This window comes from Oncorhynchus gorbuscha, linkage group LG12 (assembly GCF_021184085.1).
Source record: "Oncorhynchus gorbuscha isolate QuinsamMale2020 ecotype Even-year linkage group LG12, OgorEven_v1.0, whole genome shotgun sequence".
In the NCBI taxonomy this organism is placed as follows: domain Eukaryota; kingdom Metazoa; phylum Chordata; class Actinopteri; order Salmoniformes; family Salmonidae; genus Oncorhynchus; species Oncorhynchus gorbuscha.
Window position 1 is genome coordinate 69,335,224 of NC_060184.1, and position 60,948 is coordinate 69,396,171.

Below are 60,948 nucleotides of genomic sequence, written 5' to 3' on the forward strand. Positions count from 1 at the left end.
TCTCTCGTTTTCTTTTTATATTTTCTTTAGTTCGTTCATTCTTTCTTCCTCTCTCTTTCTTTCTCCCCTACATTTCCATATCTCTCCCATCATTGCTCTCTCTCTCTCTCTCTCTCTCTCTCTCTCTCTCTCTCTCTCTCTCTCTCTCTCTCTCTCTCTCTCTCTCTCTCTCTCTCTCTCTCTCTCTCTCTCTCTCCCTCTATTTCTTGACTTTCACAGTCTCTCCTTCTCTCCGCTCCAGTCTGTCTCTCTGCCCCTTGGTACATCCCCTTCCCCAGTTTGATCCCAGACAAGCAGAGGCAGTGATCAGATTTCATGCGTAGCCGAACCTCCATCTTTCTCTTCAATCACTCTAGCCGGCACACTCAGAGGATCTCCCCTGATTCTGATTCCTCCACCAGGATCCTCTCCTCCACCATGTATCTCTGTAATGTCCTTAGTCTTTAAGTAGATCATGTGGTTATTACTGCATTATTTCACTTAATTTTCTCTCACCTGCTTATCCCCACTCACACTCCCTCTCTCCCCTTATTTTTTTCTGAAACTGTTGAGCTGGCAAGTTCAATGCAGAGGTGCGTTTGCCCAGCGGAAAGGTAATCTAGCAGCCAGTTGAGCCATGACAAATAGGGACAGCTGCCCTAATTGAATCATTTGAGCTAAGACAGCTCAACTTGGTTATCCCCACCGCAGCCCACACTGATATTAGTGCAGCGGGAATCATTAGCCATGAAATCTTCTCTGCTCCCTCTGACTGCATCCTTTATGACATGACAGCCAGCCTGAGCTCTCTCTCTCTCTCTCTCTCTCTCTCTCTCTCTCTCTCTCTCTCTCTCTCTCTCTCTCTCTCTCTCTCTCTCTCTCTCTCTCTCTCTCTCTCTCTCTCTCTCTCTCTCTGTCTCTCTCTCTCTCTCCCTCTCTCTCTCTCTCCCTCTCTCTCTCACCAAAAAAGCCTCATAGGGATAAGCTTTTATACAACACTAAATACACAGTAAAGGAATGATCAGGGAAGATGTATTTTTTTGTTAACATAGAACGTAACTAACATTTTAAAGATATCAATAAATGTAATAATAATACATCATCATTTTGTCAGAGACTGATGTTGAAGACACGTCAATTGTCTATCCGAGGTTGATTTGGTGGGATAGTCAGTGTGCTGTTTTCACAAAAGCCAATCTCTGTTTTAGGGTCCTCCTGTCACACTTCACAGGCTGTAATGACACACAATTACACTCATTCCTGAAGACCATTTGCCAGTAATGTAATCAGGTGTGCATGATAGGTTCCTCTATAGTGTGAGGGCCCCCTCAGTTGGGTGGAGAGGGGTGCCACATGTTCTGAGACCCCTCCTGACTCACAGCCTGTTTTCTCTAGTTCCTCTCGGCAGGGTACCCTGCCATGCCAGACTGGCTGTGCCATGGGCAGCTATAGAACAAGAGACAGAACAGCAGACAGACAGACAGACAGACAGACAGACAGACAGACAGACAGACAGACAGACAGACAGACAGACAGACAGACAGACAGACAGACAGACAGACAGACAGACAGACAGACAGACAGACAGACAGACAGACAGACAGACAGACAGACAGACAGACAGACAGACAGACAGACAGACAGACAGACAGACAGACAGACAGACAGACAGACAGACAGACAGACAGACAGACAGACAGACAGACAGCAGGAGGACAGAACAGCAGAACAGCCATGTTTTGTACCTGAAAAACAACTGATTAGGCTAGGGATAGTGGCCATCTTGTTTGTAGTTATTTTTCAGGATGTTCAATTTCAGAATATGAATCCACCTCATTGTTTGGATTACTACACTGAACAAAAAATATAAACGCAACATATGAAGTGTTGGTACCATGTTTCATGAGCTGAAATAAAAGATCCCAGAATTTTTACATACGCACAAATTTGTTAACATCGTTCTTATTGAACATTTCTCCTTTGCCAAGATAATCCATCCACCTGATAGGTGTGGCATATCAAGAAGCGGATTATTAAACAGCAAGATCATAGACAGGTGCACCTTGTGCTGGGTACAATACAAGGCCACTAAAATGCTCAGTTTTGTCACACAATACAATGCCACAGATGTCTGAAGTTTTGAGGGAGCGTGCAATTGGCATGCTGATTGCAGGAATGTCCACCAGAGCTGTTGCCAGATAATTTAATGTTAATTTCTCTACCATAAGCTGCCTCCAACGTCGTATTAGAGAATTTGACAGTACGCCCAACCGGCCTCACAACCGCAGACCACATGTAACCACGCCAGCCCAGGACCTCTTCATCTGGCTTATTCACCTATGGGGTTGTCTGATACCAGCCACCCTGACAGCTGATGAAACTGAGGAGTATTTCTGTCTGTAGTAAAGCCCTTTTGTAGGGAAAAATTCATTCTGACTGTCTGAGCCTGCCTCCCCAGTGGGATTGCTGTGCCCCTGCACAGTCATGTGAAATCCATAGATTAGGGCCTAATGAATTTATTTCAATTGACTGATTTCTTTATTTCAATTCTAACTAGTAAAATTGTTGAATTTTGCGTCCATATTTTTGTTCAGTGTAAATCCACATATGACAATTCTATCTTGTTTATTTCAATGTGGGCAACCCTTCCTTGTGCCTTACTTTAATCATGGCTGTGTTATGGTGTTATGTTATGACAGGATGAATGGTGCTGGTCCTCACTTTAATAATCTACATTCATCCCAGGTCTGGCTTGGCTGGTTTAATGGAACCCATGCAGCCAGGGATACTGTGGCAATGTTCAGGCCCATTTACCTTCCACTCACATCCCACAGGAGCGTCGTGACCCCAATGAGACGGCTGCTTTACCCGGGTGGCAGTGACCCTAATGAGACGGCTGCTTTACCCGGGTGGCAGTGAGCGATGCTCCCCCCCAAACCCCTCTACTCCCTCCCTGCTATCCCTCTTGGTCCCAGAGCAGGGAAGCAAGGTGGCCCCCTTCCACCAAATGGGAGAGACTGGAAAAACACTGCAAACACTGAAGCAGACACACACACACATCTTACACACACACACACACACACTCAGTCACTAGTGCCCCTTGCTCACACCCTCAGGGCTCCAGCCCGCTTTCAAGGAAAATTTGACACAAGCAATTATTGGGTGCTTGGGAATGACAGGTCTATTTCCAGGTTTCAACAGGAGCGGAGAGGAGAAATGACAATCATCTGGAAAGATGGAATTACTGCCCAGCCTCAGTGGCTGGCTCTCTCTCTTCCTCTCTCTCTCTCCCTCTGTCTTTCTCTCTCTTCCTCTCTCTTTCTCTCTCTCTTCCTCTCTCTCTTCCTCTCTCTCCCTCTGGCTTTCTCTCTCTTCCTCTCTCTCTTTCTCCCTCTCTTCCTCTCTTTTCCTCTCTCTTTCTCTCTCTCTTTCTCCCTCTCTTCCTCTCTTTTCCTCTCTCTTCCTCTCTTTTCCTCTCTCTTCTTCTGTCTTTCTCTCTCTTTCTCTCTCTTCTTCTCTCTTTCTCTCTCTTTCTCTCTCTTCCTCTTTATTTTTCTCTCTTTCTCTCTCTTTCTCTCTCTTCCTCTCTCTTTTTCTCTCTTTCTCTCTTTTCCTCTCTCTTCCTCTGTCTTTCTCTCTTTCTCTCTCTTCCTATCTCTCCCTCAGGCTTTCTCTCTCTTCCTCTCTCTCTTTCTCCCTCTCTTCCTCTCTTTTCCTCTCTCTTTCTCCCTCTCTTCCTCTCTTTTCCTCTCTCTTTCTCCCTCTCTTCCTCTCTTTTCCTCTCTCTTTCTCCCTCTCTTCCTCTCTTTTCCTCTCTCTCTTTCTCCCTCTCTTCCTATCTTTTCCTCTCTCTTCCTCTCTTTTTCTCTCTTTCTGTCTCTTCCTCTCTTTTCCTCTCTCTTCCTCTGTCTTTCTCTCTCTTTCTCTCTCTTTTTCTCTCTTTCTCTCTCTTTCTCTCTCTTCCTCTCTCTTTTCTCTCTTTTCTCTCTTTCTCTCTCTTTCTCTCTCTTTTTCTCTCTTTCTCTCTCTTCCTCTGTCTTTCTATGTCTTTCTCTCTCTTCCTCTCTCTTTTTCTGTCTTTCTCTCTCTTCCTCTCTCTTTTTCTCTCTTCCTCTCTTTCTCCCTCCCTCCAGGCTTTTCAAACAAGTGCACCCAATCAGGCCTTTCCCTGGATGTTTATCATCTCTCCACTCCTCCATCTCTCCTCTCTTTACTGCTTTAAGAAGAAGGGATGTGAATCTAAGGCATACCAATAGACAGTTCCTGGTCAAGCGTGAAAGAGAGGTGCCAGTGCAGTGATTCTTTTACAGAGGAATGAGACAAAAGGATAGTTTATGTCAGAGGGGTGGGAGAGGAATGAGACAAAAGGATAGTTTATGTCAGAGGGGTGGGAGAGGAATGAGACAAAAGGATAGTTTATGTCAGAGGGGTGGGAGAGGAATGAGACAAAAGGATAGTTTATGTCAGAGGGGTGGGAGAGGAATGAGACAAAAGGATAGTTTATGTCAGAGGGGTGGGAGAGGAATGAGACAAAAGGATAGTTTATGTCAGAGGGGTGGGAGAGGAATGAGACAAAAGGATAGTTTATGTCAGAGGGGTGGGAGAGGAATGAGACAAAAGGATAGTTTATCTCAGAGGGGTGGGAGAGGAATGAGACAAAAGGATAGTTTATGTCAGAGGGGTGGGAGAGGAATGAGACAAAAGGATAGTTTATCTCAGAGGGGTGGGAGATGTCCCTGGGACATTTTAGACTTGACGTTTTAGGATGCATGTATGATCTTTAAATTCGACTACGTTGGGTCGTGGAAAATGTCATTTGTGTGTTCCTTTTAAAAAAACTCCATTTTAACTATTTGGGAGAAAATTCTGTGTATATCAACAGATGTATACTTTTATTAAGTACTTTTCTTTATATAAAAATATCATTTGATATTTATTGTGGATGTTAAATGGTTAATTTATTCAATTTATTCATAAATACAATTTCCAAAATAAAGACTATCTCAAAAATAAAGTCCAAATATCATTCAGAAGGCTGTTGGTGGAATTCTTCGCCCCGTTAAATCTTTCACTTTAGTGAAGAAGAAATAAATAAAGAACAGGGAGAGAAAGTCTGGTGTGTGGCAGACACGTTACACAACACTGGTAATGAAGCATTGGCAGAAAGTGATAATTATTTTAATTAATGATAATGGTTTTAATGATTCAACATTTTGGCTAATTGATTATGATTGATTGCACATTACTAAACAAGGAGAGTGAATCAGGGAGGTAATCAGGGAGATGACAGCTACAGGTCAACACTACAGCGTGATGGAACATACAGTATACATACTAATCAGTTCTAGAGGGAGGGAGGGAGGGAGGGAAGGAGGGGAGGGAGGGAGGGAGGGAGATGTAGAGACAGAGGGATGGAGGGAGGGAGGGAGGTGTAGAGACAGAGGGATGGAGGGATGGAGGAGGAGTGATGTAGAGACGGAGGGAGGGAGGGAGGGAGGGAGGGAGGGAGGGAGGGAGGGAGGGAGGGAGGGAGGGAGGGAGGGAGGGAGGGAGGGAGGGAGGGAGGGAGGGAGGGAGGGAGGTGTAGAGACAGAGGGATGGAGGGATGGAGGAGGAGTGATGTAGAGACGGAGGGATGGAGGGGATGGAGGGAGGGAGGGAGGGAGGGAGGGAGGGGGAGGGAGGGAGGGAGGGAGGGAGGGAGGGAGGGAGGGAGGGAGGGAGGGAGGGAGGGAGGGAGGGAGGGAGGGAGGGAGGGAGGGAGGGAGGGAGGGAGGGAGGGAGGGAGGGAAATGTAGAGACAGAGGGAAAGAGGGATGGAGGAGAGATGGCATGATGGAGAGAGAAAGTGAGTAACAGAGGGAGAAAGATGGAGAGAAATTAGAGTGAGTGTAACAGAGACAAAAGAAAAGTGCAAGACTAAGACAATACAATTAAAATTAAATCATGTATCAGAGATAGCCTGCAGAGTTCTGTCATGCTAAACTAGATAACCTCAATCTCACACAAATTATCAAGGAAGCTACCAGGTACAACCCTAAATCCGTACACACGGACACCCCCATATATATCATCCTGACCAACCTACCCTCTAAATACACCTCTGCTGTCTTCAACCATCTCAGATCTCAGCGATCACTGCCTCATTGCCTGTAATGGGTCCGTGGTCAAACGACCACTCCTCATCAATGTCAAAAGCTCCCTAAAACACTTCAGCAAGCAGGCCTTTCTAATTGACCTGGCCCGGGTATCGTGGAAGGATATTGACCTCATCCCATCAGCAGAGGATGCCTGGTTATTCTTTAAAAGTGCTTTCCTCACCATCTTAAACAAGTATGCTACAATAAATAAAATAGAAATTAACTAAGAACAGATATAGCCCTTGTAGCTGATATAGCATTCTTATCGGCAGACTCAACAGCCTTGGTTTCTCAAATGACTGCCTTGCCTGGTTCACCAACTACTTCTCAGATTGAGTTCAGTGTGTCAAATCGGAGGGCCTGTTGTCCGGACCTCTGGCAGTCTCTATGGGGGTGCCACGGGGGTTCAATTCTCGGGCCGACACTCTTGTTTGTATACATCAATGATGTCGCTCTTGCTGCTGGTGATTCTTTGATCCACATCTAAGCAGACGACACCATTCAGTATACTTCTGGCCCTTCTTTTGACACTGTGTTAACAAAACTCCAGACGAGCTTCAACCGATCGCTGCCCGCACCTGCCGCCCATCGAGCATCACTACTCTGGACGGTTCTGACTTAGAATATGTGGACAACTACAATTACCTAGGTGTCTGGCTTAGACTCCTTCCAGACTCACATTAAGCATCTCCAATCCAAAATTAAATCTAGAATCAGCATCCTATTTCTCAACAAAGCATCCTTCACTCCCTTCACTAAAACTGACTATCCTACCGATCCTTGACTTGGGCGATGTCATTTACAAAATAGCCTCCAACACTCTACTCAGCAAATTGGACGCAGTCTATCACAGTGCCATCTGTTTTGTCACCAAAGCCCCATATACTACCCACCACTGCGACCTGAATGTTCTCGTTGGCTGTCCCTCGCTTCATATTCGTCGCCAAACCCACTGGCTCCAGGTCATCTATAAGTCTTTGCTAGGTAAAGACCCGCCTTATCTCAGCTCACTGGTCACCATAGCAGCACCCACTCCTAGCACGCGCTCCAGCAGGTATATTTCACTGGTCATCCCTAAAGCCAACTCCTCCTTTGGCCGCCTTTCCTTCCAATTCTCTGCTGCCAATGACTGGAACGAATTGCAAAAAATCACTGAAGCTGGAGTCTTATATCTCCCTTACTAGCTTTAAGCATCAGCTGTCAGAGCAGCTTAGCAATCATTTCACCTGTACACAGCCCATCTGTAAACAGCCCACCCAACTACCTCGTCCCCATATGTTGTTTTTTTTGCTCCTTTGCATCCCAGTTTCTCTACTTGCACATTCATCTTTTGCATATCTACCACTCCAGTGTTAAATTGCTAAATTGTAATTATTTCACCACTATGGCCTTTTTATTGCCTTACCTCCCTAATCTTTTGCACACACTGTACATACAGTATATCACAAAAGTGAGTACACCCCTCAAATTTTTGTAAATATTTGAGTATATCTTTTTATGTGACAACACTGAAGAAATGACACTTTGCTACAATGTAAAGTAGTGAGTGTACAGCTTGTATAACAGTGTAAATTTGCTGTCCCCTCAAAATAACTCAACACGCAGACATTAATGTCTAAACCACTGGCAACAAAGTGAGTACACCCCTAAGTGAAAATGTCCAAATTGGGCCCAATTAGACATTTTCCCTCCCCGGTGTCATGTGACTCATCAGTGCTACAAGGTCTCATGTGTGAATGGGGAGCAGGTGTGTTAAATTTGGTGTCATCGCTCTCACACTCCCTCATACTGACTGGTCACTGGAAGTTCAACATGGCACCTCATGGCAAAGAACTCTCTGAGGATCTGAAAAAAATAACTGTTGCTCTACATAAAGATAGCCTGGACTATAAGAAGATTGCCAAGACTCTGAAACTGAACTGCAGCACGGTGGCCAAGACCATACAGCGGTTTAACTGGACAGGTTCCACTCAGAACAGGCCTCGCCATGGTCGACCAAAGAAGTTGAGTGCACGTGCTCAGCGTCATATCCAGAGGTTGTCTTTGGGAAATAGACGTATGACTGCTGCCAGCATTGCTGCAGAGGTTGAATGGGTGGGGGGTCAGCCTGTCAGTGCTCAGACCATACGCCGTACACTGCATCAAATTGGACTGCATGGCTGTTGTCCCAGAAGGAAGCCTCTTCTAAAGATGATGCACAAGAAAGCCCGCTGAAGACAAGCAGACTAAGGACACGGATTACTGGAACCATGTCCTGTGGTCTGATGAGACCAAGATAAACTTATTTGGTTCAGATGGTGTCAAGCGTGTGTGGCAGCAACCAGGTGAGAAATACAAAGACAAGTGTGTCTTGCCTACAGTCAAGCATGGTGGTGGGAATGTCATGGTCTGGGGCTGCATGAGTGCTGCCGGCACTGGGGAGCTACAGTTCATTGAGGGAACCATGAATGCCAACATGTACTGTGACATACTGAAGCAGAGCATGACTGGGCCGCAGGGCAGTACTCCAACATGATAACGACCCCAAACACACCTCCAAGACGACCACTGCCTCGCTAAAGAAGCTGAGGGTAAAGGTGATGGACTGGCCAAGCATGTCTCCAGACCTAAACCCTATTGAGCATCTGTGGGGCATCCTCAAATGGAAGGTGGAGGAGTGCAAGGTCTCTAACATCCACCAGCTCCGTGATGTCGTCATGGAGGAGTGGAAGAGGACTCCAGTGGCAACCTGTGAAGCTCTGGTGAACTCCATGCCCAAGAGGATTAACGTAGTGCTGGAAAATGATGGTGGCTACACAAAATATTGACACTTTGGCCATTTTCACTTAGGGGTGTACTCACTTTTGTTGCCAGCGGTTTAGACATTAATGGCAGTGTGTTGCGTTATTTTGAGGGGAAAGCAAATGTACACTGTTCTACAAGCTGTACACTCACTACTTTACATTGTAGCAAAGTGTCATTTCTTCAGTGTTGTCACATGAAAAGATATACTCAAATATTTATAAAAATGTGAGGGGTGTACTCACTTTTGTGATATACTGTATATTTTTCCATTGTGTTATTGACTCTACATTTGTTTATTCCATGTGTAACTCTGTATTGTCTGTGTCACACTACATTGCTTTATCTTGGCCAGGTCGCAATTGTAAATGAGAACTTGTTCTCAACTGGTCTACCTGGTTAAATAAAGCTGAAATACATTTGATTATTTTTTAAGTATCAATGTTTTGCATTTAATAGCCTTTACATTTGTGTGTGTGTGTGTGTGTGTGTGTGTGTGTGTGTGTGTGTGTGTGTGTGTGTGTGTGTGTGTGTGTGTGTGTGTGTGTGTGTGTGTGTGTGTGTGTGTGTGTGTGTGTGTGTGTGTGTGTGTGTGTGTGTGTGTGTGTGTGTGTGTGTGTGTGATTGTGTTGGTATTATTAGTGGCCATCTGAAGTGTAATCTGCCTATTAAAATTACAGAAGTGCTCTCCATTCACCACAGAGACATTATAAAGTGCTCTCCATTCACCACAGAGACATTATAAAGTGCTCTCCATTCACCACAGAGACATTATAAAGTGTTCTCCATTCACCACAGAGACATTATAAAGTGCTCTCCATTCACCACAGAGACATTATAAAGTGCTCTCCATTCACCACAGAGACATTATAACGTGCTCTCCCTTCACCACAGAGACATTATAAAGTGCTCTCCATTCACCACAGAGATATTATAAAGTGTTCTCCATTCACCACAGAGACATTATAAAGTGCTCTCCCTTCACCACAGAGACATTATAAAGTGCTCTCCATTCACCACAGAGACATTATAAAGTGCTCTCCATTCACCACAGAGACATTATAAAGTGCTCTCCATTCACCACAGAGACATTATAAAGTGCTCTCCATTCACCACAGAGACATTATAAAGTGCTCTCCATTCACCACAGAGACATTATAACGTGCTCTCCACTCACCACAGAGACATTATAACGTGCTCTCCATTCACAACATAGACATTATAACGTGCTCTCCACTCACCACAGAGACATTATAAAGTGCTCTTCATTCACCACAGAGACATTATAATGTGTTCTCCATTCACCACAGAGACATTATAAAGTGCTCTCCATTCACCACAGAGACATTATAAAGTGCTCTCCATTCACCACAGAGACATTATAAAGTGCTCTCCATTCACAACAGATACATTATAAAGTGCTCTCCATTCACCACAGAGACATTATAAAGTGCTCTCCATTCACCACATAGATATTATAAAGTGCTCTCCATTCACCACAGAGACATTATAAAGTGTTCTCCATTCACCACAGATACATTATAACAGAAGTGTCCATGACACCCACGTCTCGCCCCCACCTCTCCATGTTTGTTTGTGTGGTGCTGGGGGTATCCTCGCCCCACATCAACCCATCCCTGCCCTGACCCAGGAGGTAATTGTGCTCTCGATATGTTTTGGACATCAAGCCTCTCCTCTTTTCCTCCAACCCTTTCCCCTCTCTTGTAGCTGTTTGCTCCCCAGAGATAGGACACTTGTCAGGAGAATTTTGCCTCTTAGACCACCACCCGATGCGGGCCCATGCACACACACACACACACACACACACACACACACACACACACACACACACACACACACACACACACACACACACACACACACACACACACACACACACACACACACACACACACACACACACACACACACACACACACCCTCCGCAGCCCACTCATCAGTAACTATTGTCTAACCCAGCCCCCGCCCAAAACCCCTGACATGCAAATCTGTCCCCTTTATTTCACTTTGGAGAGACATTGAGTGGAGTGGTGGAGTGAAGTACCACTGCCCTCTGCCATCTAACCCCCCCTCACCCCCCTGCCTCTTACCATCTTGATGGGGCAGTCTCCTCGCAGTAGATTGACTGGGTTGAGATTTAATTAATGAAATGTATGATACAGTATGTGATTCCTTTAATAGAATGCCTTAGTTTAATGGTGTTTTGTGATGATGATTAATATAGTACTTTAGAACGTGGCTACAGCAGCCAAGGGCTAAACGAGGTCCTCCTCTCGCTCAGTTCCAACCCTGGACACCTTTCAGACCCGTCTCGGAGCCTGATACAGCGCTAATGGTGACCGGGGCCAAATTCAGGTATATGGACCACGTCATTCATAGCTGTGCGTGGTGTTTAATCCTTCGTCAACTCCTGAACCAGCACCTGACCAACTTCTTGTCATTTTCCACACCATGTTACAGCTTCGTGTGAACTTCAGATGTGAATTGGTGTGTAATATATCCAATTCTGTACAATCATTTATGGTAGAATATAGATTCACATAGAATACATCTGTACCCTAAGGTCAAAGGCTGTTATTGGTCTCTTTGGGAACTCAAGCATAAACCACATTATCATCTAAGTGATGGATGTGTCTGCTGCCTGGATGCTGAAGGTAATGTTGTGGACCCAGTTGTTTACTACAGTGCCACATTAAACAACAAAAACAGGTATTTGTACACCTCATATAGGGGTTTCACAGTCTAGCTCTGGAATGGAGTTGAAGTTTTTGACTGTGTTCAGAATTGATGTGTGTCTCTGTGTTTCCGGCTCTTTCACTGCCTCCAGCTCTCCTCCAGGTCCAACTGTTTGAAGGTGGTGTGAAGGACGGGAGTGAGCCTGTCCTATGGAGAAACAGGAGGTTTGAGGGAAGAGCTTCTCCAAAACCGTTCGTCACTCTGATACCTGGTAAATGTGATAATTAATACTGTAATTTTACTAAACCCACTCGGCGAGGTCTGTAATTAAAACTGATGTACCTACTTAGCGTACCCAGCATCACAGGTGGGCCCAAATTAATCTGCAAATAGAGCTAAATTGCCTGCACTTAGCATTTTCATCAACGTCATTCAGTTTGGGGGGAAATATCAGTAATTAATTCTGATATAACAAAGTCATAAATTTGAGGTTAAATACGTCGTCCTCAACAGACGCGCTGACAGTCAGAGACCTCATCTGATGTTCCCAGATGGGACCCAATACTGAGACGCCGAGATCTTGGCTGGGAGTTTAAAGGAAGAACTCTGGTTTACTGGAATTATAAAGGAATATAGGAGTATCTCTGATAAAGCCCCTTTACACTGGAGGATTTCTCAGAACTTTATAGTCAGTTTGTGTCTCATTCTGGAGCAGAGAGAAAATGTACATTGAGCGGGATGGAGTTACATTCTAGAACTCATTTGCATCTAAGAACAGAAAGAGAATATACTGTATCAAAAGGACATCAGGACTGCCTGTTATTCATAGTTATCTATTCTATTGTTCCCTAAATACAATACTTTTTATTCTTTTAAAGTCCCAACAGTCTTTTTAGTTAAGCAGATACTTTTATTTCAGAGAATGGGTGGGTGTATTTGTTTGATTCCGATGTTTTTTTTCCTTCTAATTTCCTCTTTTGTTTTGGTGGCATAGACAGCACACTCCAGTACACTGCTATTGTTTAATGATAATAGTAGATTAAACCAATCCGCAGTCAAATCAAAGAAATAATCATACATTTATGAATATTTAATATCATAGTCATGGCAAATAAGCGAGTAATTAGTAGTTTCCATAAATTTGCAAATTGTTATTTTATGTTAATGAGAGATCTTCAATTTTATTCATGAATAATTTATGAATCAACAAAAAGTTTATCAGGAAGAAATTAAAAAGTCCAAATTGGTCTGTTTACTAACACAGATGTACTAACAAATACTCACACACACACGTGCACAGTGCACACGTTCCTCTATCAATGCCTATACTATTTAAAGGACTTTCATAGGGAGATGAGAACTTGAGTGACACTGGGTGGTTGATGAGTTCGTGAGTTCCAGAACCCCTCTGTGTCCAGTACTGGTTATAGAGGCAGAGAGAGAGCTGAGTTCCAGGACCCCTCTGTGTCCAGTACTGGTTATAGAGGCAGAGAGAGAGCTGAGTTCCAGAACCCCTCTGTGTCCAGTACTGGTTATAGAGGCAGAGAGAGAGCTGAGTTCCAGGACCCCTCTGTGTCCAGTACTGGTTATAGAGGCAGAGAGAGAGCTGAGTTCCAGAACCCCTCTGTGTCCAGTACTGGTTATAGAGGCAGAGAGAGAGCTGAGTTCCAGAACCCCTCTGTGTCCAGTACTGGTTATAGAGGCAGAGAGAGAGAGCTGAGATCCAGGGCCCCTCTGTGTCCAGTACTGGTTATAGAGGCAGAGAGAGAGCTGAGTTCCAGGACCCCTCTGTGTCCAGTACTGGTTATAGAGGCAGAGAGAGAGCCGAGTTCCATGACCCCTCTGTGTCCAGTACTGGTTATAGAGGCAGAGAGAGATCCGAGTTCCAGGACCCCTCTGTGTCCAGTACTGGTTATAGAGGCAGAGAGAGAGCTGAGTTCCAGGCTCCCTATGTCCAGTACTGGTTATAGAGGCAGAGAGAGAGCTGAGTTCCAGGACCCCTCTGTGTCCAGTACTGGTTATAGAGGCAGAGAGAGCTGAGTTCCAGGACCCCTCTGTGTCCAGTACTGGTTATAGAGGCAGAGAGAGAGCTGAGTTCCAGGACCCCTCTGTGTCCAGTACTGGTTATAGAGGCAGAGAGAGAGCTGAGTTCCAGGACCCCTCTGTGTCCAGTACTGGTTATAGAGGCAGGTCAGTCACAATAAAGAGAGACACCACTCTAGTCTGATACAGTCTCACCTCCACAGTGGCCAGATTGGAGCTCACCTACAGTAGGGGACTGTATTACAGTAGGAGCCAATGTTGTAGTGTCGGGGCACGGAAGGAGTGGTAGGAGGTCTGGGAGAAGGGGTACATGTGAGGGCGGAGGAGGGGGGGGGACCAGGGGAGGCAGTGATTCAGAAAACAAGAGCAAAACAAAGCTGTGATGTGGAACTTTCCGGAGCCAGCCACTCAGGGCGATTAATGAGGAGTAGGAAGCTGTGAAATTACGTGGCCTTTGAGTGGGGAGAATGGCCCTAGCAGAGCATGGCCCTGAAATGAGGTGAGACAAACTTCACCTGATCCACAATTAACGGCGTCACGCAGAGACTGGGGGTGTCGGGGAGGGAGAAATCACAATTCTCTGTGTGTCAAATTATCACCCCCCAAAAAGGGCAACCATGAGAAACTGGGACCCAGTGAAGGGAGGAGAACGAGTATTTATACACATCCATTTATTAGAGAGAGAGGCGGGGGAGAGACAGACAGTGAGTGAGAGAAACAGACAAAAACAGAGAAAACAGAGGTAGAGAGAGACAGAGATAGAGAGCGAGGCCGACAGAAAGATATACAGAGAGAAAGACAGACAGACAGATAAGAGTTGGTTCATTCTGTTATGTTATGAGGGTGACGAGGTGTAACAGGAGCCACACATGATTAAAGGGTTAGGGGGAGCAGGAACACTTGTTTGCCAGGCCCATCTTTGTGTGCCTCTGTTGTCTGGTCTAGCAGCAGGCTTTATCTGTGTGTAATTCTCCCTCTGATGAAATGTGTTTGAAGAGATGAATTGGGATCGGAAGACCCGTCCTGACATGATTATGAGAGACTCATCTGGAGCCATCTGCCACCGTTATGAAAGGGGGTGAGTGATCTGGGAGGAAAGACCATCTGCCACCGTTATGAAAGGGGGAAGGAATGGAGAAAGGCTAGCAGAGCGGGAGGGAGGGAGGGATGTGGGAGGAAAGACCAGGAGAGAGAGGGAGAGAGGAAGGAATGGAGAGAAAGACAGCGGGAGGGAGGGAGGGATGTGGGAGGAAAGACCAGGAGAGAGAGGAAGGAATGGAGAAAGACAGCGGGAGGGAGGGAGGGATGTGGGAGGAAAGACCAGCGGGAGGGAGGGAGGGATGTGGGAAAGACCAGGAGAGAGAGGAAGGAATGGAGAAAGACAGCGGGAGGGAGGGAGGGATGTGGGAGGAAAGACCAGGAGAGAGGAAGGAATGGAGAAAGACAGCGGGAGGGAGGGAGGGATGTGGGAGGAAAGACCAGGAGAGAGAGGGGAGGAAAGACCAGGGAGAGAGAGGAAGGAATGGAGAAAGACAGCGGGAGGGAGGGAGGGATGTGGGAGGAAAGACCAGGAGAGAGAGGAAGGAATGGAGAAAGACAGCGGGAGGGAGGGAGGGATGTGGGAGGAAAGACCAGGAGAGAGAGGAAGGAATGGAGAAAGACAGCGGGAGGGAGGGAGGGGTGGGGGAGACCAGGGAGGGATGAATGGAGGAAAGACCGGGAGGGAGGGAGGATGTGGGAGGAAAGAGAGGAAGGAATGGAGAAAGACAGCGGGAGGGAGGGAGGGATGTGGGAGGAAAGACCAGGAGAGAGAGGAAGGAATGGAGAAAGACAGCGGGAGGGAGGGAGGGATGTGGGAGGAAAGACCAGGAGAGAGAGGAAGGAATGGAGAAAGACAGCGGGAGGGAGGGAGGGATGTGGGAGGAAAGACCAGGAGAGAGAGGAAGGAATGGAGAAAGAGAGGAAGGAATGGAGAAAGACAGCGGGAGGGAGGGAGGGATGTGGGAGGAAAGACCAGGAGAGAGAGGAAGGAATGGAGTGAAAGACAGAGGGAGGGACCTTCCGTTCAACAGCCCCGCCACAAACCCACAATTACACAGAGGCCCTAAGCGTACTGTGTTACCATACATGCTACTTTATATCTAGGTGAGAGAGAGTACATTCAATCAACACTGATAACCAGGTGGCTGGCTAAGAATTCTAGAACTGTGAAAATACATCTAGAAAACCACATTCACTGTGTAAATAAAGTATTGATTGTCATTTAAACACTATGCTCTCCTGCACATAGAAAAAGCATTTTCTTGACTTCATAAACCTAGTTACTACTTTTACCTGATTAGGGCCTTGAGTGTACACATTCAAATGAGGTCAAAGGTCAGATTTCCACATCCAATGCTATGCCTTCATATTCAGTGCCTAGTGAAAGTCTACACACGTTGCAGTCTTCATATTTTTCTGGATTAAAATTCTATCTAAAAAGGGATGAAATTCGATTGCTTCCCATATTCTTATCGGCAGACTCAGTAGCCTCGGTTTTTCGGATGACTGCCTTGCCTGGTTCACCAATTACTTTGCAGACAGAGTTCAGTGTGTCAAATTGGAGGGCATGCTATCCGGTCCTCTAGCAGTCTCTATGGGGGTGCCACAGGGTTCAATTCTCGGGCCGACTCTTTTCTCTATATATATCAATGATGTTGCTCTTGCTGCGGGCGATTCCCTGATCCACCTCTACGCAGACGACACCATTCTATATACTTTCGGCCCGTCATTGGACACTGTGCTATCTAACCTCCAAACGAGCTTCAATGCCATACAACACTCCTTCCGTGGTCTCCAACTGCTCTTAAACACTAGTAAAACCAAATGCATGCTTTTCAACCGATCGCTGCCTGCACCCGCATGCCCGACTAGTATCACCACCATGGATGGTTCCGACCTTGAATATGTGGACGTCTATAAGTACCTAGGTGTCTGGCTAGACTGCAAACTCTCCTTCCAGACTCATATCAAACATCCTCAATCGAAAATCAAATCAAGAGTCGGCTTTCTATTCCGCAACAAAGCCTCCTTCACTCACGCAGCCAAGCTTACCCTAGTAAAACTGACTATCCTACCGATCCTGGACTTCGGCGATGTCATCTACAAAATTGCTTCCAACACTCTACTCAGCAAACTGGATGCAGTTTATCACAGTGCCATCCGTTTTGTCACTAAAGCATGACCTTATACCACCCACCACTGCGACTTGTATGCTGTAGTCGGCTGGCCCTCGCTACATATTCGTCGCCAGACCCACTGGCTCCAGGTCATCTACAAGTCCATGCTAGGTAAAGCTCCGCCTTATCTCAGTTCACTGGTCACGATGGCAACACCCATCCGTAGCACACGCTCCAGCAGGTGTATCTCACTGATCATCCCTAAAGCCAACACCTCATTTGGCCGCCTTTCGTTCCAGTACTCTGCTGCCTGTGACTGGAACGAATTGCAAAAATCGCTGAAGTTGGAGACTTTTATCTCCCTCACCAACTTCAAACATCAGCTATCTGAGCAGCTAACCGATCGCTGCAGCTGTACATAGTCTATTGGTAATAGTCTATTGGTAAATAGCCCACCCATTTTCACCTACCTCATCCCCACACTGTTTTTATTTATTTACTTTTCTGCTCTTTTGCACACCAATATCTCTACCTGTACATGACCATCTGATCATTTATCACTCCAGTGTTAATCTGCAAAATCGTAATTATTCACCTACCTCCTCATGCCTTTCGCACACATTGTATATAGACTCCCCTTTTTTTCTACTCTGTTATTGACTTGTTAATTGTTTACTCCATGTGTAACTCTGTGTTGTCTGTTCACACTGCTATGCTTTACCTTGACCAGGTCGCAGTTGCAAATGAGAACTTGTTCTCAACTAGCCGACCTGGTTAAATAAAGGTGAAATAAAAAGAAATAAAAAGAAAAATATTGATGTACAGAACCAACTCCACATTTTCAAAGTGAAAGAAACATTTAGATAAAAATCTAAATGAAGATGTATTGATTGAGTTAATACTAGAGTTAATAATTGGTGGCAGCCATTACAGCTGGGAATCATGTTGAATAAGATTCTACCAACCTGGCCTCCCGAGTGGCGGTGGTCGAAGGCACTGCACTGCAGTGCTAGCTGTGCCACTAGAGATCCTGGTTTGAGTCCAGGCTCTGTCGCAGCCGGCCGTGACCGGGAGACCCATGGGGTGGCGCACAATTGGCCCAGCGTCGTCTGGGTTAAGGGAAAGTTTGGCCTACAGGGATGTTCCTGTACTATTCAGCGCTAATGACTCCAGTGGTGGCCCAGGCACAATGCACGCTGACATGGTCACCAGCTGTACGGTGTTTCCTAATGACTCCAGTGGTGGCCCAGGCACAATGCACGCTGACATGGTCACCAGCTGTACGGTGTTTCCTAATGACTCCAGTGGTGGCCCAGGCACAATGCACGCTGACATGGTCACCAGCTGTACGGTGTTTCCTAATGACTCCAGTGGTGGCCCAGGCACAATGCAAGGTGTACGGTGTTTCCTAATGACTCCAGTGGTGGCCCAGGCACAATGCACGCTGACATGGTCACCAGCTGTACGGTGTTTCCTAATGACTCCAGTGGTGGCCCAGGCACAATGCAAGGTGTTTCCTAATGACTCCAGTGGTGGCCCAGGCACAATGCACGCTGACATGGTCACCAGCTGTACGGTGTTTCCTAATGACTCCAGTGGTGGCCCAGGCACAATGCAAGGTGTACGGTGTTTCCTAATGACTCCAGTGGTGGCCCAGGCACAATGCACGCTGACATGGTCACCAGCTGTACGGTGTTTCCTAATGACTCCAGTGGTGGCCCAGGCACAATGCAAGGTGTACGGTGTTTCCTAATGACTCCAGTGGTGGCCCAGGCACAATGCAAGGTGTACGGTGTTTCCTAATGACTCCAGTGGTGGCCCAGGCACAATGCAAGGTGTACGTTGTTTCCTAATGACTCCAGTGGTGGCCCAGGCACAATGCACGCTGTTGCAAGGTGTACGTTGTTTCCTAATGACTCCAGTGGTGGCCCAGGCACAATGCACGCTGTTGCAAGGTGTACAGTGTTTCCTAATGACTCCAGTGGTGGCCCAGGCACAATGCACGCTGTTGCAAGGTGTACGTTGTTTCCTAATGACTCCAGTGGTGGCCCAGGCACAATGCACGCTGACATGGTCACCAGCTGTACGGTGTTTCCTAATGACTCCAGTGGTGGCCCAGGCACAATGCACGCTGTTGCAAGGTGTACGGTGTTTCCTAATGACTCCAGTGGTGGCCCAGGCACAATGCACGCTGTTGCAAGGTGTACGGTGTTTCCTAATGACTCCAGTGGTGGCCCAGGCACAATGCACGCTGTTGCAAGGTGTACGTTGTTTCCTAATGACTCCAGTGGTGGCCCAGGCACAATGCACGCTGTTGCAAGGTGTACGGTGTTTCCTAATGACTCCAGTGGTGGCCCAGGCACAATGCACGCTGACATGGTCGCCAGGTGTACGGTGTTTCCTGCCACACATCGGTGTGGCTTTCTCCTGGGTTAAGTGGGCATTGTGACAAGAAACAGCTTGGCTGGGTTGTGTTTTTGGAGGACGCACTGCCTTCGACCTTCGCCACTCCCGAGTCCGTACGGGAGTTGCAGCGATGAGACAAGACTGTAACTACCGATTGGATACCAAAAAAGGGGGGGGGGGGTTAAAGATTCTACCAACCTTGCTCAACTATTAGAGCAACATACACGGAGTTAACAAAACATCAAGAACACCTGCTCTTTCCATGAGAATAGGAATTTCACTGTATCCTGAAATTACATCTGTGTCCAGGTAATAAACTCTCTCAATAGACTGACCAGGTGAAAGCTATGATCCCTTATTGATGTCACTTGTTAAATCCACTTTAAATCAGTGAAGATTAATGGGAGGATACAGGTTAAAAAAAATCTAACCTCGAGACATTGATTGTGCATGTGTGACATTCAGAAAGCAAGACAAAATATTTTAAGTTTGAATGGGGTATGGTAGTAGGTGCTAGGCGCACCAGTTTGTGTCAAGAACTGCAATGCTGCTGGGGTTTTCACACTCAACAATGTCCCTTGTGTATCAAGAATGGTACCACCCAAAGGACATCCAGCCAACTTGACAACTGTGAGAAAACATTGGAGTCAACATGGACCAGCATCCCTGTGGAACGCTTTCAACACCTTGTAGAGTCCAATCCTTGAAAAATTGAGGCTGTTCTGAGGAAAAAAGGGGGGTTGGGATGCAACTCAATATTAGGAAGTTATTCCTAATGTTTGGTATACTCGGTGTATATCCATTGTTTTTGTCAAAATTGCTCAAGCTCAGTAAATTTGGTGGGAAATCATTGATGGACAGCAATATTCAAACTTTGTTTGTGATTTTCAAGCAGAGTTAAGTCAGGACTGGGACTGGACCATTCAGAAACACTCAACACGACGGGTTTTCCTTTCACTATTTACCTAGGCTTTGCTCCTTCATATTTCTTTTGATCATGAGAGGCGAAGGCCGAGAGCAGTGCGTCCTCCAAAAACTCCCTGTCAGTGACAAGCACACAGATAACATGTGAAAGTGCAAACTGTTTGCAACAAGGCTGTTAAGTAATACTGCAAGACAACAAGGCAAATAAATGTACTTTGTGGCATGAATAAAAAAACTAAAGATGTGGGTCAAATCTAACACAACACAGAGTGAAACCTTCTGTGTTGTTGTTGTTGTTTGTTGGTGGCAGCATCATGTTATGGGTATGCTTGTCACAAACAGTGACTGGGAAGTTTGTCAGGATCAAAATAAATATGTAAGGAGCAAAGCCCAAGTAAAACGTTTAAAGAAGACCTGCCTCGCACTTCTGAAAACCCAACCCTGGGATAACATTTTAAAAATTCAGCAGGACAATTACACACATTTTAATGCCAATGACACACCAGAATACATTTCCAAGATTGAGTGTTCCTGAATGGTCCAGTCTCAGTCCGACTTTAATGTGCTTGAAAATCCAAGAAGGTTTGACTATTGCTGTCCATCAATGATTTCCAGCCAAATGTATTGAGTTGGAGCAATTTTGACAAAAATAATGGATAAATGTTTCCCTAATAGTTGTGCAAAGTTGGTAGAATCAAATTCAAAATGATTCACAGCTGTAATGGCTGCCAAAAGGTGCTTCCACCAGGTATTAACTCTGGTGTGTGAAGACATAAAAACAGATGTATGATTGCCTATGTGTAAAATGTGATTTCACTTGTGGAGTAGGTTGTGTAGATCTGTAGGAAAAATATAAAATTGAATCATTTTTTAAGGAAGCAAAATGTAAAGACTGTGCAAGGGTTGTGTAGACTTTCACTGGGGACTGTATGTGAAAATATATACTGTATATTTGCCAAATCTTCCAGGTAGCAGTGGCTCTGGGCTGGTAAAAATGCCATCTATACGTCATGTTCACACACCAGTTGGAGGAGAGGACACACCAGATGGATCCATTGCTCATCACGACGTCCACTAGCTGTTGGAGAGGAGAAGGCGGACGGAGGCCGCAGCCAACATGCCTGGAGTTGTGTAACAGGCTTTAGTGTCACATGGGAAATGTGCACCTTTTCTTTGCTGTTCCATATCAGCTATACACTGGGTGAACAAAATATTAGGAACACCTGCTCTTTCCATGGCATAGACTGACTAGGTGAATCCAGGTTAAAGCTATGATCCATTATTGATGTCACCTGTTAAATCCACTTCAATTAGGTTAAAGGATTTTTAAGCCATGAATGGACAAGACAAAATATTTAAGTGCCTTTAAAACGGTGTATGCTACCAGGTGCATCGATTTGAGTGTCAAGAACTGCAACGCTGACAGCTTTTTCCAGGCTCAACAGTTTCTTGTGTGTATCAAGAATGGTCCACCACCCAAAGGACATCCAGCCAACTTGACACAACTGTGGGGAGCATTGGAGTCAACATGGGCCAGTATCCCTTTCGACACCTTGTAAAGCCAATGTCCCGACGAATTGAGGCTGTTTTGAGGGCAAAAGGGGGTGCAACTCAATATTAGGAATGTTTTGTACACTGCAGATACAAATATATTACGTCATTGATATGCTCAATGATATGGATCAATTCACTGGATCAATTCACTGGATCAATTCACAATCTGAAGTTCAACGGTAAGAAAAAAAAGTTACAAATAAAGAGTTTATGGAAGATTAGCATTGTTCATGTCACACATGTAGAGCACTGTAAGTAAAGTGCTTGAAACTACAGTTTGTATTGCAATCAACTTCATCTTAGGATAAAGAGAGGCCTCAGTACAACTGGTCAGCAATGAGGACTCTTATCACAAACTCAGGTGTCAACCAATCTCCCCTATAAAACATAGCAAACCCTTATCTCCTCAATCCTCTCCATATTCCCACCCTTTTACAAAGATCAATACATGAGAGAGAAAGAGGAAAGTGGATGTAAAAATGTTCCTACTGGGATCCAACAAGGGTAGTCCCACTACCTGCCCTCACTTCTCCTGTGTTAAAACAGTGCCTATTTCATTCCCCACCATTCGGGCTCTGCCATCACTTCACATTACAGGTCAACGTTATGGTGCTTAATTATGTGCCGGCTGCTCGGGGCTCCTAATAACCTGTCATTGGGGGGAATTTGAATGTCACACCATATTGTTGAGCCCTAATGGCGGACGGCAGATCCACTGATGAGCCTTTTTAGGACAATTACAGCAAATATTCAAATCACAGGTGGGGTGTGAAGTGACCCACTACAAACACACACACACACAGTAGAACACATCCACACAGGAATATACACTACATGGCCAAATATATATGTGTACACCTGTTTGTTGAACATCCCATTCCAAAATCATGGGCATTAATATGGAGTTGCCCCTTTGTTACTAAAACAGCCTCCACTCTTCTGGGAAGGCTTTCCACTAGATGTTGGAACATTGCTGTGAGAAGTTGCTTCCATTCAGCCACAAGAGCATTAGTGAGATCGGACACTGATGTTGGGCGATTAGGCCTGGCTCACAGTCGGCATTCTAATTCATCCCAAAGGTGTTCGATGGGATTGAGGTCAGGGTTCTGTGCAGGCCAGTTTTTCCACACCGATATAGACAAACCATTTCTGTATGGACAAGGAAAGGGCCTTCCCCAAACTGTTGCCACAAAGTTGGAATCACAGAATCGTCTAGAAGGTCATTGTATGCTGTATTGTTAAGATTTTCTTCACTGGAACAAAGGGGCCAAGCCCAAACCACAAAAAACAGCTCCAGACTATTATTCCTCCTACACCAAACTTTACAGTTGACACTAAGCATTCGGGCAGGTAGCGTTCTCCTGGCATGTGCCAAACCCAGATTTGTCCGTCAGACTGCCAGATGGTGAAGAGTGATTAATTACTCCAGAGAATGAGTTTCCACTGCTCCAGAGTCCAATGGCGGCGAGCTTTACCCCATTCCATGGAAACCCATTTCATGAAGCTCCCTACGAACAGTTACTGTGCTCACGTTGCTTCGAGAGGCAGTTTAGAACATGTTAGTGTGTGTTGCAATCGTGAACAGACAATTTGTACGTGCTACACGCTTCAGCGGTCCCATTCTATGAGCATGTGTGGCCTACCACTTTGCAGATGAGCCATTGTTGCTCCTAGTTGTTTCCACTTCACAATAACAGCACTTACAGTTGACTGGGGCAGCTCTAGAAGGGCAGAAATTTGATGAACTGACTTGTTGGAAAGATGGCTTCCTATGACGGTGCCGTGTTGAAAGTCACTGAGCTCTTCAGTACGGGGCAATGTTTGTCTATGGAGATTGCATGGCAGTGTGCTCAATTGTATACACCTGTCAGCAACAAGTGTGGCTGAAATAGCCAAATCCACTAATTTGAAAGGGGTGTGCACATACTTTTGGCCATGTAATGTACATACACAATGCATCTTGACCACATATTCCAGCACTCTTGACACTGATAAAATGGACACCCTCTCTACCCCTCCTGCTGAAAGAGTTTTAACTACAGCCTGATCGCTTTTAATATCCTCCCAATCCAGATATCCACCATTTCATCAAGCTAGGAAGATATGCATATCATGAATTATTTTGACACTGGGACCTTTCAATTTTCGCTGGCAATATTTCACCCCACCAATCAGTGCCTGGAGTGGTTGTCGCCGGGCGGACGTGGCGGTGTCAGAGGACGAGCCTCCCCTACTGGCTCCAAATCATCTGAAGGCCATAATGAACTACAGCCACAATTATGAGCTGCAGCCTCTCTCTCTGTGTGTGTGTGTGTGTGTGTGTGTGTGTGTGTGTGTGTGTGTGTGTGTGTGTGTGTGTGTGTGTGTGTGTGTGTGTGTGTGTGTGTGTGTGTGTGTGTGTGTGTGTGTGTGTCTCATAAAGACCATGCCACAGGGAGGGGAGGAGGACTACTTACATACAGACAGTAGATACATACACAATCAAAATAATAATACACACACAGGTGGAGAATATTCTAAATCACAGCATTCTAAATCACATAAAGTCATATAGTGATTCTCTTTATCTTTTTAGTCAGCTAGAAAAAGGGACATCTCTTTAGTCTTTATGTACTTCAGTGTTGTGCAGCCTGGCTGAACTTAAAGTGGGATGGCTCCATTTATCCTGGAGTAACTGTAAAGATCAGCGTTGAGTGTTTGGCATGGTAATGACATAAACGGCCTCTTAGTGATCTGCTCCTCCTGTCTTTCCACTATTTAGGGTTACTCTATGTCTCCATAGAGTCTCAACGCTACATGAGCAAATTGGATCTCCAACCCAGTCAGTCAGTGACCTTCCCTCATCATCAAGACTGTTGACCCCCCCCCTCTCTCTCTAAAGAGAGACATTACATCTCATTACACAACAACACGCCACTCGCTCAGCGCTCAAGATAAAGAAAAATGTCTCAATTAAATCTCCACCGGAGCCCTCCGCCCAAGAGTTATGGCGCCCGGTAACGCTGATTGCTACACTCACACGTCCTCAAAAGTTATTTGACATAAATTACAGGAGTCACATCATTTCCCGCCGCACGGCCCTGGGGGATTTATGGCTGATCCCATTGACTGGAGGCTGAACCTGGAATCAAATCGTCAAAGCAGCCTGGCGGCTCTGCAGATACACCTTTCTCCCCTATCTCCTCACCATCAGGCCCTCATCCCCGAGCGCATAGATTAACAATGCAAATAGCGCTGCTGCTAGTGATATGGATGACACATTCATACACAAATATGCAAGTGGGCTGATATCACAGACGAACAAGGAGTGTTTAGGAGAAGGGCACTGGTGCTGCTTGATCAGACAAGATGTGGGTGGAAGTGGGGAGAAGATAGCTTATCTGAAATATCCAAGAAATGAAAACCTCTTTGTGGAATTAACATTCTTAAAATAAGATAAGCAGGAAGGCTCTCTGCTGTTCCAGAATCCAGACACACACACACACACACACACACAGTTCTAGATCTGGAGAGAGGTGTTGTTGACTCTGTTAATTCTCAATGGCAAGTAGTTGCTTCCATGGAGTAGCTGGCATCCTTGAGAATGTGTGGGTGTATCAGTAGGAGTTCATGAGGAAATGTTGAAGAATTAATAAAAAGACTAAGAGACACGAGAGAGAAACCCTTAGTCCGGAAGAAAATCTCATATTTGGTGTTCCTCGAATACTGCAGAGCCTACAACCAGAGGACAGGTATTTATAGACAATCATTATGAAACCATTACAGTGCCTTCAGAAAGTACTCACACCTTTTGACTTTTTCCACATTTTGTTGTGTTACAGACTGAATTCAAAATGTATTCAATTCAGATTGTGTCAATGGCCTACAGACAATACCCCATAATGTCAAAAAATATAATGTACTGGTTAATTACAAATGAAAAGATGAAATGTCTTGAGTCAAGTATTCAACCCCCTTTCTATGGCAAGCTTAAATAAGTTCAGGAGTAAAAATGTGCTTAGCAAGCCACATAAGTTGCATGGACTCACTGTGTTCAATAATAGTGTTTAACATGTTTTTTTGAATGACTACCTCACCTCTGGACCCCACACATACAGATAATTGTAAGGTCCCTCAGACGAGCAGTGAATTGCCTCACAAAGGGCACTAATTGGTCAATGGGTACATGAAAAAAAGCAGACATTTAATATCCCTTTGAATTTGATCATGGTGAAGTTCTTAAATTACACTTTAAATTAATTACACGTTACACTTTGATGTATCAATACACCTAGTCACTAAAGATACAGGCGTCCTTCCTAACTCAGTTGCCGGAGAGGATGGAAACAACTCAGGGATTTCACCAGGAGGAAAAGGTACATTTAAAACATTTGCAGTGTTTCAAGGCTGTGATAGAAAACTGGAGGATGAATTAACAACATAGTTAATCCACAATACTAATCTAAATGACAGAGTGAAAATAAGGAAGCCTGTGCAGAATAAAAATATTCCACAATTGTGTTTGCAATAAGGCACTAAAGTAGAGCTAAAAAAATGTGGTATTGAAATTAACTTTCCGCCCTGAATAGAAAGTGTTATGTTTGGGGCAAATCCAACACAACACATCAGTGACTATCACTCTTCATATTTCCAAGCATGGTGGTGGCTGCATTATGTTATGGATATGCTTGTCATCGGCAAGGAATAAGGAGTTTTTTTAGGATAAAAATCAACTGAATAGAGCTAAGCACAGACACAATCGTAGGGGAAAACCTGACAATGAGACAAATGCACCTTTCAGCAGGACAATAACCTGCAATCCAGGGCTAAATCTGCACTGGTTGCTTACCAAGACAGGACATTGAATGTTCCTGACTAACATTCATGGCAGGACCTGAAAATGGCTGTCTAGTATTGATCAACAACCAACTTGAAAGAGCTTGTATAATTTGTTTAAAGAATAATGTGCAAATACTTTATAATACAGGGTTGCAGAGCTTTTAGACTTACAGCTATAAATCACTGACAAATGTGATTCTAACATGTATTGACTCAATTATATATCCCTGTATTTAATTTGAAATACATTTCCTAAAATTTCAACAAAGAAATAAAATCACTTTGTCATTATGGGGTAATTTGTAGATGAGGAATGTATTTTATTTTATACATTTTAAATTCAGGCAGCAAAATGTGGAATAAGTCAAGGGGTACGAATACTTTCTGAAGGCACTAAGTCAAGGTTCAATGCTTCAGCTACCCTGTTCAATTACTGCTTAACTCAAGTTAGCTTTTACTTTTGGGGGGAAACAAAACGTCTCAATTGGGCCGGACTTCAGTGAGCTGTTTTAGAACTCTATATTGCTTAAACGGTTGCTAAGCAGGGTTGGGGTCAATTGGGCCGGACTTCAGTGAGCTGCTTTAGAACTCTATATTGCTTAAACGGTTGCTAAGCAGGGTTGGGGTCAATTGCAATTATCTTCCAATGCGGAAAATTCCATTGAGGAACATTTGACATTGCAATTTGGTTTACTTTAAGAATTGACTGGAATTTAAATGGAATTGACCCAAACCCTTTGGCTAACTTTTAAAGCCAACTGAAACTGAACATTTTTAGAGATCTATTGCATTATTGTAGAAAACCAGTTAAAGCCAACTGAAACTGAACATTTTTAGAGATCTATTGCATTATTGTAGAAAACCAGTTGCCAGTATGTTTCTCCTTGTCCTCAGAGTTGACATGTGATTGAACAATGAATGGCAAGTTTTGAGCTGGTTTTCATTCTCGTTGGTCACAATTTGTCATTTCCACACATTTCCCAGCTAACTGACTCCCTCTAGCGGAGAGCACATCATATTTCCCCAGAGGGCCTGAAAGTCTTCTGTGGTCTAATATAATAATAATAATATATGCTATTTAGCAGACGCTTTTATGCAGACTTGCATTCTTCCACATGCCATGCTCTACCAACTGAGCTACAGAAGGACCACGTCTGGTCTGATGCACTTGCCTTCCACATGCGTTTGGTCTCGATTAAAGTGAGGCTCGTTGTAGCTTTTTAAGAATAGGTCAGTCCCACTGTGCCTCAAAACATTCATAGGTGGGGCGATGATAGATGGGTTCATAATAACAGGAAAGTCATGGTTAAAAGGACACTAAGAGACGGTATGAATAATAACTAACAGAAAAAAAGCCTATATTGTAGTAATATGTTTTACTGACAACAATGCATGCCCTCCATGAACTCTTGGTCCTTCCTTTACTGATCCTGCAATGTTCAGCACTCTGCTTCAGTTCATATAGTATGGGTGAAATTAAGGCGAGACCAGTCAATGTTGATCTGTATGAAAACCAACAGGGGGGGGCCAGGCCAGGCAGGACCAGGCCAGGCAGGGGATTGACCTGGCAGGGGATTGACCTGGGGCAGTTCACTTCTGCACCCGCAAGGAAAACAGATTTAATCATATCTTGTTCTTTCCCGCTCTACGAGTACAGCTGCTGCCCTCAGCATTTTGATCTGGCAACACAAGCAGGTTTATAGCTGCTGTACTATGACCATGGTAGATGACTGCGTGCCTAGGACAAAGTCTTGCTCTTCCTATGGGGATTGTCAGGTTTCAGAAATCCTATGACAATGGGATTCAACTCAATGCACACACGCAACATGCCACAACATGTGGCCCTTTTCTGGATAACTCAAGTCGTCCCCCACACACAGCGAACACAGACGCAAACCATTTACATTTTAAAGTTATTTAATATTATTTGCCTTAATCGTAAATTGGGAATCAACCGTTTTCAGATCTGAAATGCATTAGACAGCAGATACACACTGTACATGAGAAGTGTCTGCTATTCTGAGGACTTGCTACATGATTCTGTCAGCCATCCTGATAGAGTGACTATTAAACGATAGGGTGTATTTAATGTGTTTATTTCCTTATTTAACTCTGCATTGTTGGTTAAGGGGTAAGCATTTCACGGTAAAGTCTACACCTGTTGTATTCGGCACAAATTAACATTGGATTTGACATAAGAGATTTAAACCGAGACAAAAAAAAACTTTTCCAAGTATTTGATATACAGTACTAGTACAACTTAAAATAAAATGTACTTTACATGTTGCAACTTAAGTAATGACTGATGCTGTTCATGTTGAACAAATAAAGGAAGACAAAGGATTACATAGAAGTGATGACTTCATCCTACGACTTGTTATTCGTAAGCACTGCTTCTGAGGGATGCAGATAGAGAATAAACTCACTGTAGTGGATATACGTCATTAGATCAATTCTGAGGTTATTGTAGGCCTTTCTTGCAGTAAAACAACCAAATCGCCACCCAGTGGCCTTATGGGTGGAATGTTATTAATATTTTTCATAATTAATAAACATCATTTCATTACATTTCAGTCTTCTGTGACGTATATAAAAGTGTAATATTAGGATGCAAACTCAAAATGTAATACCTGAACCATGTCAGATATAGTTGAAATGTGTCTCCTTTTTTTAAGCTCATAACCATGTGTGTGAGGTGTAGACTTTTCAAAGTAGATCTGTTTCCACTGCAGTAAATCAATCCATCCTACTAGCTGTGTGAGCTGTGAGTTTGGCCTCCAGAAGCATAACTATTGTCTGGTCAGCACTTCCTTTACACAACGAGACCATAATTCACCTGGAAAAGGATTACAGGTGTGAAAGGGTTCCTCAAAAGGAAGAAAAAGCCAATTCAAAGAGGAATCTATGCACAAACCTAATATCGAACTTCAATGTTTCAGTCAAAACCTCTTCAAAAAGGCCTATATTTACATTTTAAATGTGTTGCATCTTTCAACAACAAAGTAAAATGGAGACAAAGAACAACTGTTGAAAAAAAAACATGATTTCTTCCTGAAATAAAGGACCGAGATTAACATTATGATTAATATTGCTAGGAAACCAGGCACCATTTACCAGAGGGTGGTGCAGTCTGCCCAACGCATGAATGGGGGAACACTGCCTGCACTCCAAGACAACTACAGCACCCGATGTCACAGGAAGGCCAAGAAGATCATCAAGGACAACAACCACCCGAGCCACTGCCTGTTCACCCTGCTATCATCCAGAAGGTGAGGTCTGTACAGGTGCATCAAAGCTGGGACCGAGAGACTGAAAAACAGCTTCTATCTCAAGGCCATCAGACTGTTAAATAGCCATCACTAGCCGGCTACCACCCGGTTACTCAACCCTGCACCTTAGAGGCTGCTGCCCTATATACATTGACTAACTGGTCACTTTAATAATGGAACACTAGTCACTTTAATAAATGTTTAAATACTGTTTAACTAATTTCATATATACTGTATTCTACTCTTACTGTGTTTTAGTCAATGCCAGTCCAACATTGCTTGTCCGAATATTTACATATTTCTTAATTCCATTCTTTTACTTTTAGATGTGTGTATTGTTGTGAATTGTTAGATACTACTGCAGTGTTGGAGCTAGGAACACAAGCATTTCACTACACCCGCAATAACATCTGCTCAACATGTGTTAATGTGACCAAAATGTGATTTGAAATGTACATATCCAGACCAGTGATGCTGCTTACACCTCTAGTGTTCTTCTGACAGCAGCAATGGTGTGTCCGTATGTGCATGTCATTTTAAGGACACTGCTGGCTAAAGGGGGTAAAAAACAAACATATGTAGTGGGTGGGCCACTATAGTGAACATGATGATGGGCTTCAGGGTGAGGGACACACATTTAGCAGGTGGCTATCAAGCCCTGAGGTCTCCATCACACCGATTTAGTACCGGTTGTCTACTCTAAATCAGACCTTTCAGACTACAGATGACCATATGATAATCTGACATGAAAACACTGATGAAGGGGAAAAGGCTAAAGAAGTTAATTTGATGCGAGTCAACGCATCACAACATCACACTGTACAACCAAGAGACTCCCAAGTCCTAGGAGGATTTAACGAGAAGTAATGTGTACTAAAGTCAACTTTCTACAGTATAACAGTAAGCATCATTTTCCTTTTCTTTCTGCATCCGTCCTCTATGGAGCAGCTAATGTCCTGTCATCCGCCGTCCTTCACCGGGGTCTCTCTGTCTCGCTAATAATATGACATCTCTCTGTGAGAGACATGAGCTGTTAGGGGAAATAGCTCCCAACGCAGAGAAGCCAGTTTGCATTATTCACAAGGCTTCAGAGGTTTCGAGTGAAGTTAAACTGGACAAATAAATAGCAGTACATGAGTGAAGAGTCCAAAAGGCACCTAACGAAGGATAGAGACGTAAACATGATGAAAACAAGGCAGCGAGATTGGCACAAACAAAAGCCCCCCACCGCAGGGGAACGAAAAGTGAATTAGGGATTATCAAATTGGCAAAAAAAAAGGGTGAAAAAAATTTATCAAAACAAAGATGAGGAGAAGAAGCAACAGATAAGCACAAAAACACTCCAATTTCCACAAGCGCAGCATCATTCAATGCAATCGCTCAAACTCAGAAGACGATGCAGCACAATGCATTCCCACAATGCAATTTGGTTTCAAAGAGATGATGGACCCATCGGGCGTCAGAGAAAACTACTTCCCTAAAGAAAAAGAGATGCAAGCTGATTCTGAAGTCCTCTGTCTATGGCTTATGAGACCCATAACGAGTAGAGATTGACTTGAGTGTATTTAGTGTGCAGCGAGTTCAGCCTGCAGTACAGTAGCTAGCATTTTCTTAGCTAATTTTGTTTTATAAACAAGTAAAGGTTATTGCAGGTTGCACTTGGCAGTCCAGCGCTCCTTTTACACTGAGCAGAGTGGTACTCTGTGTGGCTGTTGAGAGGGACTAGAGAGCAGTGTAGAAGGGCTGGATGAAATAGGCGGGGCTAAGGTGACCGTCGGGTGGTGGTTAGTGGGCTTGGGATTGTGACTGACACAGGAAGTGGTCACCAGTAGAAAGAGCGGGACAGGAAGTTGGCGGCTGTGCTGAGCCAGCCCACGCCATCTGTGATGGAGCCAACACGCGTCACGGCCTTGTCCTGCTCCTGAGACGGGCTTTCCTCCTCAGGGAGGTAGTCTGGGATGTCCTCGTTGTACTCCACCACCGCCTCCTCTGCACCCTCCTGGAATGGAAGCATCAGCTGGGGGAGAGAAAGACAACAGGGAATAGTTCAGAATCCCTATCTAGTGGCAAACTGGTTTGATATAAAAAAATATAGTGAAGACAACAAAACCAAATTCAGGCAACCGCAAACTATTCTCAACCTCTAGTGCCAAGTCTGAAACATAAGTGAACCAGCTCTTCCCCCTGCTGGACAGCAGGGGAACAGCAGCAGGTCAGCGAGGAGCTGTGGCTCCTGTTGAGAAAGCTCCCCCCAGCCTACCATCACAGTGACCAGGGGGAGGGGAGCAGTGGTCTCGTCTAATTTAACTACTTCAGTTCCTTGTGTTACTAATGTTTTTATCCTATCATCCTCAAGTATTTTTTATTGTATTCTGCATGTTTGGGAAAGGCCCCTAAATAGGCATTTCACTGTTATGCTTCGTAAACAACAGGTGTAGACTGTGACATAACATTTGATGGGTGTAGGGGGTTCATGGGGTTAGATTTCCTATAGATACAGGGTGTCTGCTTTGAGGGCTTGCTGGAGTTGGTCATGTGACTAGGCGTTGTGTAACGCCCTAAGCTAACAGTCACTCCAAATAACTAACAGTCACTCCAAATAACTACCATCCCCAGCACAGATATACAGAAGCATCTCCAACAATATGGGTTGACAAAGAGCTCTACCATGCCTACTCCCACTGGGAGTGGACCTTTTGAGTTAGAGAATATAACCCACCTGTCAGGTAACAGGGCAACGGGTCACAGTTGAGATTTTTGAATCACGTTTGAAAATTCACCTTTTTCAGCCTGGTCTTTAATAAATTATTTTACAGTTATTTAGCTTGGCCTTTAAAACAATGGTTTCACTATTATTTTAGAAACATTTTTTTGTTTGATGTTCTTTCATTAATTTATTACCTTCAGGTTTTTAAAATCTCGTTCATTTTAGTATAAAATGTTGCAATTTCAAATGCACTTTAAATAAAGTAGAGTTTGATTTGAGTACAATCCCTCCCCCTCCTACTCACCTCTCCTCCATCCTCTCCCTTCACCACCTGTGCAGCCTTCATCACCTTGGTGGAGTTGATCGCCGTGCCCAGTGCCTGACGGACACAAAGATGGGCGGTCTTTGTGTAATACATTTGTAACCAAAACAACTGACGTTTTAAACTCTTCTTCTCTGGCCAGAGTGCCGTGTTTAATGGATGGAGCGCGCCTGTGTGGTCGTACTCACCTCAGCCTTGATGTCAGAGCGGATCCTGACCACACATCTCTTCACAGCCATCTGGAAGGTGAAGCTGATCACCCCCCGGATCTTCAACAGGGCCTCCTCACACAGACTTCTACGAGTCTGAGAGACGGCGGGGGGGAATAAACAAAATGAGAGGACGAGAAAAGACAATATTGACGTGAAAGCAGCGCCGGATACAAATGTAACCATCTACGTTCTAATCATATGAAGGGGTTTCATGTTACATTACATTTACAGCAGCAACATAACAATCAACATGACATTTCAAAAGAGCTCATTGTCCTGTGTGTGTGGCGATATGAGTGGTGTGTCACAGTCTGTCTGGTGTAATGTGATCAGGGACAGGTGCAGCTCTCCTGTGGTGTGGTATTCAGGTCTGATCTCCAACACCCTGCTGTTCAATGGCTGACATTTACAACACTGACCTACACTCCCTGACAACCTGCGTTAACACTATGTGGTCACCGTGACAACAGAGCAACAATATGCCTGTCTCGGGGTTCTGGTGGTGGTGACTTCTCGAAATGTGTTATATAAAGCAATAAAGAACACAGGTTTGATTCCTGTGAGACACATTAAGGCCAGAAGTCATGAAGGAAAAAAAAAACAGTTTGGAATCCAGCCTGGATTTTTGGTTTGGCAAACTGATCTCCTCAGGTGTCATTGTGTTTGTACAAGGTTGAGACACCACCCTCCACTCACCGAGTCATCCAGGCCATCGATGTGCAGCACCACAGTCTTGGCCTTCTTGTTGGTGGAGCCCAGGAAGAAGTGGGCCTTGCGTCTGCAGGAGGCAGCCTCAGCCTGCTCTGCCTCATTACCAGCTGCCTGCAGAATCTCATAGATTTCAGATGCCAGCAGTTTGGTCTCCCCTGGGGAACTGCCCCTGAGAGATGGGAGAAAGAACAAGAGGTTAAGTATAAAACAATTCATTTTGTGGACAGTTCTCTCAGGAAACAAAGGCATACTTGCTGTTAGAGATTTTTTATATATATTTGTTTTACATTCATTTTAAAAACCTTAACTTCTTCGTCATGTCAAGTACTCTCCTCAAATCCAGACAAGGGCAAGATGGTAGCAATGAATCCAAGTCAAAAAGGAAGTGGACAGACACAGTAAAAAGTATCCATGTCTACTCTGCCTCTTTGTACCACACGACGACGGTCTCCGTTACTGTTGAGTGTCCTGTCCTCGGTGGTCTGGGCCTGCCCATGTCTCTCTCAGAGCCGACTGGTTGATATTTCTAAAGGTCGTCGCTCTGCCAGACAAACTACACGCCGCTAAGAGAGCTGTCCAGCTGCATGGGGGGGGGGGGGGGGGGTTGAGAGCCACTGTGACAGGCTTGTCACTACCTAACCTTTCTACTGTATAAATAGACAGCCCTGTTGAAGGAGAAATTACCACACTACAATCATAAAAACAACCAAACATTCACAAAGGTCTCTGGCAATCTCTAAAATGTCTAATAATTAGGCTATACTATGAAAGTATTAAAAGTCGTCTTATTTCAACAGAGAACATGGATCATAATTGAAAGAGCGAGATTGGTCAGTAAATATGATTTCTAAAGCATACGTTAGCTTGGCTAATAGAAGTACAATGCCTCCTAGCGGACAGCATGGCTCGGCTCTAGATCAGGGATCATCAGCTAGATCAGCCGCGGGATGATTATTCTTGAACGAATGGTCGGGGGGGCGGAACACAATTACAAATCATTTGTAGACTGCAAATTGACCGCGAGAAGCCCGAACAGATAATATTTGACTAAAACATAATAATAGCAAACCTTACTTACGATCATATATCGCTCGCTCTCATATACAGAAATACACACACACTTCTGTATATGACTATTATTATATATACATATATATATGTGGTGCATTCAGAAAGTATTCAGACCCCATGACTTTTTCCACATTTTGTTAAATGACAGCCTCAATTTACACACAATACCCCATAATGACAAAGCAAAAACAGAATTTTAGAATTGTTGGCAAATGTATTAAAAATAAAACACTGAAATAACATATTTACATAAGTATTCAGACCCTTTGCTATGAGACTCAAAATTGAGCTCAGGTGCATCCTGTTTCCATTGATCATCCTTAAAGATGTTTCTATAACTTCATTAGTCCACCTGCAGTAAATTCAATTGATTGGACATGATTTGGAAAAGCACACACCTGTCTATTTAAGGTCCTACAGTTGGCAGTGTATGTCAGAGCAAAAACCAAGTCATGAGGTCGAAGGAATTGTCCTTAGAGCTCCTAGACAGGATTGTGTCGAGCCACAGATCTGGGGAAGGGTACCAAAAAATGTCTGCAGCATTGAAGATCTCCCAAGAACACAGTGTCCTCGATCATTCTTAAATGGGAGAAGTTTAGAACCACCAAGATCTTCCAAGAGCCGGCCGCCCGGCCAAACTGAGCAATTGGGGGAGAAGGACCTTCGTCAGGGAGGTGACCAAGAACCTGATGGTCATTCTGACAGAGCTCTAGAACTCCTCTGTGGAGATGGGAGATCCTTCCAGAAGGACAACCATCTCTGCAGCACTCCACCAAATCAGGTCTTTACAGTAGAGTGGCCAGACGGAAGCCACTCCTCAGTAAAAGGCACATGACGGCAAACTCCAAGTGGGCTAAAAGGCACCGAAAGGACTCTCAGACCATGAGAAACAAGATTCTCTGGTCTGATGAAACAAAGATTTAACCTTTTGGCCTGAATGCCAAGCATCACGTCAGGAGGAAACCTGGCAGGACCTCAGACAGGGGCGAAGGTTCACCTTCCAACAGGACAATGACCCTAAGCACACAGCCAAGACAACGCAAGAGTGGCTTCGAGACAAGTCTCTGAATGTCCTTGAGTGGCCCAGCCAGAGACCGGACTTGAACCCAATCGAACATCTCTGGAGAGACCTGAAAATAGTTGTGCAGCAATGCTCCCCGAATTGGAGAAACTCCCCAAATACAGGTGTGCCAAGCTTGTAGCGTCATACCCAAGAAGACTTGAGGCTGTAATCGCTGCCAAATGTGCTTCAACAAAGTACTGAGTAAAGGGTCTGATGTTTTTTATAAATTAGCAACAATTTCTAAAAACCTGTTTTTGCTTTGTTATTATTGGGTAGTGTGTGTAGATTGATGAGGGGAAAAATAATGTAATCAATTTTAGAATAAGGCTGTAACGTAACAAAATGTGGAAAGTCTGAATACTTTCCGAATGGACTAGACAACCTTGCACAAGCTACACGGTTTCACTTGCACAAGCTACACGGTTTCACTTGCACAAGCTACACGGTTTCACTTGCACAAGCTACACGGTATCACTTGCACAAGCTACACGGTATCACTTGCACAAGCTACACGGTATCACTTGCACAAGCTACACGGTATCACTTGCACAAGCTACACGGTATCACTTGCACAAGCTACACGGTATCACTTGCACAAGCTACACGGTATCACTTGCACAAGCTACACGGTATCACTTGCACAAGCTACACGGTATCACTTGCACAAGCTACACGGTATCACTTGCACAAGCTACACGGTATCACTTGCCCAAGCTACACGGTATCACTTGCCCAAGCTACACGGTATCACTTGCCCAAGCTACACGGTATCACTTGCCCAAGCTACACGGTATCACTTGCCCAAGCTACACGGTATCACTACCAATTTTCATTGAAAGACTCGAAACAGTTTTAAAATAAAATTAATCCCCACACAGAGTGTAAAAGCAGAGCCTTGGGACTGGACTGGTGTTAACACCAACATAGTGAAATTTCGCTAGCCTGTCCCTCCCTCCCTTAAGTCTTGTGTTCACACTCTCTCCAGCCATGAACGACCTCTACCCAAGGTCAGGGTGTGTAGAATGGGAGCAGGGGGAGCCGGTGTGACCACAGGGCCCTTCTTGACAGGGCCTGTCACTAGCTGAAGTGACTGGCTGGTTAGCTCCAGGCCCAAAGGTCAGTCTCACAGAGAGTTGGGCCCTAGGAGAAGATCATACAGCCTGGTATGGACCTGCCAACCGCTGGCATATCTCCATCTTAGTGCCAGTGATAAGCAGCAGTCGTAACGCCAAACACCCTCCAGATACTCTCACCCAACAACCCGATCTGGAGCATCACACACATCTAAAGACTAGAGAGCCGTCTCTGGATGACCACTATGTGTCGGCCATTTTGGTTTAGCAAGGTACCCAAAGGTGGCTCATTTATACCCTCACCTCCCTCCTATAACTCTTCCCCAGGTTATTGCTGTAAAGCAGAATATGTTCTCAGTCAACTGATAAAAATAAGGGTCAATAAATTAAAACAGGAGTGCTTCCTAAATAATAAAGGGTATATAGTAAGGGTAAATTAAATTGTTCTATGCCTGGCTAAATGGCATTCAATTGACATGAACATGACAGACGCAGTTACGAAAGTGTAGATCTTGGCTGCACAACCTGATAACAGTCCTTAAGAAATACCTGGCAACCCGAACATTGTTCAGCATTTAACAAAAACCAGTGCGGACACTGACTAGATTAATTGTGATATTTAAAAAAAACAAGTGACAGGTTGCATTAAATCCCTCAATGTGTGGAAACAGCAAATTAATTGTTTACAGACCCACTTTAATTCAGAATTAATCAAATTCATCCTTACATGTCAACCTTAGACAACCTTCCTGTCCAGAACATTTGCAAACATGCACATATTGCCTGCTGAAAGCAAGAGAAATACTAGGATGAGGTTTAAGTGAAAAGTGCACAGTATGCTTCCATGTGTGTGTGTCTGTCTGCTCATTCTGATGCAGTGCAGTGGTGGTGACTTACTTCTGCATGACATTCTGCAGACTCAGCATCATGCCCAGCTCTCCCTTCATCTTCTCTCTGTTGGTCCGACATTCTGCCAGGTAGCGCACTGCCTGGAAGGACAAGGGAAAACCATTACCTCAAACTGACCTATCACCATCTTTGGTTTTATGTCTGTCAGGGAACAGTGTTTCCCCTAGGATTTTTTTCAGTAGTGGCGGCAAGGGTTGAGGCTGCTGCTGCTGTGGAAGGGGGAGTTGCATTGGTAGTAGCGGCAAGGTTGGGGGGGTAGAAAATAGGGGAAACACTGGAGTGTGTGATAAAAATCAGACAAGCAAAGACGCATACACACGGCTTAGCAGCCAACCAGCCACTTACACAGTACTTGCTCTTGCTGCAAGTATGTGTGTGTTGCATAACCAATGAAAGCACGCAACAAGTACAGTGTCCAGGTCACCACTAAATAAGAACTATTATATAAACCACTCAGATGTGTGTGTGGATTCTTGGAGATGTGCCTGAGAACACACCATCACTCTAACCTGTCCTGACACAACTGGACAACAAGGGGGGGCCACATGACAAGAACACACAAACCACCTCACTTTTAGAACCCCTCCAGAGGACAGCTACATAACTTGTGTAAATAAACTCCTCAGACTGACACTTGTTATCATGAGCAGTAGGAGAATATGTGCACACTACTGGTACACTCAAGACTAGCCTAGACCTTTCTTCCCTGTTCCAACTCATTTTGATCAATGGATCAGGTCACATTTCTGCATAAACAGTGGTGTAAAATACTTAAGTAGTACTTTCCAGTATTTTTACTTAAGTCGTGTTTTGGGGTATCTGTACTTTACTATTTATATTGACATTTTTGACATCTTTTACTCCACTACATTCCTAAAGAAAATAATGTACTTTCTACTCCATACATTTTCCCTGACACCCAAAAGTAGTCGATACATGTTGAATGCTTAGCAGGCCATGAAATTTGTTTAATTTACACACTTAAAGAGAAAATCCCTGGTCATCCAGACTGCATCTGATCTGGAGGACTGACTAAACACAAATTGCTTTGTTTTTAAATTATGTCTGAGTGTTGGAGTGTGCCCCTGGCTATCCGTAAATAAAAAAATAAATAAAAAATGTGCCATCTGGTTTGCTTAATATAAGAATGTGAAATTATTTACACTTTTACCTTTAATACTTAAATCATTTTACTCAAGTAATATTTTACTGGGCGACTTTCACTTTTACTTGAGTAATTTTCTATTAAGGTATCTTGTCTCAATTATGACAACTGGGCCATTATTCAACCACTGTGCATTACAGGGCCTGGAGCAAGGAAAACTCTTGACCTTGCATAACCAACAAAATGACCAAATGGTGGTGGATGAGCCTTACCAATAATGCTGAGTAGACGACCTGAGGGTTGGGGTGGTCCAGAAAGAGGATGAGCCCCGGTAAGCAGCCGTTGTCCTGTACTATGGCTCGTCTGTTGAGAGGGTCAGCTGCAAGATCTCGTAGCTGGTTCACCACAGTCAGCGCATCCAACTCCCTACTCATGGTGCCTCCTCTCCCAGTGCCGTGCACATCAAATCAACCTCTTTACACTGTGTGCATAATAGGATCAAGTTAGATTTAGCTGTACAGTACCGAACATATTCATTTCAATGACATCTGTTTCGGTGACATCAGTCTCTAATGCCTTTATTTGTGCATGACCAAACCAACCAATTGAAAAGACACTGCCAATAACAAATGATGTATCAATTTGTTCAAATACTGCAATCAGTATGAGCATCATATTGTGATTTGTGAAAAACAAATCAATTTGACAGGTCACATGAAAAGCAACACCATTATTATTTTTGTCTGTAAGCCTACTAACAGAACTATGTTAAAACAGGTTTTTAAAAAGTGCTAGTTATTTATTCGGACACTTGGCTGAAACATAAAAACGTGGCAGTCCATTACATGTAGTGACATATTATGACACATGTTTAAACAGTGTAATGATATGGTACTGTTAACGTTACATTAGCAGGCTGTTCTGAAATGGGCCAGTACATAGTGCAGGTTAGCAAATAAGGCTCATTATGGAGGCCACAGTTACAACAAAATGCCCAACGGACCAAAACAATGCAAATATGGAGCTTTTTTTCTACTGAGAATTACCCTAGTTTTATTCTGAACAACCAGTCGCCAGCAACATCAATATCCAAAACCGCTAGCTATCAATCTGGTTAGCGGGCTAGCTAACCAATGTAGCTAGCTAGTTTGTCATTGCCTTTTTTTCACACTCGTTTTCATGCAAATTGAATTAATGGGTGATGGTGAATGGCCATGTTTCTAATCAGAACTGTAAGAATTCATAATGTTAGCTGGTTCCTTCACCTTGCTGTAGCATTGATTGTTGTCCACGCATAACCTCTGAAAACACGCCCAGGACAACCAGAAACACATTACTCTCTGGCCTACAGTAGCTAACGTTAGTCAGTATTAGCATTTTATTACCTTTTCTCCAAGTGATCTCCCGTTATTTTGACTTTACAATGACAGCAATTAGGCTTAAAAAAAAGAAAGCTGTTTCGGTCATACAATTTCGTCAAAAGCTAACGTTAGCTAGCTATCGCATACATTTTACGATTCATCACGGCCTCTGTGTGAAGACAGCTGATTGGACAGTTCCGTTGTGACTGTCAAGACGAAGAGCCAATCAGAGCGTTTTTTTCTGTCAGGCAGTAGGGTCAAAGATGTTAATAACTAACCCAAGATAGACCAAATCCTGTCGTTTCCAAGTTTAGCAAGTGAATCATAGTGGTCAGAACAAGGAAAGAGATGGGCAGAGCCAAAGCACGAGCCAGCGAGAGCCTATTGACGCGTTCTAGCATGTGTTGCAACCTGTTCTCAGAGCATTTCGTGTTATTCTATACGTACATTTCTTGACATGTTATGATTCCTATGGTACAGTAGATATTCATTTATGGCTGTCCATCACCCATTTCGGGTGATATGTTATAATTTACAATTTGTATTAAATCAAATCAAATTGTATTTGTCATATGCTGCGAATACAACAACCTTGCTTACTTACCAACAATGTAGTTTTAAGAAAAATACCTAAAGGAAAGATAAGAAATAAGGTAACAAATAATTAAAGAGCAGCAGTAAATTAACAATAGTGAGGCTATATACAGGGGCTACCGGGGTTAGTAGAAGTAATATATACATGTACAGTAGGTAAAGTTATTAAAGTGACTTATGCATAGATAATAACAGAGTAGCAACGGTGTGCATGTGATTAGATGTAGAGTAGTCTTATGGCTTGGGGGTAGAAGCTGTTTTTAAGCTTCTAGAGTTGGCGATCCAGTACAGCTTGCCGTGCGGTAGCAGAGAGAACAGTCTATGACTAGGGTGGCTGGAGTCTTTGATCATTTTTAGTGCCTTCCTCTGACACCACCTGGTATAGAGGTCCTGGATGGCAGGAAGTTTGGCCGCAGTGATGTACTGGGCCATATGCACTACCCTTTGTAGTACATTGCGGTCGGAGGCCGAGCAGTTGCCATTCCAGGCAGTGATGCAACCAGTCAGTGATGCAACCATGCTCTCAATGGTGCAGCTGTAGAACCTTTTTAGGATCTGAGGACCCAAATCTTTTCAGTCTCCTGAGGGGGAATAGGTTTTGTTGTGTCCTCTTCACGACTGTGTTACGAATTTGCAAAAAAGTACAATATGTTATGATTTTTTTGCTAGGTGGCTAACATTAGCTAGCTCACTAGCGTTAGCTAGTCTAAGGGTTAGGGTTAAATTTAGGAGTTGGATTAAAGGGTAGGATTAGGTGAAGGGTTAGCAAAAAGGGTTACGGTTAGGGGAATGGTTAGCTAACATGCTAAGTAGTTGCAAAGTATACTGAACAAAAATATAAACTCAACATGTAAAGTGTTGGCCCCAGTTTTCATAAGATGAAATAAAAGAGCCCAGAAATGTTCCATATGCACAAAAATATTATTTACCTGAAATTGTGTGCACAAATTTGCTTATATCCCTGTTTGTGAGCATTTCTCCTTTTCCAAAACAATCCACCTGACAGGTGTGGCATATCAAGAAGTTGATTAAACATGATCATTACACCTTGTGCTGGGGACAATAAAAGGCCACTCTAAAATGTGCAGTTATGTCATACAACACAATGACACAGATATTTCATGTTTTGAGGGAGCGTGCAATTGGCATGCTGACTGCAGGAATGTCCACCAGAGCTGTTGCCAGAGAATCCAATGTTTATTTCTCTATGCTATGTATCCTCCAACGTTGTTTTAGAGAATTTGGCAGTCCGTCAACCGGCCTCACAACCGCACACCACATGTAACCACGGTAACCCAGAACCTCCACATCAGGCTTCTTCACATGCAGGGTTGTCTGAGACCAGCCACCCGAACAACTGATGAAACTGTGTGTTTGCACTACTGAATAATTTCGGCACAAACTGTCAGAAACCATCTCAGGAAAACCATCTGCCTACTTGTATTCGTTGTTCTCACCAGGGTCTTCACCGGACAGCAGTTTGGCATCTTAACCAACTTCAGTGGACAAATGCTCACCTTCGATGGCCACTGGCACGCTGGAGAAGTGTGAACTGTAACTCAGTAAAATATTTCATATTGTTGCATGTTGCTTTAATATTTGTTTAGCTAAAAATTAGCAAGTAGTTGAAAAGTTGCAAATTATATAAAATGCTAAAGTTGTATGTGATGAGATTCAAACTCTCAACCTTTGGGCTGCTAGATTTTCGCGGTCTATGGCAACCCACGTTATACGTCCACCCCGATCTGTTTTATGTAACCACACAAAAGTAATCTAATGTTCTAAATGGATTTACGTATAGAATAATACGAAATGCTCTGAGACTAGGTTGTGCATTTTCCATTAGGGAACGCCTACTCTATTCGCCATTGCACTCCTGAAACTCCTAAACAACGCAACTTTTGGAAACTTTGGCAAATGGTAAAGTTTTAAAAAAAACGTTGTCCACTCTGTTCGTAACAGATTCTAGTTTTGGAAACAGAAAACTGTATTGAGATCAAATGTGTCATCGATGAGAACATTTGCAGAATGGCGGCCAAAATCCATCTCACTCCATCTTCTGCCACTTGGCTTCCGCTCACAATCATATTTGGTAGGAGGTGGAACCGTCAACCAGATACTTCAGTTACACATCTGGTGAAATATGTCTCCTTAAAATACATTTTAATATAAAATTAACAAAATAGATACGATCTTGCTACCATGGAAAGGAAAATACCTGTAAATTTGTGGAAAAATCACCATGATTAACTCTTTAGTCATATCCCAGTTTACCTATTTGCTTATGGTCTTGCCTACACTTAGCGAACAGTTAAAATTATATTTGGAGCGGCAAGCTAGACAAAATTCAATGGGCCTATTTATGTAATAAATATGTTCTCTCTGCTACCGGAGAGCCAAGTCTAGGTCCAAAAGTCTTAACTTTTAACTAGGCAAGTCAGTTAAGAACAAATTCTTATTTACATTGACGGCCTACCCCTGCCAAACCCCAACGACGCTTGGCCAATTGTGCGCCACCTTATGGGACACCCAATCAAGGCTGATTGTGATACAGCCTGGAATCAAGCAAGCTGTTGGATCAGCTGAGGCATTCATGGCAGTTAGAGGGACATAAATTAGGTTACTTACATTGTGTCTACCAATGCCCCTGGTGTAATGTACATTTGCTAAAACATTGTGATGACTCAGCGACACCATGGTAGGGATTAACTGAGCTGGACTTGGGTCATTGATACCTCATTGTCTCAATGCAGTGGTAAACCGTGGGGTGTTGGGTTGAGTGTGCAGATATTGACACAGAAACAGGGAGGTTTTAGTAAAAAAAAAAAAAAACTTTACTAAGACAGAAATTAAATATATCAAAGAAACAACTTAGGTTTTGTTCGGTCTTCCTTCTCTCTTCACTGGTGTCAGTCTCTCTCCCTTCTCTCCAGCGGTGTGCCATCGTGCTCCTTTTATTTAGCCTCCACGGCTGGTTGGCACTTTCCTCTAATTATCTCCACTTGTCGGGGTGCCCAGCTCCCGTATTCCCAGCAGAGGGAGCCAACGTCGCCTCACGTACCTCCCCTCTATTACGATCCGTGGGGGTAGACCTCCTGGGACACCCCCCTCCCTAGCCCTGACTGGGAGGGAGGCATGCTCAGGTCTAGGTTTGCATCCCTTCTGGATAGGGCGTTCGCATTGCCGTGCTGGGCCCCCGACCTGTCCCGACCCGACAGAGAATCGCTGTAAGGACAGGAACCAGCGGGTGACACGGTCATTCGTGTCCTTACCTCATGCCATCCACACGAGGGTGAACTCCTCAAGGTGAACTTCCTCCCGAGGAGGTAATACTTGAGGGGGTACTTGAGGGTGTCGAGGGCCTTCTCGACAATTGAGTATTTCTTCTCCCTTGGGAGGAGCTTCCTGCTGACATAAATGATGGGGTGCTCCTCGCCTTCCTGCTCTTGGGACAACACGGCCCCTACCCCGGTGTCAGACGCGTCTGTCTGTACCAGGAGGTTTTTTGAGAAGTCCGGGGTGACGAGTACCGGGTGCGAACATAGCGCATCCTTCAGGGCCTGGAACGCTGCCTCTGTGTCCTCCATCCATCGCACCATCTGGGGTAGTCGTGCCTTTGTTAAATCTGAGGAGAGAAGCTATTGTGGCAAAGTTAGGTACAAATCTACGGTAGTAGCCGGCTAACCCCAGGAATGACTTTACCTGCCTCTTGGTTCGGGGGACCGGCCATCCCCTAATGGCAGCGATATTTTTATTCTTGGGGTTTCACATTTCCCTTCCCGATCTGATATCCCAGGTACTCCACTTCGGCATAGCCCAGCTTGCACTTGTGGGAGTTCAACCACGGCCTGTAACTTACACAGATGTGACTCCCAATTGTCACTGTGCACAATTATGTCATCCAGATAAGCCGCTGCGTACTCACTGTGCGGCTGCAGGACTCGGTCCATGAGTCGCTGAAATGTCCCTTTAGAGGTATATCCCCCCCCAGGATGGAGAAGGCAGTCTTCTCCGGGGAGGCCGCTGCCAGTGGCACCTGCCAGTACCCCTTTGTCAGGTCCAAGGTGTTGACGCATCTCGCCATCCCCAAGCGGTCGATCAGTTCGTCCACCCGGGGCATGGGGTAGGCATCAAACTTACTGACCTTGTTCAGACCCCGGAAGTCATTACAGAAGCGGACGGCTCCGTCCAGTTTCGGAACCAGCACTATGGGGCCACTCACTGGTGACTCCTCCAGTACCCCCATTTCTGGCTCGAGGGCAGCAAAACTATTCATTGTTTGTATCCGGTCCAGGCCTCTCGTTGGGAGTGTAGACTGCTTTGCGGGAGGCCACTGTCTTCGGCTTCCACGGCTCGTGATTTGCAACCATCGTTGATAGCCATGCTCCTCTTGCTGTGCTCCTTCGACTCCGCTATCAGCTGGGGGAGGAGAGGCAGGAGATGGCTCCCCTGGCAAAAGAACTGTGGGCAACACAGGCCAGTCGGGCAAACGCCATCCAGCCACCGGCGTAGAAAAGGTCAATATTCCACTCTGCGTTTTCCCAAGTTTCTTATGTAGGCTGGCGACCTGTGTGATCAAGGAAGCCACCTCAAGCCTATAATCCTCGACAAGCAATCTATTGCCGCATTGGAACTCTGAGCGATCCAGTTTGTCCTGAAACAAAGCGTAGTAGATACAGCTCCTATAGCTCTGGAACTCTGAGTGATCCAGTTTGTCCTGAAACAAAGCGTAGTAGATACAGCTCCTACAGCTCTGGAACTCTGAGTGATCCAGTTTGTCCTGAAACAAAGCGTAGTAGATACAGCTCCTACAGCGCTGGAACTCTGAGAGATCCAGTTTGTCCTGAAACAAAGCGTAGTAGATACAGCTCCTACAGCGCTGGAACTCTGAGCGATCCAGTTTGTCCTGAAACAAAGCGTAGTAGATACAGCTCCTACAGCGCTGGAACTCTGAGTGATCCAGTTTGTCCTGAAACAAAGCGTAGTAGATACAGCTCCTACAGCGCTGGAACTCTGAGTGATCCAGTTTGTCCTGAAACAAAGTGTAGTAGATACAGCTCCTACAGCGCTGGAACTCTGAGCGATCCAGTTTGTCCTGAAACAAAGCGTAGTAGATACAGCTCCTATAGCTCTGGAACCGTTAATTTATTCTCCAGACAAAGAGGGCTCCATTGGAAAACTAATCTGGGACTAACTTTGTTAGCTTGATGGCTAACTTTAGCAGCTTAGCTAGGTTAGCGGCTATTTCAAGCAGACTTTAACCTCTCTGGTAAGCTGGAATCCGGGACAAGAAATTTCGGTCCTAGCTGTTAAAAGCTAACCGCCTCACAGAATCCATGCAAAACAAGTTTGGATCAAAACAAGTTTGAATCATGGTAATATACGGTCCCATGTCTCAAGGAACTGTACACAATTCTGAAAATTTCCCAGTTTTTTCATGGCCTGCATACTCACCAGACATGTCACCCATTGAGCATGTTTGGGATGCTCTGGATCAACGTGTTTGACAGCGTGTTTCAGTTTTCGCCAATATCCAGCAACTTTGCACAGCCATCGAATAGGAGTAGGACAACATTCCACAGGCCACAATCAACAGCCTGATGAACTCTATGCGAAGGAGATGTGTCGCGCTGCATGAGACAAATGGTGGTCACACCAGATACTGACTGGTTTTCTGAATCAAGCCCCTCATTTTATTTTAAGGTATCTGTGACCAACAGATGCATATCTGTATTCCCAGTCATGTGAAATCTTTAGATTAGGGCCTAATTTATTAATTTAAATTGACTGATTTCCTTATATGAACTGTAACTCAGTAAAATTGTTGCATGTTGCATCTATATTTTTGTTCAGTATATATATATATATATATATATATATATATATATATATATATATATATATATATATATATATATATATTCAATTCAAGGGGCTTTATTGGCATGGGAAACATATGTTAACATTACCAAAGCAAGTGATGAATGTAACAGTTTTTCTTTTATATTATTTTACATTGCTGTTTTGTTTCACATTGTATTCGATTGTTGCATTACTGTGATCTGGGCACCCTTGAGAATGAGACCCTTGTCTCAATGGGTTTTCCCTGATTAAATAAATAATACATACAAATACATTACTGGAACAAATTGTCACGACCTTGATTACTGTTGTGGTTCAATTACTAATGTATGTATGTATTGTATTTACCAAATTGTTCACAAAAAAAGACAGTGACAGTAAACTACAGACAAGGAATTGATGGAACTTGATATTTTGTTACTTGCTGTCTGTAAACCAAGACCTTGGGTCCGCGTCCTTTATGACAAGAACTCCAGTTGGTCAGTTGGCCTGTTATTTATTATAATCAACCAATAATAGTATCATAAAGTTATAGTACAAGCCCAGTCTAAACAATGTCTCAATGCCGATTGGTTCATAAAAATTATCCAACAACCCATACGTCAAGAAATAAATATTTTATCCCGCCCACTCACTCCGCCAGGAACGCGGTTACTCTAGACTAGAGTGGAGATTTGGGAAACACATTTTCCTTGGATGTCGACAAAGTTAGTCTCGTAAGTATTTTTATTTATCAAATTCGATCCACAAACTGTGCTATGACTTACCTTTCGCTAGACTCGATGTTAACTGTCTACTTTCAAAACGCCTTGGTTAACAAGAGGTTTCGTTAGCTATATACAGTAAATTGTTAGTTTAGTTAACGTTAGCCAACCAACTAACATAACTATACTTGCTTAATTACTTAAGACTCAGAGGGATATGTCAGGAGATTCAGTGGTTCAAAACCTAGTTACGTTTTTCGTTACGCAGTGGATATTTCCAGAAATGTATGGCTTTCGTCCCAAACTTAAGCCAAACCAGGCTTAGTTACACACAGCAACTTGCTATAGCAGTAGTTTGCAAGTCAGAAAGGCCGGTGAGTTGTCTAACGTAGCACTAGCCCGATCATGACTCCTTTCCATTACATTACACATGTCGTTGGATGAAGGCGTCTTCTATAAGGGAGAGTTTTGTTAAGAGCCCCGAAGCTCAATCTGAACATTATTTACAGGCGTCGCTTTATGGTTTTGGAATCATAAGGACCTACACCACCATGATATAATACAGTAAGCCCGTAACAACAACAAGACAAGCCACACTGGCCGAATAAATTCAACTACACATACGTTTGTTTCGTCACACAACCGGAGAGCAACATCTGTCCAGTGACATCCACAAAGCAAATATTGCATGCAACAAACCTGCAGCATGGTCAAGCAAGTTAAATGTTTTAGACAGTTTACTAAACAACTACTGATTTAGAACCCACAGAGTTACTGCAAGTCAGCAAGAAAACAACAGGAGCACTGCCTCTTCTATTCCAGCACAATTTCAACTTAAACATCAACAAGGCTATATATATGTTTAGTTTAATACAATGAAAACAAATGTAAAGATACAACAAAAACGATTTAGTCCAATCAGTTGCTAAATATAATGTGTGTGTTGCATGCGCAATACCACCCTCTTCTCTTTCATGTTGGCAAAGCGGTCTATGGCTCTGTCATACAGTATGCTTTTCGTTTTTGTTTTCATAGGCTAACTAGACTAGCAAGCATTTTAGCTAACTTCCCCTCATGTGCAAAAATGAACCAGATAAATTCGCTAGCTAGTTAACGTGAGCCTACTAGGTTACATCTAGGCACAATATATGCATTTATGGTTGGTTCAGAATCATTGGCCTGTACAGAGAATTAAGTCAAAACCACGATCCAAATCCATATCTCCATCCATGGTTTTAGGAAAGTGCAGTTTTAGCATGTTAGTTACACGTTTGTCTGACAATGATGACATTTTGCGAAAGCCGGGTGTACACTACACAATTTTGGCCATGATTTAGCTGTCTCGGACAAGTTTTTGAGATTGGAGAAAAAATCCCCATGTCTTTGCCTATTCAGGTCTTGTGGCCATCACCGACGCTCTTTTAATGTGAGCGGGTCAAAGACGCAATCTGAGGGCTGCGGATCTCGTCTTTTAGCAGTCCCAGACGTCCCTATATTTTCAAACAGGTTTCATTTTATCGGCATAAAATCTGCAATGCTCTTGTAGTGTGAGATGTGCAACGCCAAATTGATCAGCAATAGCCAGTGAGAGCTTGCCAGAGAAGCCAGTGAGATGACGTTTTGCATCACCCAGAATGTGTAGACCCTCAAGCAGGAGCGACAGCTACTAGTATGCGTTTGTACTTCCCTTCAACAAAAGCAAGTGCCAGATCTTTACAGCTCTGAAGTTCACAAGCAATGTTATTGTCATTTTCAAAATGTTGGCTAGATATTTAAACTCTGTATGCTACTTAAATCGAATCACATGATAGTTTTTGTGAGACAGCATGGTATCGAAAATCTTCATGACCAAGTGAATACTCTTGTAGTTTGTGACCACCGTCTCACATCGTTTAATGTGCACACCACTACGTTGGCAACACACTAAAGGAAAGACAGACGTTTAATGGGAGACACTCAGTGATGATGGGGTTTTGAAAGTCGTGCAGTGTCCACCCAGCTTTAGAATGTGATTTGATTGGTGTGAAGCCAAATCCAAACTGGCATCCCTTGGGGGGTATTTTGCTGCACCAGGACAAACCCCAGTTGAGCTCAGCTCAATGCTTTTTGGCTAATATTTGGAAGTAGGGAGAACGTTCATTTAATGGCTTAGACAACGTCTGAAGAAAGTATTTACAGTGCTGAATAACAACTTAAACATAGACTTACTCCTAAAAACAGCAGCTCTTTACTATATTCGTTGAGTCTCTCTCTAGTCATGGTTTTGAAATCTCACAACACCCTATGTGCTTTAATAAAATCAACTATACTGCCGCACCGGCAGTCATGCCTCATGACCACAGTTAAATGTTATGACTGTTGACTCAGAGTAATCTCCTCATGCACTCTGGACATGTTAGTAGTACCCTACTCATTAACTATCATCAGGCCACTAATGGCCTGTTACTCGGGGCTCTATTGTCCCTCTAACCACTGTGGATTCAATGCAAATGCAATCAAAAATCGCATCAAACACTTATCGTCAAAACAGTATGTTCTTTTAAAACTCACGTCACTGTGATGGATTAGTTTGAAGAAAGAAGTTAATCAGTAGGTTGAAACTGAGTAGAAACATGGTCATTGTGGATGGGTCAAAACCTAACACAATGAAATGGACAGCGATTTCAAAGGTGATGATTCATTCAAAACGCCTATATGCATATTAGGGATTATCCATAGTCCTATATGTGAGCCCAAGTCGAAAAATATATATATTTATTTATTTCTTTGCTACTGCTCAAAAAAATAAAAATATTGGTTGACCAACCGCCTATTGACCGAACAGTCAACTAATTGGGGTCAGTCCTAAAATCATTTAATTTAAGGACATTTAAGGACATTATCTATTTAATTGTATTTACGGATAGCCAGGTGAACACTCCAACACAAATGCTTTGTTTGTAAATTATGTTTAAGTCTGCCAGATCACTGGCAGTACACAGCAAATTGGCCAGTGTTTCAGTGTAACATTTCTAGTGTTAATTCAGGATTCAATTCACTCTAAGAGTGAAATTTATACTCAATGGTGTATTAAAACCATCACTGTTGGTGTTAATAACCAGAGTTATAAAATATTATTTGTCACATGCGCTGAATACAACAGGTGTCGTAGACCTTACCGTTTAAGGCTTACTTACAAACCCACTAACCAACAATGCGGCTTTAAGAAAATATTTACTAAATAAAGAAAAAAATAGCACAATAAAATACAATGAGGTTATTTACAGGGTGTACCGGTACCGAGTCATTGTGCGGGGGTAAACCTTAGTTGAGGTAATTTGTACATGTAGGTGTAGGTAAAGTGACTATGCATAGATAATAAACAGTGAGTAGCAGCAGTGTCAAAACAAAGGGGCGGTGGTGGTGTCAATGCAAATAGTTTGGGTGGCCATTTGATTAATTGTCCAGCAGTCTTATGGCTTGGGGGTAGAAGCGGTTTTGCACATTGGATAGTAAAACAGTCCCATCAATCACGCTGATCATTATCATATTTCCCAACTGCAAGTAGGTTTGTTTTAATGCTTTTGCATGTACATTGATTAATTTATTAAACTTCTGCTACACAAACATAACAAATTGTTTTAAACTAATCCAATCAGTTAGTTAGATTTATTGCACCCCTTACTGAAATGGTGGTTCCAGTTTAAATGGTTTAGGTCGTCTTCTTATCAACTTTCCTAACCCTGAACCTCATTCTGAATGCAGGTTATAGGTGAATAAAAATTCAAACTGTTGGATAGCCTAACGCTGGCTTGATTCCAAAAGTAAATGTATATAACTTTGCAAGCCAGGATATTGTGACTTGTGGGCATGATGTGGTCTGTAAACCAGGAGTTTCCTAGCACCACTGTGTAAGGGTAAAACTAGTCCATCAAATTAAGGCCTTATGTGATGTGTGTATTGTCAAAGAGTTTAATTTTAATGATGGAATTCACCTAGGTACTCACTTGGTGAAAGCCACAGGCCTTTTTAAAAGGAAAGAATTCAATAACCATGTCTCTGTCACTAACAAATATAGTCATGGGTGGTAATAAAAATGAACCCAAAGAAAAGGCACCCTGGGAAATCTGCAAATGATGCTTTGCACCACCCAGTGAACACCCATACAGTCAACACCTCAGGTGTTCATTTTTATTCGAGTTTACTCTAAATGAAGTGTTCTGTTTTACACTGTAGGGGTTGCGCATTACTCTACAATAGAGTTCATTTGAATAAGTTAATTTGAACACTAATGGTTGAATGGGGAATACTGCAACAGATTTAAATCTTTAGCACTTTAAAAATGTTATTTTAACACCAGTTCAGTGGGATTCATATGTTCACTGAAAATAGTGTACTTTTTAAAACTGTCAGAGTTGAAATGTACACCATTGATTTCACTGTGTAGGGATGACCAGGAATGCTCTCTTGATGAGTGTGAATTTGTCATTTTTCCTGTCCTGCTAATCATTAAGAATGTACTTTTGGGTGTCAGGTGAAATGTATGGAGGGGGGGGGGGCTTGAGAGCTTTTAGACAGGGTCCCTAGAAAAGGCAGGGAATAAAACTAGCTGAGAACTCAACTTCACCATATATACACTGAACAAAAGTATAAACACAACATGCAACAATTTCAAAGATGTTACAGTTCATATGAGAATCAGTCAATTGAAATAAATATTCTAGCAGTTCTTCTTTCTAAGTAAGGGTGTGGCTTAGAAAACCAGTCTGTATCTGGTGTGACCACCATTTGCCTCATGCGAGACAAATCTTCTTGGCATAGAGTTGATCAGGCTGTTGATTGTGAAATGTTGTCGGACTCCTCTTCAATGGCTCTGTGAAGTTGCTGGATATTGGGGGGAACTGGAACACGCTGTCGTACACGTTGATACAGAGCATCCCAAACATTCTCAGTGGGTAACATGTCTGGTGAGTATGTAGGCCATGGAATAACTGGGACATTTTCAGCTTCCAGGAGTTGTGTACAGATTCTTGTGGCATGGGGCCGTGCATTTTCATGCTGAAACATGAGGTAATGGTGGTGGATGACTGACATGACAATGGGCCTCAGGATCTCATCACGATATCGCTGTACTTTCAAATTGCCATCGATTTAAGATGCAATTGTGTTCGTTTATAGCTTATGCCTGCCCATACCTTAACCCCACTACCACCATGGGGCATTTAACATAAGTGAACCGCTCGCCCACAGAAGTCAGTTACGAAGCCAAACTCCAGTCAGGTCAATACCCTGGTGAGGACGACGAGCGCGCAGATAAGCTTCCCTGAGACGGTTTATGCAGAAATTCTTCAGTTGCACAAACTCACATTTTCATCTGGTGGCTGGTCTCAGACGATCCCGCAGATGAAGAAGCCGGATGTGGAGGTCCTGGGCTGGTGTGGTTGTGAGGCCAGTTGGATGTACTGCCAAATTCTCTAAAACAACTGAGGCAGCTAATGGTAGAAATGAACATTTTAATTCTCAAGCAACAGCTCTGGTGGACATTCCTGCAGTCTGCATGCCAATTGCATGCTTCCTCAACTTGAGACATCTGTGGCATTGTGTTGTGTGAAAATTGTTTTCACATTTTAGTGGCCTTTTCTTGTCCCCAGAACAAGGTGCACCTGTGTAATGATCATTGTGTTTAATCAGCTTCTTGATATGCCACAACTGTCAGGTGGATAGATTATCTTGGCAAAGGAAAAATGCTCACTAACAGGGATGTAAACAAAATCGTGCTCAATTTGAGAGAAATAAGCTTTTTTTGCATATCAAACATTTCTGGGATCATTTATTTCAGCTCATGAAACATGGGACCAGCACTTCACATGTTGAGTTTGTTTTTGTTCTGTATAGTGTGAATACAAAGAGAAGTCCAAAGTGATGGCTAGGATAAAAACAAACACATTTAGAATATCTGGAGCAAGGCCAAAATATCACAATGCTAACTACAGGTATTTCTACCCCTGTTTGTCTTCCTGTTTTCCCCCAGACTACCTCACAAAGAAGATGCTTTCTTGTGTACAACTGCTTCTGTGAAAACACATCGATAGAATGAGTAAAGAAAGTCCAAGAATAGAAATGGACCTGGTAAGTGCTTTAATTTTCCCCCATACCATGGAGTACAGTCATGATCAGACCAGATATTATTTACCTAAAGGTCGGCAGTTGGCGATATTGAGTGGTTTTCATTTTACCATCCAAACGCATTGTATGCACCGGGACTACATTCATATCCCTTGTGAACCGTTTCGTACTTAAATCATTCTCCATTCAGGCTGCATAGGCTTCGATTTCCTCCTGAACTTTATTTAATGGTGAAAGCGGAGAAAAACCGGACAAATATGTGTACCACCAGCATGGTAGAGTGGCTAAATACTAATCCTGGATGTTGTGTTCAGCCAATCAGGTTGCAGCAATCTGTTTTTTCACCTCTAACCTAAGGCAGTGCTGTATCGCATTAGTGAAAACCAAGATTTCTCAGGGTGGGTCTGCTGGTTTTGACTAGCAGGAGTGACTTTTCTTAGCAGGTTAGAAGAAATTATGCAGCAGGTTTGGATAATTAATGTGGCAGGTTAGGATAATTGTTAAGATTAGGTAAAGGCTTAGTTTGCTAAATTTGTTCTTGAAGCAACTCAAACATATTTAGCTACAACCAAGTCTGCCCTGAGTACAGTCTTGGTTTTCGTCAATGTGATGCCGCTAATAGTTTTGACCTGGTTGGCTGAAGGCAATACACAACATCCAGGATTAGCATTTAGCCAATTTAGCATGGTGGTGGGAAATGGTGTTTTCATAAAGGTATGCATATTTTTCCATTTAAAATAAAATTACAGCTTCTCGCCAATAAATAAAGTTAAGGAGGAAATCGAAACCAGGCAGTGTAGCAACTACAGTATGTACAGTACAGTATGTATACCCAGAAGTAGAGGAGGACTGAATGGCATTTCCACCATACTGCACTTCTACTATACTGTCTTATTATCTTGATTCTAGTACTTAACCATAGACCTGTGTGTTTATTTTGACAGGCCTTTGGCTTTTCAGGCAAGGCGTATGGCTCCTCAAGGAGTATTGTGAGAAGAATAGCCACCAATCTTCCCCTTAAACCATGCCCCAGGGTCCATTTTCAGGTAAAACTGTTTCTGCGACAGAGGAGGCTGGCATATAACATGTCCGCCACCATACTTTGACGGAGTATGATCTGTGTGGGACATTGTTTCCATGTGACTTTGTTTCCGTGTCTGTCACTGTTTCTGTGTCACTGCTCTTTACCTTGTGCTCAAGTGTCACGTTATCTTGGCGTTCTCTGGCCTGATGTATTCTGATCTAATCACCCTCATCAAGAGTGTTTGCCAGCTTGTTCATTTGTTTTGATGCTTCAACACTAAACAGAATAGGAAATGTCATGAGACCAATAACATGGACCTAGGTGCTGATTTAATGTCTGGGGAAGTTAGGCTATGTTGCTCTTCATTGGTAATAAAATATCAAGGTGCCTTTTTAATGTTTAGATTTAAAGTCTGATCCCAATTGTATTTATTTTTTTGCATTAGAAAGTTCCAGTTAAACAGAACACAACAGTTAATTTAGATAGTCATGTTATCATTGCCCTGCTCAGTCTTTACATTCATCTGTCCTGTCATTACTGTTTTTTCTTCTCTCCCTCCCTTTAGCTGTCCTTCCTTTCTGTAAGGAATACAGTATGTCTGTTTTAGGTCAGATCATTAGGCAACCTACAACAGTAACTTTGTACTGTTGACTAATGTGTCGTGCCCCCCCCCCCCCCATTTGCTGCTATTACAGTTACTCTCCACTCTTCTGGGAAGGCTTTCCATTAGATGTTGGAACATTGCTGCAGAGACTTGCTTCCATTCAGCCACAAGAATATTAGTGAGGTTGGGCCTGGTTCTGTCAGTGTTCCAATTCATTCCAAAGTTGTTTGATGGGCTTGAGGTCAGGGCTCTGTTGCAAGCCAGTCAAGTTCTTCCACACTGATCTCGACAAACCATTTCTGTATGGACCTCGCTTTGTGCAGGGGGGCATTGTCATACTAAAACTGGATAGGGCCTTTCCCCAAACTGTTTCCACAAAGCTGGAAGCACAGAATTTTCTAGAATGGCATTGTATGCTTTAGCTTTAAGATTTCCCTTCACTGGAACTAAGGGGCCTAGACCGATCTGTAAAAAATAGCCCCAGACCATTATTCCTCCTCCGCCAAACTTTACAGTTGGCACTATGTATTGACGCAGGTAGAGTTTTCCTGGCATCCGCCAAATCCAGATTTGTCTGTCGGACTTCCAGATTGTGAAGCAGGATTCATCATTCCAGAGAATGTGTTTCCACTGCTTCAGAGTCCAATGGCAGCACTTGGCATTGCACATGGTGATCTTAGGCTGGTGTGCGGCTGCTTGGTCATGCACACCCATTTCATGAAGCTCCCTACTAACTGTTCTTGTGTTGACGTTGCTTCCTGGGGCAGTTTGGAACTCTGTAGTGAGTTTTGCAAAAGAGGACAGATTTTTACACGCTTCAGTACTTGGTGATCCCGTTCTGTGAGCTTGTGTGGCCTACCACGTTGTTGCTAAGCCCTTGTTTATCCTAGATGTTTGCATTTCACATTGACGGCACTTGACCAGGGCCAAAATGTAATGAACTGACTTGTTAAAAAGGTGGCACCCTATGAGGTGCCCTGTTGAAAGTCCCTGAACTATTCAGTAAGTCCATTCTACTATCAATGTTTGTCTATGGAGATTGCATGGGTGTGCGCTTTATTTTATACAGCAACAGGTGTGGCTGAAATAACTTGAGGTAGATGGATTACTGTACCAAACATTTTGCCTCAATTCCCAGCACCGTTGAAGTTCTTGACACTCAAAAAGTGTGCCTGACACCTACCATACCACGTTCAAGGGCACTTCAATCTTTGTCTTGCCCATTCACCCTCAGAACAGCGTCAATTTGTCAAAGCATGGATGCTATAAGGTGTCAAGCGTTCCACAGGGATGCTGGCCCATGTTCACGCCAATGCTTCCTATAGTTGCCAAGTTGGCTTAATGTCCTTTGATTAGTGGACCGTTCTTGATACACAGGGGAAACTGTTGTGTAAAAAACCCAGCAGCGTTGCTGTTCTTGACACACTCAAACTGATGCGCCTGACACCTACCATACCGCGTTCAAAGTCACTGAAGTCTTTTGTTCTCCAAATTCACCCTCTGAATGGCACACAAACACAATCCATGTCTCGGTTGGCCTAAAAATCCTTCTTTAACCTGTCTCCTCCCCTTCATCTACACTGAATGAAGTGGGTTTAACAGGTGATGTCAGTAAGGGGTCGTAGACTGACCAGGTCAAAGCTATTGTGGAAAGAGCAGGTGTCCTTAATGTTTTGTATACTCAGTGTGTGTAGGTATAGTTAGATCACCGCTGATAAATACATATAGGTGAAACACTGGTCCTCTTGGACTGTCCCCTGAAAGGTATCTGTCTTTTTCTATGACTTTAAGCTCATGTTGACAGACAGCATACGAATAGACCTCGAGGGGTTGTTGACAGACTGCATAATTAAGAATGGACCTCGACAGGCTGACGGATGGCATCAAAATGGCTTACTTCAGTTGCTGTCATGTGCTCCATTTCTAAAAGTCAACTGTAGCCAATCAAATGTCTGTCAGGGTCGGTTTCCAATAGTGTGAATGAAGTTTGAGTCATGAAAAGAGAATACCTCACGTGGTTAAATAGACAGAATGTTTAGGTGTATTAATTAACATGGCTGCCCTGTGTCTCAGCTCGATCCTTACACTGAGGACAGTAGTGTCCTGAATAGCGCCGGGAGACGGAATGGACTGCTGCCCTCTCTGGCTGATGTCTGCTGGATCGACGAGGAGGAGAAAAATGACTGGTTTGGATTTGGGAGACTGAGGTAAGAAAAGAGAGGGCGTTAGCACAGGCAGCCTTTCTCAAGCCGTGATGTTGCCCCTGTTTATTGACCCACACTGTGCTTATTAGGGAGTTCCTTTGCGCTTGTTAACTTTCCATGTGTGTATTACTCCATGAATTTCTTTCCTGCTTTCTAATATGGTGCTTGTATACCATCGGTCCCATTCAGGTCAGAGGCACCGTCAGGGCTCATGTTTCGTTCTCACCCGCCTCAGCCCAGACAACAACCTTTGCCCAGACGGAGGTCATTACCCAGGCTGTACAAGGCCGAGCCGGAGCCCCAGGGTCAGACCTGCAGCAACGATGAGGCCATCCAGAAGATCAGTGCTCTAGAGACAGAGCTGGCTAAACTCAGAGCCCAGATCGCACAGATAGTACTGACCCAGGAGCAGAACGCACTGACACCAGGTACGAGAGAGAGACCCCAGAACACACACACACTAAAAGGTAAAGAAGAATCCTCAAAACAGAAAACTGTATCTCAGCCCCTTCCTTTGTTGGGTAAGAGTTTTTTTTTTTTTTTTTTCACTGTAATGATGTATATCTGCCTGAAGATGGCAGCTTTTCATGGAATAATTGTCAGACTAATCTGTACATTTCTTATCCCCAGGAGGTCCTCCCGCCCCAGGTGGCCCTCCTCCACCCTGCGTCCCTCCGCCTCCCCCGCCGCCTCCTCCCCCTCCACCCCCACTCATGGGGCTCCAGCAGAGCTTCTCAGTCATTGACCTCATCCAGGAGCGCCGTGGGAAGAAGACTGAGGGCCAGACACTGCTGGACCAGGGGCCCAAGCAGGCAGATTTTCCCAATATGCTGGACGTGCTCAAAGACATTGGCAAAGTCAAGCTGCGCCCCGCCAAGAGGTAGGCACCGTGTTCATGGTCTGACTTCTACATTACAGAAGATGGACACAACTCTCTTGTTTTATTAACTGAAACCTGTACTGATTTTCCTTAATCCCTGTGTGTTCCTGTCCAGACGGCCAGAGGAGAGCCAAGCCAAACCAAGAGAGCCCACAGACGCTGCGTCTCTTATCGCTAATGCCCTGAAGCGCAAGTTCGCCCATCGCTATCGCCACAACAGCAGTGAGGACAAGGAGTTTGACTTCCCAGCCTCTGAACTGAAACCTTTCTGTTCTGAATTCCCCAAGACCAACAAGAAAGTAGAGATTCCCCTGGTAAGAGCAACACGGATACTACATTACTCTCTGTTAGGAATCCTCCTTTAGGGCCTTATATCATTTCCCATCTACACTGTATGATTGTGCAACAACAAAGATGTGTGTCTGGGTTGTCAGTTGCTTACCTTTTTCTGTCCTCTAGGTAAGGCAGTCCCGGTTGAAAACCCCAGCCCCTGTAGTGAAACCACGTCCAGACACCCCCCTGGTAAGAGAAGTGCAAGCATGACAAACCTTTTTGGTTTATAAAGGTTTCTGATCTAATATTTGATACGTTTGGAAACTCATTTGCTCCTCGGTCTCTTTTCCCATCCTCTAGTTTGGGCAGCACATGTTGAAATCTACTGGCAAGAGAAATCTCCTCTGAGCGCCCACAGAGATGGGATGGAATTCTGGACTTGTTCAGAGTTCTGGACCTTCAGACAGTCGTGGACACTTTAAGTGCCTTATGAAGCGGTTTGTCAGTGGTCTCTGGATGGACACATGGTTTCTGACTAGATATTCAGTTCATCTGCTCTCCATTCTTGCTCACCAACAGTGTTGCATTGCCTCAGTCTTCTTCAGTTCTTGCACTTTGATAACATACAGGATCCGTTTTTGTGTGTACAACTTCGATTTTAACTTGTTTTAATCAAATGTCTATTTTTGTTTCTTAAGTGACGCCAGTTTCAAAGTCTTTGATCTTAAAGGTCAAACTTTGCTGTACAGATTTGCTGTACAGATTTGCTGTACATTATTTTTTGTTATCATAACTAAATTCCAATATGAGGCACACCAGTGTTTTATGTTCTGCATACACACACACTACAGACTCCTAACATTCCTCTCAGCTGACAACTGTTCATAACTACATTTATATATGGGAATGAACCTTCTCTGAATCACAGATGGAAAGGTGTATCCTTTTTGCATGCCCTTTTCAAGGCAGTTGTATTTCTCTTTTCCTCACTGGGTATTTGCTGTGTACTGCTTGCTGTGGGTAGAGAGAAATGTAAGCAGAGGAGAGGAAACACTTTGTCATTTGGTCCCTCTTGTAGAGTATTGAGCCATTGACTAGAATGCAATTTACAAACAGTCTAATTTCTGATTTCTAGATCTCTTATTTATGTTTTGTTTTGAACTGAATTTAGTTAATACTTGATACAGATAATGAAGTTGTAGCTGTTATCAATGCTATCAAAGCATGTATGGTTGAGATGTAACTGTATTTATGTTTCGTTTTAGACTGGCTCTCTTTTAGCTTTTTTGAGTTGAACTGGGACCAGTTCTGTTTCTGGAAACACTGTTACCATACAGTACCTCAGTATGAAGACTGGACCAAATGAATCTATGGTGACAGTGTTGTCTTAATGCAGTCTGGGGGGAACAAGGTTAGTGTTGAACTAAAGCTTAACACTGGGGTCTACCAGTCATTTTAACTACAACTTACCAATGCTGGGCATGATTATTATTTTTGTTCCATTGTGTTCCTGATCTGGCATTATCATTCAGTTGTATTTTGTTATGGTTAGAAGCCAAATGGTATCCGGGGAGGTAGTGCTACTTGATGACAAGCTGAGTATCCCTCTGTTTATATCCAGATGCCTTGATGCTAAGAATATTTCATACCATAACCACTGTTCCTCTTGGATATATTCTGTTGGTCGTTAAGAATTTCATACTTCATATTTTTTGTGGAATAACAAAGGTGTGCACACCTTGACACAGACATGGCATGACCAATATGACTATTTAGGGGGGAAACATTTCAGATAAATCTAACACTAAGACAATCAATGACCGGTGTGTTTATCATTGACATACTGTATGTGCTGTACCGATATCTATTTCCTGCTCAGTGTGTTTAAGCTTTGAACTTGAACTGCATGGTGGGAGAACATGGACAACTCAACTGTCAGTGATACTTGATGTAAAACACCATCTGTGTTGTGAAATGTCTTCCATACTTGAAAGAAAATTCATGAATAAAACCAAAATGATACTTGTGTGCATTGAATGTTTGTCCAATCAATGTCACCTCAAGCTATGTCTTGGGTAAATAAAGTAGACTGTTTCTACATTGCCTGAGCTAGAGTTCGACCGATTAATCGGAATGGCCGATTTCAAGTTTTCATAACAATTGGAAATCAGTATATTTGGAAACCAATTTGGCCAAATTTGTATTTGTTTACACCTTTTAACTAGGCAAGTCAGTTAAGAACACATTCTTATTTTCAATGACAGCCTAGGAACGGTGGGTTAACTGCCTTGTTCAGGGGCAGAACGACAGATTTTTACCTTGTCAGCTCGGGGGAATCAATCTTGCAACCTTACAGTTAACTAGTCCAACGCTCTAACCACCTGATTACATTGCA

At 43.7% G+C, this 60,948-nt stretch overlaps 2 protein-coding genes across 3 annotated transcripts; one reads left to right on the forward strand and one right to left on the reverse strand.

Moving 5' to 3' along the window:
• Window positions 1-28,580: 28,580 nt before the first annotated feature.
• On the reverse strand, window positions 28,581-40,496 carry LOC123991323 (armadillo repeat-containing protein 1-like). 2 transcript variants are annotated; one of them, XM_046292805.1, is made up of 7 exons: window positions 40,328-40,496; window positions 39,215-39,423; window positions 37,826-37,917; window positions 33,707-33,890; window positions 32,987-33,103; window positions 32,781-32,855; window positions 28,581-31,786 (listed from the first exon to the last, which is right to left on the reverse strand). In XM_046292805.1, exons 2-7 carry the CDS (start codon window positions 39,374-39,376, stop codon window positions 31,592-31,594), a joined length of 825 nt encoding a protein of 274 aa, XP_046148761.1. In that variant the 5' UTR covers window positions 39,377-39,423; window positions 40,328-40,496; the 3' UTR covers window positions 28,581-31,591. The 2 variants fall into 2 exon arrangements, with proteins under 2 accessions (XP_046148761.1, XP_046148762.1); XM_046292806.1 differs by lacking the exon at window positions 40,328-40,496 and adding an exon at window positions 40,208-40,228.
• A 6,878-nt stretch (window positions 40,497-47,374) lies between these two features.
• On the forward strand, window positions 47,375-60,579 carry LOC123991324 (mitochondrial fission regulator 1-like). The gene is made up of 9 exons (XM_046292807.1): window positions 47,375-47,475; window positions 53,474-53,571; window positions 54,513-54,614; window positions 57,270-57,403; window positions 57,590-57,828; window positions 58,031-58,280; window positions 58,396-58,594; window positions 58,740-58,802; window positions 58,914-60,579. The coding sequence occupies exons 2-9, from the start codon at window positions 53,536-53,538 to the stop codon at window positions 58,959-58,961; spliced, it is 1,071 nt and encodes a 356-aa protein (XP_046148763.1). The 5' UTR covers window positions 47,375-47,475; window positions 53,474-53,535; the 3' UTR covers window positions 58,962-60,579.
• The last annotated feature ends 369 nt before the right edge of the window (window positions 60,580-60,948 follow it).

Coding starts and splice junctions, on each gene's coding strand:
- LOC123991323 (XM_046292805.1), bottom strand. CDS start 39,376: ATGAGTAGGGAGTTGGATGCGCTGACTGTGGTGAACCAGCTACGAGAT. Junction 33,891..37,825: donor CTGCAGAATGTCATGCAGAA/GTAAGTCACCAC, acceptor CCCATCTCTCAG/GGGCAGTTCCCCAGGGGAGA. Junction 32,856..32,986: donor GCTCTGACATCAAGGCTGAG/GTGAGTACGACC, acceptor TGTGTCCGTCAG/GCACTGGGCACGGCGATCAA.
- LOC123991324 (XM_046292807.1), top strand. CDS start 53,536: ATGAGTAAAGAAAGTCCAAGAATAGAAATGGACCTG. Junction 53,572..54,512: donor CAAGAATAGAAATGGACCTG/GTAAGTGCTTTA, acceptor TTATTTTGACAG/GCCTTTGGCTTTTCAGGCAA. Junction 54,615..57,269: donor GCCCCAGGGTCCATTTTCAG/GTAAAACTGTTT, acceptor CCTGTGTCTCAG/CTCGATCCTTACACTGAGGA.